This window comes from Ptychodera flava, unplaced genomic scaffold (assembly GCF_041260155.1).
Source record: "Ptychodera flava strain L36383 unplaced genomic scaffold, AS_Pfla_20210202 Scaffold_29__1_contigs__length_4469600_pilon, whole genome shotgun sequence".
Taxonomy (NCBI): Eukaryota; Metazoa; Hemichordata; class Enteropneusta; family Ptychoderidae; genus Ptychodera; species Ptychodera flava.
Genome location: NW_027248351.1, coordinates 1,012,316 through 1,084,404, shown reverse-complemented (window position 1 = coordinate 1,084,404; position 72,089 = coordinate 1,012,316). Strand labels below are relative to the sequence as shown.

General features: G+C 39.4%; 1 protein-coding gene across 1 annotated transcript; it reads left to right on the top strand.

The window, feature by feature from the left end:
- The first annotated feature begins 20,027 nt into the window (after positions 1-20,027).
- Positions 20,028-27,290, top strand: LOC139127214 (uncharacterized). Its single transcript, XM_070693122.1, has 8 exons — positions 20,028-21,784; positions 21,975-22,246; positions 22,776-22,991; positions 23,740-23,985; positions 24,432-24,508; positions 24,727-24,929; positions 25,463-25,828; positions 25,961-27,290. Exons 1-8 carry the CDS (start codon positions 20,537-20,539, stop codon positions 26,132-26,134), a joined length of 2,802 nt encoding a protein of 933 aa, XP_070549223.1. The 5' UTR covers positions 20,028-20,536; the 3' UTR covers positions 26,135-27,290.
- Positions 27,291-72,089: the final 44,799 nt, after the last annotated feature.

Genomic DNA, 72,089 nt, shown 5'->3' with positions numbered 1-72,089 from the left:
AAAAGACAAAGACAGAAGTCGTTTTTTGCCCGGGAAACGCTTACTATACTTAAAATGATGCTATTCTGCTTTCAACACAGACATTCTGCATAAATAGAAAATATTGACTGTTCACCAATAGGGTTTGTGAACCATGTAACAGTTATGCAATACAGGGACCCTTGTCAATTCTCGAGCACGCACAGCATACGCTTAATTATGCAATAGCAGCTTGCACGTGCAAAATCAGCACTCTAATTGGAACAACCGCAAAAGACCTGTTGTACGTATTATTCATGATGTACAATAGTTGGTACATCACAGTTGGTTCCTGCCAGCTGGCTTTCGAGCAATTGCTCCTGCTGAACAGTCTGGGTAATGTCCATATAGAGGATACCAGAAAAACCAGAAAACCTGCCGTCGCCAAACGTCATGAATATAACCGTGCAAACCTAAGCTCGTATATTGCAACGAGTTCGGAACGTTTGGCTTGATTTCACCCTTTATTTTTAACACTTGGTAGTTTTTCGATGTAGACGTTACGCATAATGTTCAGTACGGTCGAGATGATGACCGACACAAGTGGTTAGTGCTCGAAAATTACTTCTTTGGTTGCTTTTCCTGGCCAGGTCCCGCTCCTTGAAATCAGGATTTGACCCTTGTAAATTTACAGTAAGTTATTTGTTGCCGAATATCGCCTATTATTGGTCAAATTTTAATTAAACCTTGTCATCTGTAATTTTGGGAAGGTTTCAAGCTTTGCACAGATGGGTCAACTGTTCTTATTGGTCATCGGAGCACGATGGAGGACGATTTTTCGATCAGAATGCATTGCCCAGTACGATTGACCCTTCACTTAGAAAAAACGCGTGCTGGATCAATTGCCGAGAAGTCAACCAAAAGCTAGAAAAAAGTATGCAAAACGTCCAATTACTCTTTGACGAACATGGTCAAGGGTAAAGAAACCCAGAAAACTATTCCTGAAGAAATCGTACAATTTTGACTCATTAGAATGTCGCAAATTGACTCGGGCTGAGACACTTCCGGGTAGCCAACAGTCTCATTCGATCGATGGATCTGTCAGGTCAGATTGCGATCTGAGCATAACATTTCAAAGTGAACCAACGTAACCTTTGACCCTTGTTACATATACAGTACGTGATTGGTTCTTGCCTTAAATCATAACATATACGGTACGCCATTGACTCTTCCCAACAATTCTCTATATGGGCATTACCCGGACTGCTGAAGTGTCGGGCAGTCAGACAGCCTTCTAACATTCGTTCGCTCATTTGTTTGCTTTTTTGGTTAGGGGAGCAATAATTAGACCTACTGCCAGTTATTGGCAGAGAGTACACAAGATACAATAATTAACACTCTCATTGCACTTTTCAAATCCGTCTTTTGAATCCGTTGTATACTAATAGCTATTTCTACGTCATCATCATCACTGACTTAAAACAGTATGCCTGTTATATTCAACCCTTTTCCCTGTTTTAAATGCTATTGACATTTCTAAACATTAGGCCTTAATCGAAATATCAGTAAATCAAACGCATCAACATTTCTCCTCAATATTAATATTTACAGCATCCCCCTTTGACGTCCAGATTTTCTTGATCATATAATTGTGACATCAGTTGTTACAGGGGCAATATTCATAATTCAGCAAGTGTCTTTTTTCAGACTTCTTTCCACATTGTACAAGATGTCATCTTCAAACGTTTCCAAATTAAGGAAATGCATACAGTATGCGTGCTATCGATCACATCCAAATATTACAATTAAAAGGTGGAATCGCTGAACATCAAATAACTTCATGTTCTTCCCTTGTTTTTGTCTTTAATATGTGGTGCAACCAAGTGCTGACATCAGGAATGACTGGGTTACTACAACTGTTTCCAGGAAATATATATAGGACACTCTTTTACGAGGCAGTGAACACTACAGAAACGAAGCTAACACATGGAACACAAGGCAACCAATCATAGTACCGTGAGGTGATCACTACATGACAATGAGACAAACGAGAAAGGGTCTAGCCAATCAGTGAGCTGTAAGTGGACCTTATAGCGACCACAAACACTAATCACTGTGGCTGAAACATATGTCTCGGACCCTACTTATGAAACAGAACGACTTCAACAAAGCTGTCTCAGCAGTATCGTTTTCTAAACATAGTAGCATGTAACTAATAGCGGACAGAAGGGAGATGTGGGAAGAGCTACCTTCAACATGACAATAACAGTGGCAAACTGTTGTTGCAAGATAATATACCTGATGAGTATGTTGATAGGGGCTCTATGTTTGAGTTCATTACATCATTTCTTTTTCCCAACTTTCCTAAATAACAAAACTATGACAAAACGTTTCTGATTATATTCGCTGATGTCATCATCCTCCCGGTCTCCTGCACAGATGTAGGCGAGTGGGTTAACGATTGTTCACATAACATATTACGCTGAAACTGGACTATTCAGATGACTGCATGGTATCAAAGGATATGAAGAAGCAGAGCAATGCGCTAGTCAACTTGGCATTTAGTGCCAGCTAGACCACCTCAGTGCTGGTCCTGATGCAGCAAACACAACAGCACCAGCAAGGGATTTTTCATTGAACATTTGGGTGTTAGTACTCTTCTACACTCCAAGCAAAACAGACAATGAGTGTACTAGCAGATAATACAGGATGGAGCCGGACACAAAAGTAGTGAAGTGGCTGTGCCTCACATTTTGATTATGACTACAGTGATAAGTTGTTGAAGCTGCAGGAGCTTTGAACAAACCTTCCAAATCCTCGGCATTATCTCACTCAAATAACCTCACGCCTGCAACTGGCTCAAGACCAAACAATAATGCTGAATCAAAACATTAAGACATCTCGGTGCACAGGGGCAATGATAGAAATAGACATACAGATAGCTAATGAGCTATTTGTATACTAATTAATGCATATACTAACAACAGACAGATCGACACAAGTGTTTAGGGTCAATGTAAACAACTTTATTGCAATTTTGACTGGATATGAGCCGATTTCCGCCACTCTAGGCGACTTGAAATAGTTCTAAAGATGACAGAGCAAAGCAAAAAAAGTCAATTCAGACGCTAATGAGATTGGAGGGTGGGCATCACTCTAAGGTCGGAGTCAAATGTGATTAACTGTTAGGTGGCCTTGTCCTGGGACCGTCCCACTCAAAGCCTCAAACCCAGCCCATTTCAACTACAACAAAACAAGTATTATTGTTCAATTAAAATGATGCCTATGTTGACCACATACATACAGACACAAGTTATTGGGGTGGTGGTCAAGGTCACAACTTCATTACACTGTTGACTGGCTATATGCTGATTTTCTTCAAAGACCCCCGACACAAGTAGTAGACTCTAGTACTCTGGCACCCTGGAAGTAGCATCATTGTCACTGAGTAAGTCCATGTTTTTTTATTTGGTTTGTTAACTTCTTACTACAAAGGTCATGGAGCATAAGGAGTAGGTGGAAACAGACATATGATAATGCCAGTCCTGTAGGGGTTGTGTCTCAAAGTTCGTAGGGTTTCCAAAGATTTGAAGTAGTGTTTTAAATTTTGCGCAGGCACAATAAGCAGTCCACGTGTTATCATGAGTGTTCACATATCTTGAGGTAATGTTAAACTTGGAGATTGCTGACAACCATTGCACGTGCAATATTGTACTTGTAATACCACTATATGGCGTTTATCCCAGAACCGATGCCATTTTCTCCACGCAAGCAGGATGATGTAAAGTTCCTTGAGGTTGTTGGATGGTTAGCTGACATTGGCGTGTAGAACCAGTCGTCAACGTACATGCCTGCTTCTGCTGCTGAGCATGCGTCATTGGCAATAATCTCCTGGAGCGATGGAGACTCCTCAATGAAGAACGCCGTTACAATACCGTTACAAGTTTTACTGAGATACGCCCACCAGATGATGTCTGTCTACGCTTGGATATTAAGGCATATGTAATAAGACTGTTGTGATACCCAGATTGTCACATCAATGAGTTGCCACAGAAATGAGTGCACCCTTCCCCTGGCATGAATATTCTTACAGCCTAGTTGAGTTTTCCAAGTAATTGCTGAGCTTGGGTTCCGTCACCTCGAATACTGTTTTCGTTGTTTGTTACCGTCCGTGTGTGCATGTTAATCTTTATCCCTAGAAATGTTAAGCATTGGCTCAACCACTTTCTCCAAGCCAAGATGCAGAAGTAGTTGTAGCAAAGCTTGAAAGGATTGTTCGCAACCTAAGTTAGAGTCCACAATGATTAGGGAAATGCAAGATACACAATTATGACATCAAACCCTTTCCTGCCCATCATTCTGGTTATACTTCATGTAATGCAAGTAAACATTTTCGGGCTCTCCACAGCTCTGGATGAAAGGTGTGTGTTGACTATGTACGTCCAAGTTTTATGCTGTGTGAATTTGTAATGTAGGCCCGTAGCAGGATGTGAGTCAACATTACGGGTACCGAGCCATTTCAGGTCGACTTGACTAGGTACGATTCCTTCTCGAACAGAGCGAAGGCGTGATCGATAGTTACATATTTATCTGAACGAGTTTGTAAATGCATGTGAGTTCATGCTTTTACCTATAGGTTGACTGCAATTGTGAATTAATCTAAGCTTGTTTGATTACTTCTTGGGAATAACAACGAGGCTGCATATGATGTGGGGTTGACTGTTTGTGATCTTGTAATTCCCGGCTGATTTTTCATGCAAAATCTGTTGTTTGACTGCCTTGCAGTAAGCTGAATCGGTGAATGATGCATAATTTGTTCGTTCTACTTTTTGAAGGGGGTACCAGGGTCGATGATGTCGAAACTGTATTTAATGCCGTTTAGTATACATTCACTGCAGTATTTTAGGTCGTTTTTTCCCCATTTTTCCAGGCAATCCGTCTAGCAACCTTACGCTAGTCTTGACCACCCCATACTTGGCTGAGTATTGAATTGTGGCAGTATTGTTGGAGCATTGACGGCATGAAGCAGACCTCTATGGATACGTATGGCACGCCCATTGTTCTAAAATTATTTTAAATATTTCTGAGTATCCAGAAAAAAACGCTGGGGTTTAAAAATATAGCTACCCTTACGGAAAAATTGAGATCTACATCTAGTCCACATTAGATCTACAGTAGACTTATTTTAATTGGGCAGTAGATGAACTGCTTCATCTACTTTTGTGCATACTAATGAGGTCATAGTTCAGAGAGTAGATGAAATGTAGACAAAATGTGGATAAAAAATTAGACGAAATGTAGATCTCAGGTAGATGACATGTAGACAAGATGTAGATCTATTGCTTTGTCTACTTTTGTGCATATTAATCATCAGGTCATAGTTTAGAGAGTAGATAAAATGTAGATGAAAGGCAGACAAGATGTAGATGGAATAAATTACGTATAAGATGTAGCTAAGACAAAGAACAAGAAATTAGTGAGGCATGGAGATCTTGCAAAAGTGTTGAAAATGAAAATGTAAGTATGTTAACATGTCAATCAATTTTTAGACTTTAAAAATTGACCGATGGCCATGGTGTAGCACAGGCTAGGGCTGCAGTTCATGATGAGTATCACAATATTGCATATCACAACAACATCCGTTTGATGTAATATGGTGGCAACTTCACTGAGCACCATGGTATCGATGGACCTTTGCATAAGATATCTCACGCTGGAAAAATCAATCATTCAATGACCGATCATGAGTGGTATTCAGGTCGAAATAGAGAGTAGAACATTGTGCATGCTTAGGCCTACTCAAATTTTTCAAAATCTTTCTCAACTGTACATACATCATTACATGATTAACAGAATAAACTGCATACAAAGCATCAGTACATTCAACGACACTTTATTAAAAAATTTAGAACTGAAATATTCTACATGTTACACAATCAAAATTCATATGGTCGTGGTATTAAAACAGGCGATCAACAAACCTTGCCTACCTCAAGCTCACGGGCCTACCTTACAAGTTGCATTACAATTACCGCAGTACCAGTACAGCTGTATACTGGCAGTGTAGAGGCACTGCCATCGTCAAGTTATCGATGCCAACCTATGTCTCAACCCGATGTAATTCTCGATCGGAACACTTTCTATGCATATCAGAATTGATGTCACATTGTTTCCAAGGTGTACAGATGACGAAAATGTGCTTGAAAAATAAGATTTGTTGAAGTACGAATGGTGAGCAGGCTGGCTTCTCTCCCCGATATGCATTGATATGATGAACCGTTGAAAACATGGCGCCTTCTGATTGCGCATGCGCATAAGGTCAACTCTCACAGTTGACCCGGAAATCGAAGCCAGTTACAAGGTCATTTGCTCTGAAAGAGCAAGAGGCGGAGGCTGAAAGGTGGTGGGAGATCAGCCCTGCGCGAACTCTTCATGAAAATGCAAGAAAATACGTCGCTCAGGTGAAGAAATTACTTAAAGCAGTACTGGTAATTTTAAAGCTGACTCGTGTTATGCATGTGTACTGAAATGCCATTGCCAAAATAACACTGTAACGTATAGTCTTATCTGTTACGTGGCAATGATAACAATGTCAATACAATTATTTGTAAGTTGACCGAGAGATAGGGCCGTGGCTGCTGATTTTCACACGTTTCAGAAGTGACTTAATGATACTCAGATAGTTTTGATTTATTTTTTACAATTAAAAGCAGCTGGGATATCAAACAGGTTCGTTTGATTGTTTGTTGGATATGAAGCCGAGGAAATAAAGTTGCAGTTAACAAATAGCTCACTTGCATATTTATGAAGTTTTGTAATAGTCACATAACTAAAAAAAAAACAACTTATGAATTAGATCAGGGTCCGGCCCGTGGTTAGATGCTACTGTATTGACCAATCTGAAGAAAGTATCAATGAAAACATTGATTTTTTTTATTCTTTTTATTGTGATTCACTTTAAAGTCACTTTTTTTCAAAAATTAATTACTGGATAATCTTTACATTTTTAACTTTACCACAAAATTGTAGTTTGATCCCTGTGATATTTTGCATTTGTGTTTCTCGAGTTAAACAGGAGTGCCTTAGGATGAAATGAAAATTAATTCACTAATTTCTTCTCTCTATTGTTGTACAGTATATATTCAAATGTAAGGTAAAATGTCTTGCCTTTTACTCATGCCTTCTCGCATGGAGCCTGCAGTTTGCCAATCATAGAATTTGAAGAGATTGGATTGTTGGACATAGTATACAGCAAGAAACAATACATTAGATTAAATGTAGACAAGATGGTGATTTTTGAATTAGAAGTAGATGAGTCTTTGTTTGCCTAAGTGAATTTTGGAGATGAAACTCCCTTCGATTGGATGGTAGATCAGTGTAGATCAAGCGAAGACGAAGTTAGTGTGAAATATAGACATAGTCATGTCTGGTGTGGACAATATCTGTAGACAAAGCTTCATGTAGACTAACTGCTGTGGTTGTTCATCTACAAAACCCTGATGTAGATCTACATAAAGTCTACTGCAGACGGTCCGTAGATCTACTCTCATCTACTGTGGACATAGGTTTTCCGTAAGGGTATTTTCAATCGGGTTCGAACTCACAACACACAGCATCAGTCGACTAGCAGAGTGGCAACAGACAGAACCACTCGGCTAAATCCCCACTCTAAAAAAAGAGTGGTTCAATAACCAGCTAAGTTGTTACATTTTTCTGACTGCGACTGCTCCACACGTTGTAGAGTTCGTGAAGCACTCACGCATTTACGCTCACTATCACACATCGCACACACAAACTTTATCAAAGCGAAGCAATGAATACATCGCAATGGGGGTAATGAAATAATGTGGGCGGTTATATCCAGAAAAAATCTCTGGGGCGAAAAACGGGATTTTATTGGAGTCGTAGATCCAAATTAAAAAATAGCGTCAATGACACTGTAGCTCCCTTCCTGGACTATTTAGTGTTTGTTCTCTGGTCAGATATTTGAACATATGTGAAAGGGATAAAGTGCATGAAGTGAAAATACTTAAATGAAATGTACTGGAGACAGTGAAATATGTTTAATGTAATTATTCAGAATATAAAATGGAAAAATACAGAATTAGATATATCGAATACTGTGATACAACCATTAACTCAACAAGTCATTTACAATGACATAGTCCCCACTTGTAATAGGAGTATTAGTCTTGGGGCAGGAAAATGTGGTCATTAAGAAGTATCACTGGAGTGTATATGTTGAGATCTATGGGCACATAGGTCTATGTCGTTGTTCCAATTTCAAACACATGAGGCTCTAAGTTATGGTTCTAAATCGGGAAAAAAGATCAGACCTCTAGCAGTATTGGCCAGCCAAGAAATACATATGCGCATTATAAATGAGGTACAAGATGTGACATCTTAAGGTCTAATATCCTATCAAAATTGGAGGGTATAGAACTTGTGGTTACTGAAATATGCATATATATGTATAATCAAGGTCAAAGGTCATCGAGGTCACATGACATTTTGAAAAAAAAAATATTGCTAATTAATCCCTATATGCCAAAAAATCAGATCTCTAGCTCTATTCGCTTGCCCAGAATTAGATGTGTACATAATTAATGAGGTAAAGCGTGTGCTGTCATAAGGTCTCCAATCCTACTAAATACAAAGGACATAGCACTTGTGGTTACTTATTTATTGACATAAACATATATATTTTAGGTAAAAGGTCATCGAGGTCACATGACATTTGGTCAAAAAATTTCTCTCCTATAGTTATCCTATATACCAAAAATCAGACATCCAGCTCTATTGGCTTGCTCAGAATGAGATATGTGCATAATTATTGAGGTACAGTATGTGGTGTCATAAGGTGTCCTATCATACCAATATGAAGGGTGTAGCACTTGTGGTTACCGAGTAATGGAAAAATATGTATATTTGAGGTCAAAGGTCACCGAGGTCACGTGACATTTTGTCAAAAAAATTGTATTGCTAAGTTATCCCTATATACCAAAAATCAGACCTCTAGCTCTATTGGCTCGCTCAAAATTAGATATGTGCATAATGAATGAGGTACAATATGTGGCGTCATAAGAGTCCCATCATACCATACATGAAGGCTGTAGCACTTGTGGTTACTGAGTTATGGACAAATATGTATATTTGAGGTCAAAGGTCACCGAGGTCACGTGACATTTTGTCAAAAAAATTGTTTTGCTAAGTTGTCCCTATATACCAAAAATCACACCTCTAGCTCTATTGGCTCGCTCAAAATTAGATATGTGCATAATTAATGAGGTACAATATGTGGCGTCATAAGGTGTCCCATCATACCATACATGAAGGGTGTAGCACTTGTGGTTACTGAGTTATGGACAAATATGTATATTTGAGGTCAAAGGTCACCGAGGTCACATGACATTTTGTCAAAAAAATTGTATTGCTAAGTTATCCCTATATACCAAAAATCAGACCTCTAGCTCTATTGGCTCGCTCAAAATTAGATATGTGCATAATTAATGAGGTACAATATGTGGCGTCATAAGGTGTCCCATCATACCATACATGAAGGCTGTAGCACTTGTGGTTACTGAGTTATGGACAAATATGTATATTTGAGGTCAAAGGTCACGAGGTCACGTGACATTTTGTCAAAAAAATTGTATTGCTAAGTTATCCCTATATACCGAAAATCAGACCTCTAGCTCTATTGGCTCGCTCAAAATTAGATATGTGCATAATTAATGAGGTACAATATGTGGCGTCATAAGTGTCCCATCATACCATATATGATGGGTGGTAGCACTTGTGGTTACTGAGTTATGGACAAATATGTATATTTGAGATCAAAGGTCATCAAGGTCACATGACATTTTGTCAAAATATCCGAGATATATGCGTGAACGGATGGACTCACGGATGGATGAACAGACGGACATGACCCAATCTATAAGCTCACTGGACTTCATCAGTGGGGACTAAAAATTGTGTCACTGCATCCTTTTTGCAATATGAATACGATGAGAAACTAAATTTTTATTTTTCGTGGCCTTATACATGGGAGTCTATGGAGATCTGCCTTATACATGGGAGTCTATGGACGTGTAAACTAAAAATATGCAAATTTCACCACGATTTGCCCAAATTTGGGAAAGGTCACTCCTATGCACTTCCATACCAAGTTTCAAATCAATCGGACTTGTGGTTTCAGAGCAGGAGATTTTTTGACCAAAAATGGGAGAAAATTACAAAAAAATTCATGAAAAATAGCAAATCCAAGATACTGACCCAAGATGTGCACAATCATTTCATGTCAGCCCAAAGTACTTACATGCTAATTTTTCATGTAATCTGCTCAGTGGTTATGGAGTTTTTTCAATTTTGACTGTTTTTACATTTTTTCACTTAATTTGCATATTTTTGGCAATGACAATTTCATTTGAACAAAATCTCATCTACAGCCCATCATCCATGTACACACCAAATATCAAGATGAAATGTACAGCGGTTTTGGAGTTTTTGATGTTGACGGACAGACATACAGACATACAGACATACAGACACAGACATACAGACATACAGACATACAGACATACAGACATTTCCCTAGCCTATAAGAATAGCTTCCATTGCCATATTACATATGGCTATGGGAGCTAAAAAAATCGGGGAGGGCAATTAACAAAAAGGGGATCCAGAAAAAACAACAGGGGAGAAAAAAGGGAGGTTGTCACCTTTCACTTTGGAAATATACGAGTGTATCATGATGCAAAACTTTTCAGTAGCTTTATGAATGTCAGGAAAAAAGAAGGGAGGTAAAAGATACTGAGAAAGAAAGAGCCCATGCTTGTTGAATGTGTGAGTACTGTCCAGTAAAAAAATTGAGGTTATGGGGCGCTCATACTTTGACGGCAAAGGCTATCCACATGCGAACACTTTCAGGTCATAGCAAACTGTCATTAGCTGTTAGACGGCCTCGTCCTAGAACTGTCCTACTCACAGCATCAAACCCGGCCCATTTACGCTACAATAAAACAAGCAGTATCATTAATTTTGTGAAATTGAGGTCAAAAGTCATCCTTGTCGCCTGACATTTTGTCACAAACTTTTCTTCCGTAATTCTCCCTGTGTACCAAAATCAGACCTCTTGCTCTATTTTCGAGCGATGTGCAAAATTAATCAGGCTCAGGATGTGGCATCATTAGGTCACCATCCTATCAAATGTGACAGATATAGCACTTGTGGTTACTGATTAATAGGCATATGTATATTAGAGGTCAAAGGTTATAAAGGTCACGGCATATTCTGTAAAAATATTGTTCTCCTATAGTTTTCCCTATGAACGAAAAATCAGACCTCTAACTCCATTGGCAATACCATGTGCACAATCAACGAGGTACTTCAAGAGGCTGGTTATGTGACATTTTGTCAAAACGTTTGTTCACATAGTTATAACTGTGTATCAAAATTAAATCTCTAGCTCTATTGGCAAGCAAGAAATTAATATATACATATTAATGAAGTGTGAGATGATGCTTAGGTCAAAAGTCAGGGGGCATCCCAAAATTTGGTCACTGTGCAACTGGGTCCCCTACTGTTCATATTTCAATAGATACCAGCCCTAAGTTATTGCAACAAAGCCATAATGGGACCTGGCCGTAGTTTATCTGTAAAGGTATAGGGCAGATCAAAGTTCATTGAAAAATCAGGAAAATAACACTTTGAAAATCTTCTATACAAAATTGACAGGGAGTGTGATCTTGATCTTTTGCATGAAGGAGCTTTGCCATATGGTCTACATAACATTAGTACATAATTTTGATTTATTATACTTGATGCAAGTGAGGTCAATTTTCAAGTTGAAATCTGCAATGGCTGTTGGACCATGTGACCTATTGTTATGGTAATGTGATCAAAAATTATTTGCAAGGAGGTTTCACCTCTGTTCTAAATTTCGTACTATCTTTCTTGCAATGATTTTGCATCTGGGTCGATTTTATCAGGATCGCTGGACTATTTTGACTATTGGTATGAACAAAAAATTTTTCACACTCATCTCGGGAACATATTGCAAAGACGTTCATAAAATGTTCATTAAGGGAAAGATTACTGTAATCCTCGGTTTAAATGTGTAGGGCATGTATAGCGGTTGTTTATCTTGTAAATTTGCGAGCTGCAGGCTACAAATAAAAAATGCCTTTCCTTCTGAACAATTTCCCAACAACCTTTGCAATGACACTTTCGTCACCAAGAAGTTGTCAAGCGTCTTGTTCCGTGCGAAAATCAAAGGCCCAGCAAATGGGTCCTATCTGACGCCACTAACACTTAGTTCATGCGTTCTCTTTATTGGCCAGAATAATGGCTGGAATTGTAATTGTTTTGTATTTGCTTGACGTCACTGTGTACACAGTCCGTCTGGCCGCCGGTACTTTGCAAGAAGTCCAAGTCGTTGAATCCGGCAGAAATTAACTCACTATAGTGCACAGACTCAAAGGTAACGCATTCAATCCCTGGGAAAACCTGGCCTGGGCTACCAAATTCCGAATAGGTTTGTATGAAATAGAGAGACACAAGAGAAACTATCATAAATGATTTTATTTTTAATAATTCACCGACTTGAACCAAGTCTTATGTTGGCAAAGTTTTTTAAATAATTACATTGTGGTTTTTACAAGATCCACATTTTCAGGGGCATTTGTTGACGCTGTTTTCATGTGTCATTCATGGTCAATAATAATGAATTCCCAGGGAGATAGTGGCTTTTTATTGGCGCCCCTGCCTTTACGGTATCCAAAATTTATTTTCACTGTGCCATTGTGAATGACAAAATTATCTCCTTCCTCTTTGCCTTAAGGCATTTGATCAACTTATTTCTCAAGTTTATTATGTTAAATGCACATATGACTCCGTCTCACTGATCATATTCGACACAACGATTCACAGAAACAGGATTTTGTCATCAGTGTTACAACATTTATTATCAGAGTTAGCTGTTGCAAGGTCTCGATTTTTTCCTGCTTTTCAACAGTGAAGATATGAGCACCATTTTGAGGGTAGGCAAAAAATAAGATCTGTTGAATTGCTGAATCAATTTGCAATTTAAAATTTTAACGGTAAATTGTTTATGTACTAGAAACCATATTGTTTTTTGCTGCTGAAGGTGTTAACACTTTGATTACTGAAAAAATATAGCGTCAATGACACTGTAGCTCCCATCCTGGACTATTTAGTGTTTGTTCTCTGGTCAGATATTTGAACATGTGTGAAAGGGATAAAGTGCATGAAGTGAAAATACTTAAATGAAATGTACTGGAGACAGTGAAATATGTTTAATGTAATTATTCAGAATATAAAATGGAAAAAATACAGAATTAGATATATCGAATACTGTGATACAACCATTAACTCAACAAGTCATTTACAATGACATAGTCCCCACTTGTAATAGGAGTATTAGTCTTGATGGGGCAGGAAAATGTGGTCATTAAGAAGTATCACTGGAGTGTATATGTTGAGATCTATGGGCACATAGGTCTATGTCGTTGTTCCCAATTTGAAACACATGAGGCATGTCTAAGTTATGGTTCTAAATCGGGAAAAAAGATCAGACCTCTAGCAGTATTGGCCAGCCAAGAAATACATATGCGCATTATAAATGAGGTACAAGATGTGACATCTTAAGGTCTAATATCCTATCAAAATTGGAGGGTATAGAACTTGTGGTTACTGAAATATGCATATATATGTATAATCAAGGTCAAAGGTCATCGAGGTCACATGACATTTTGAAAAAAAAAATTATATTGCTAATTAATCCCTATATGCCGCTTGCCCAGAATTAGATGTGTACATAATTAATGAGGTAAAGCGTGTGTTGTCATAAGTCTCCCATCCTACTAATACAAAGGACATAGCACTTGTGGTTACTTATTTTTTGACATAAACATATATTTTAGGTAAAAGGTCATCGAGGTCACGTGACATTTGGTCAAAAAATTTCTCTCCTATAGTTATCCCTATATACAAAAATCAGACATTCAGCTCTATTGGCTCGCTCAGAATGAGATATGCGCATAATTATTGAGGTACAGTATGTGGCGTCATAAGGTGTCCAATCATACCAAACATGAAGGGTGTAGCACTTGTGGTTACCGAGTTATGGAAAAATATGTATATTTGAGGTCAAAGGTCACCGAGGTCACGTGACATTTTGTCAAAAAATTGTTTTGCTAAGTTATCCCTATATACCAAAAATCAGACCTCTAGCTCTATTGGCTTGCTCAAAATTAGATATGTGCATAATTAATGAGGTACAATATGTGGCGTCATAAGCTGTCCCATCATACCATACATGAAGGGTGTAGCACTTGTGGTTACTGAGTTATGGACAAATATGTATATTTGAGGTCAAAGGTCACCGAGGTCACGTGACATTTGTCAAAAAAATTGTTTTGCTAAGTTATCCCTATATACCAAAAATCAACCTCTAGCTCTATTGGCTCGCTCAAAATTAGATATGTGCATAATTAATGAGGTACAATATGTGGCGTCATAAGCTGTCCCATCATACCATACATGAAGGCTGTAGCACTTGTGGTTACTGAGTTATGGACAAATATGTATATTTGAGGTCAAAGGTCACCGAGGTCACGTGACATTTTGTCAAAAAAATTGTTTTGCTATGTTATCCCTATATACCAAAAATCAGACCTCTAGCTCTATTGGCTCGCTCAAAATTAGATATGTGCATAATTAATGAGGTACAATATGTGGCGTCATAAGCTGTCCCATCATACCATATATGAAGGGTGGTAGCACTTGTGGTTACTGAGTTATGGACAAATATGTATATTTGAGATCAAAGGTCATCAAGGTCACATGACATTTTGTCAAAATATCCGAGATATCTGCGTGAACGGATGGACTCACGGATGGACGAACAGACGGACATGACCCAATCTAGAAGCTCACTGGACTTCATCCGTGGGGCCTAAAAATTGTGTCACTGCATCCTTTTTTTTTGCAATATGAATACGATGAGAAACTAAATTTTCATTTTTCGTGGCCTTATACATGGGAGTCTATGGAGATCTGCCTTATACATGGGAGTCTATGGACGTGTAAACTAAAAATATGCAAATTTCACCACGATTTGCCCAAATTTGGGAAAGGTCACTCCTATGCACTTCCATACCAAGTTTCAAATCAATCGGACTTGTGGTTTCAGAGCAGGAGATTTTTTGACCAAAAATGGGAGAAAATTACAAAAAAATTCATGAAAAATAGCAAGTCCAAGATACTGACCCAAGATGTGCACAATCATTTCATGTCAGCCCAAAAGTACTTACATGCTAATTTTTCATGTAATCTGCTCAGTGGTTATTGAGTTTTTTCAATTTTGACTGTTTTTACATTTTTTCACTTATTTGCATATTTTTGACAATGACAACTTCATTTGAACAAAATCTCATCTACAGCCCATCATCCATGTACACACCAAATATCAAGATGAAATGTACAGCGGTTTTGGAGTTTTTGATGTTGACATACAGACATACAGACATACAGACATACAGACACACAGACACACAGACATACAGACATACAGACATACATACATACAGACATTTCCCTAGCCTATAAGAATAGCTTCCATTGCCATATATACATATGGCTATGGGAGCTAAAAACGACGCTTGATATTGAAAGGAAAATTAAATTTAGTTTTCAAGCAAAGAAAATTAATGGTTCCCCTGTATCCCTAATAACATGATACTTACCATCATCATTTCCTGGAGCTTCTGTCACACGACAAGATGTACGCTTCATCAGCTGTGGTAATGAAGAAAACAGTGAAAGAGCTTAAGGTTATAAATTAAGATATTTTCTACGAGATATTTTCTTTGAGAATGCAAAAGAAACTCTGAAATACTACTTGTTTCTTCGATCAGTGACAATGATAAATATTATGAACAAGAATTACTGCCAAATTTCAATCAGAAATGCAATAAATGGAGCAGATTATGATATTCATTACAGATGTATTCCACACCAATCTGTGTCAACTAGTGCTTGGGTAGAAAAAAGGTAAACATAAAATTTCACTCTGTAATTTTGATATCTAAGAAGTATCTACTCAGCAAAAAATAAGTCACTGAGGTAATCTTTGCGTGACTGTACCGATTTCTATGTTCATTCAATATATATATATATATATATATATATATATATATATATATATATATATATATATATATATATATCACACACAAACACGGTAGAATTTGATAACAAGAAGAAAACAGATACAAGTTATTTATTCGAAGGCTAATATAGTTCATTATTTGCGAGCTAAATCTACGACACCGAGGGGTGTCGAGTAAACTTCCAAAGAGCTCATGCGTTGGCTCGCAGCGGGACTGTGGTGACAATCCAAATGACCCAAGCGCATTCAATACATGCCACAAGTATCGCTGCGATATCACAGGTAGTCTCAGTTCTGCGTTTTTCCACATAGTGCACTAAAGGGATTCGTGTATGAAGTCATGTTATGTCAAATAAGATATCTTTATGTGGGAGGTGAAGGTACAAAAATGTGTTTATGACACTTCTGCACCTAGTGTAGAATAAGTTTTGAAACAGCTGGAAAGAGCATAAAAACGAATTTATTAACATGGTGGACATTTTATCTCCATTTAGAGGTTGATGATGAAGCCTTAAAGTTAAGGAGGTGGTGCATAAATGTCCAACTCAGGCTCGAGGGCCAGGAGCAGGGAATTTGCAAGGGAACAGAGAGAATTGTATAAAAGCAACAATTACTCATGTGGCGGATATTTTATTTCCAATAGGTGGATGGTGAAGGTGTTAAGTTAAGAAGTGGTGCATAGATTTATAGTTATGGCCAACCAAGTTCACGAGAGTCGGGATCTCAACTTCCACCACACACCTCATGCTTTTAAGCACTGCTGTGGAGCTGGTAGATAGACGTTACTGAAAGGCATTGACTTGGAGCTGTCCCCGACCTTTCTTGGACGGTGTGCGAAACCAGATGAGCCAGAGACTCACCAATAGGTTCTGGATCTTGGGAGCCTAATGTTCCAGTTGTCGCTGAGGGTCCACCTTAGGTAAGAAAAACACGATGGTAAAGCAGATCACTCAAAGCCTGTTTTCCATAACGGGCAAGAGGTACTTCTATTGGCCAGATAGATTGATTACGTGCTAGACAAAGTCTTTACCACTCTCTCATGGAAAAATGGAAAAATAGAGTTACCATCCTCCGGCTGGACATCGAGCAATACCAGCCCCTGACAGACTGCTCTTACATCCCGCTACCAGCAGCTCTCAGAAACAGGAAGGCAATCATTAATGCGGAAACAAAGACGACAACTACCTCTGCTAGACGCTCTGCTCAGCTTTGTTTCCTATACAGAAGAATCCTCGAAGGCCGACCAAATACCCAATCAAGGAAAGGCCTTCAGAGAGGTCAATGCCCCACCCCCTCTTCCAGATCGGCAAGGAGGAGATACATGGGGGCCTGGCCATTAAAGTCTTTGGGTGGGACAAGGCATTGTCGTTGGCTTCCACATCAGCAGCAACTGATTCAGGTCAATGTTATGTTGATCGAGGTGGCTGGGAAATTCAACTACACCTGGGTTAAAGACCTCAACCGGCTGCTGTACGACCAGACAGAGCACAAGGAGTGCAAACACTACTGTGTACGCTGCCTTCATGTGCTCAAAAGGAAAGACATGCTGGAGGCCCATAAGCCTGAGTATGAGGGGATAGGGAAGAGGTTTTGACGGTCAAGATACCAGAAGAGGGCAAAAACAATCTCGCCTTCCAGAACCAACACAAGCACCTCCTACCCTCTTTGTGATCTACGCTGACTTTGAGGCCCTGACCACTAAGGTGAGGGCCTAAAGCTCAACTCCGCAGCTAGTAAATTCAAAAATAGTTTGTTTCTGATCATTGACACTCGACAACAATCATGAGGTGACACGAATTTTTTTTTTTTTTTTTTTTTTTTGCGGGGGTACTTTTTAAGTAATTTGACGAGTTTAAAGTTCGCACAAGTGTTCAACAGTTATATTATCACTATCGGGAAAGTAGTCCTCTTTCACATTTTCAAATTCTTAGCACAATAGTTAACCAGTTAATGTTTTCCACTGTCCAAAAAGTACTTCCTCTTCCATTTTAGACTTTGTGGTAGTACATGTTGGATATATTTCATCAGCTTTTTCCCTGATACTATATCTGGATTGGCACAGTGGAAGAATATAGCTGGAAAAATCCCTGAAGAATAGTATGGGATTTTCACAGGATTATGTAACTACAGGTCCACTTCAACAAATACTCTGGCAAAGATGTGGTTTTCCTGTCCTTCAGGAATAAAGGCACCCAGGCTTTAACCAAAGGTGAAGTAAATATGATGCTTCAAGTTGTTGGAGTTCATGCAGTTTGAATTGTTTGCTACTGTGCAGTACTCTAGGCTTATTGCACTCAATGCACTCAATGGTGTGCTGAACCCTACTGGCTGTCTGCGCGCTTGGCTGAATAGCAGTTCATGGCCAACTTTGTCTTCATCTGCAGTAAAGGCATATCTCTTTCTGTAGTGTGTGTACCATATACTTCATGGAAAGATTTGTAGTGCAAGCCATCACTGGTGATTACTGGGTCTGGCAAGTGGTGGACTTCCTTGAAAACCTCTGCAGGTAGTCTGGGTGGTTTGTGATATTTACAGTTGGTGTCTGCACGTTTCTTTACACTAAATGCATAGTTCCTCTCCACCAAATGTTGGTCACAGAACTCTTTCATTTCTTTACTTTGTAGCACTTTCTTTTTTGGCATGCTTACAGACACATTTTCATCTATCTGATGTATGTGGTTCAAAAGTTCAGTGATCTCCTGTTCTGTAGCACTCTGGTAGATTCTGAATTCTCTTCCTTGAGTTCAAGTTGCAGTACTATAGATGGAATCAGGGACTCTGGCTGTTGCAGACTGTCTATTACATCAGCTTTAAGCTGTGGGGACTTCTTGGCAGCTTCTCTGATCTCTTTCGTACTGTTAAACTTTTCGAGTAATTTTCCTGAATCTGCACTCATTTTTGCGCATGATGCCAAGAGCTCAAGACCGATGTTCAGCATCGACATGATTGGTTCTTGCTGGATTTTTCCAAGAATGGCCTGGTGGGGTACGAACAGCAATCACTGCATCCAGATCATGTTTCAAAAACAGGGCTATCAACGATAGTGCACTGATGAGAATATGACTCTGTGGTCTGGTCCACCATCGCTGCATATCAACTTTAGAGGAGCAGTGTCATTTACTTCTCAAGGACAGTACTCAGTTCTGCAGCATGGCATTATGGAGATGATGACTCAAAAGCACTGCTCTTGATACCAACAAATACTCTACTTCTGTAAAAACTACGAGTTGTAGATGAAGGCACGTTCACCATCAGGGCAACACTGGGTGTCAGAGTTAACTTGGTGAAGTCATGATCAGCTACAGCGAAGCTCTGGTTAAGACCAACCAACACCTGCCTTCCTCTCTCAACAGCAGCAACTGGTGTACATGGCTCACCGACTTTCACTTTGTGTTTATCATCCACAATACCAAAGATACATGGTCATGAAACTTCACTGCCATTTCTTTGAGGTATCTGTAGTATGCAGATGCATAGTGGCTGTCAATATGGGGCTTTCTCAGCTGCCTCTGTTGCACCATATACTTCACTTTAAGTACACCAGTGAACTGTAGTGATGATTTGGTATAGGGGTTTTTAGGCCAAAAACCATTGCTTAGATGGAATAGGTGTATCTTCAGGACATATTTCTTCACTCTTCATGGAGATGACGTACTGGCATAGCCGTTGCCATGTATGTTACAACGGTCTGTCTTCTCTCATGAACAGCTGTCTCAGCAACACTGTCGATATACTGTGCGGTGATTTCCCAAAATTTGTCAAACACTGGAGTTCGCCCGGAGTTGAGGGTTCGCAAATCACATGCAATTTTCGTTTCACCAAGTTCAAGGCAAAGTTTTACTCTGTGATCAATATCAGCTTCATGCTGACCCACGGCTGTTATAATCGCCCCTGACCGGAATTTTAGTTGGAGTAGAGAATTAACAACTATCAATTGACGAGATCTCATAGGGCGCGTGGTTTTGTGCGAGACTTCGATCATCTGCTCCGTCAGTGGCGGCAAACCTGACGTTCCAGGACATATTTGGGGCGGCTGACTCGCCAAATATGGTCATTACCATGAAATTTATTGTAATAACTGGATTCCGGAGATTACCGAACGGCTAAAGGCCTGAAGTCAGCCTCCTTGTGTTTAGCGATCGTCTAGAAAAATGCATTTTCTCACAGTCTGAACGTCAATCTTTCCAACACATTATGCGCGGTATTCAGGTGAGCTGATTTAGTGTACTGTATTTTTAGAGCTTTCTGTAGACATTAAACGTAATTGAACACTGTAAATGATAATTGTTCGATGTGATTTTGTATGTGTACGATCGTGTCGACACACTAGCATGTCTTCGGAATTTAATTTGTAGCTTCGGAATTTTCGTAACTGTCGGGTGAATGATCGTGATTGGCGGACTGTATTGCAATGTCACCATAGTCACCGCGTCTGTTGCTGTCTTGTTGCCGTACCAAACGGCGCCAAAACTAAAATTTATATCGTCAGAGATAAACGATATGGCTTCCCAAAAAGACCTTGAGGGGCATTTGGCGTTTATTGCCGCATCGTGCAGAATTTGTGGAAATAGACACCACAGTACCAGGTACGATTGTAAACAGTACATAAAACAGTTGCGGCATACGTTTCATATTGACATAAACAACGATGAACTTTCAATACATCCACCCTCCTTTTGTAAGAATTGCAAGCGTACTGTTGATTATAATTGTACGAGAGCAACTGGCAGCTACATGCCGCGGACAGTGGTGACAAAGTGGAAAAAGCATCCCCGAAATGGTGAGTGCAACTTTTGCTATCGAATGTCTCGACCCGGGAAGAAAGCTAAAAAGGCAAAACGAGGACGCCCAAAGTTTATTGAGGCACCGGCATTTGGTGACACTAGCACAGGCTTGCAAACAAACAACAGTAAAGGTGATGAAACAGTACAGACAGAAACTAAAGGTGCAGAAGATCTGTTGACAATGATACAGTCAAAGGCAGGAAGGAAATTCAAGTGTACTCAGGAACTGTCATCTCACCGGTTTGTCGATGACATAACAAGTCAAGAACTTGAATGCCCCATCTGCAAGGATGTTGTAGATGAACCTATTCAAGTTCTGTGCACTTCTCCTCACACCTTTTGCTCACCATGTCTATCCCAGTGGCTTAGTGTGTCCCCAACATGTCCAGTTTGCAGGGTTGACATAGACAAGAATTCAATTATGTCAATTCCTGTCATATTAGGAAATGCATTGAGTGCATTACCCATAAATTGCGACAATGCAAACTGGGGATGTACATTCGAAATGCCACTGAAGGATCTTGCAGATCATGTCAGCATGTGTCAGTATACAAAGATCGCTCATGACCATGATTATCAAAAAAGCAATGTCCCAAGTCTGCATAGCAAATACACCCCCAGTGATATTCAGTCTGATGGATCTCAGGATGACAACGTATCATCACAACCACCTGAGATGGTCCAAATATCTGCACAACAAGCACTGTCTGCTATTGCTGACAGTGCAGAACCAATTCATAACCTGGTAGGTTTTGATGCTGCTGCAACAAAGATAATTAAAGCAAAGTTGGAACAAACACCAGGATCAAGAAAGGGTGCAGCTGTATCATTCAAAACAAGGTCCAAGGTAAGAAAGAATGCAAATCTGTTTGTTGATGAATTTTTGAATGATTTTTGAACTGAGGTTTGAATCTGCATTTCATATACTAACAGCAATATCAGAATTAACAACTATGCAATTGTTGTACCCAATATCTACTGCATGATAAAATGTGGTCACCCAATATCAGTCATTTTATTTTTTTCTTCTTTGCAAGCCTTTTCACATGATGTACATCCCAAGGGCATCTAAAGATACAACCAGTGTATCCACGCGTACACAGGCACAGAGAGCAGTCATTGTGGAGAAGACGAGACAGACAGCTGCAGGTGATAAAGACTTGGGCAAACAACTGAGAAAAGAACTGGACAGATTTGGCGATGAAGAACTTACTTCTCTTGGCCTTAAACCTAATGTCCCTCCTGGAGCAGGACTAATGCTCAAAACAAGTTTATCATTACCATGGAATAAGCTTAGAGCACTAAGAAGGTAAGCTGTAGTATACCGGTAGTTGGAAATGGTTCAGGATAGTATGAGGAGCATAAGATATGATGTTTTAATAGAGTAGGTTTTGTTTATTCACTGGTTTGTAGTACATGAACTTGTAAACCTGCACTGTACTGTTGACAACTGAATTGAAGTCTGAAATTGATTTGCATGGACAAGTGTGTTTGACAAACTATGTTGATATGCCAATTTAGGTGGTTTCAATTTGTCCAAGAAAATAGGGCAAGACACTGACACTAGTTCAATATATGCATGTATACAAAAGTACAGCTATTTTTATTTAATTTTGTTTCATTTTATTTGTACTTTAAATTATACTGATTAAAATATTGAACCTATGTTTTTTATGTAATGTATTGGGAATGACAATATTGATCACCAGTGTTTGTATACAGAAAAAATCACTTTAAAGAGTTCAGTTCATCAATATTAATAATGTAGTTGAGATAAAGACAATATATCTCCCATGATGATAGATACAAATATGCAGTAACACCTTTCTCATCCCCAGATGGTTAAGACATTGGAACATACGCATGCAGGGTGAGCAGAAGGACAGGGATACTGCAGCACAATTCTGTTTGCCTCTCTCAGCACATAGACTCCCTTTCACATTTTCAGTGAGGGGACTTGATGGCAAATTGAGCACAGAAATTAGATTGGCTCCATTGGTCTGTGTAGAGAATTTTGTGGATACTGTTCTAAAGAGACTTGATTGTCTGGAAAGGTAACATTCACAATAACTATCACATACCTTATACTGATCTATTTTTTTTTTGATTTTCAGATTTATTGGTCATTCATTTCTTTCATTCACTTTTGATTGTATTTAAAAAAAGATACATTCTGTATTACAAGCTGTTCATCTGTTCATTTTTAACCCACTTCTTTTCAGGTTCATCTTGTGCTATTTTGCCAAACAGTTAGAAACTACACATTTTACACATTGATGTACATGTATATTTACCAAATTTTCTTCCAGTTTAAATATCTTGTACATTTGAAACCTCTAAAATCACTGCTAAAACTGACCTGGCCTGACAAACTTAAATTACTCAGCCCAATAAACCACTGTGTACTCATTGGTTTCATTGACTTAACCTAAAAATTAAACTGAACTAATTTTGACTGACTTGGCATGAAAATATGTGATGTGATCACATGTATTTTTAAATAGCGTCTAATTTTTCATATGTAGTTACTGCAATAAAGCCTCATGAGCTTTATTTTTTTGAACTTCAAGAAATATTTGGAGTGTTCAATGTATTTGTACTAATGTGCTTACCCTTACTCTACCCATAATACATCAATAAATTTTCAAGCAATAGGTATTTGAATTAATGTATGCCATTTATTCACAGCTTCACCCACAATGGAGGCAATATGCATACATCTTGAAAATGACACAAGGCACAATGATGTACCAACAAGTTACACATAGTGTCTCTTTAATGTCAAAGTACTTTGTATTTCAGAGAGAACAAACTTACTTGGCAACACAGCACTATTCCATCTGGAGAAATATGGTGCAAAGTTGGAGGTGACAAAGGAGGTGGCAGTATGAAATCAGTTTTTCAAATATGTAATGTTGCTCACCCTAATTCCATTGACAACACAGTTATCTGGAATATTTATGCAGCACCTGATTCCAGACATAATCTTGAGGTTGCTTATAAACCAAACTTAGACCAAGTCAACTCACTGGAGTATTTTAAATGGAAGTGAGTACATCCTAGCTGTAAACTATTTGTTACTAATATTTCAACAGAGAATCATTTTCTGCAATGTTGTTTTACATGTGAACCAATTGGAAATGATGCCTAAGCTAAGGCCAGTGTTTCATCCAGGATGGTATCAATAGGGGCATTTTCCTCCTTTACCAGAACATTTAGGGAGATTTCACCAGTTTATGTGTTCTACTTGAATCTGTATGGGTGACAGACACCATTTCATGGGGGGCTGGTCCCCGCTTGACAAATTACTAGGGGGGTGCCAACATGTCAACGTAGGGGAATCCTCCCATCCCACTCTCCAGGTGAAACACTGCGCCTAGACTGTATTTAAATTATAGATATAGATCAAAGTGGATTGCTATCTGTATTCAATTGTCACAATGCCTTTCACACATATTAATAATATGTGTTATTACTAACAATTTTACCCCCAGAGACAAGAAAATTGTGCCATATCTTTCTGGTGACTATGAGTATTTGACTGTCAGTTATGGATTATCAGGAGCCAGTGGTAAGTTAAGCAATTTGCAAGTAAAAAATCTTTGTAAATTGACTATGTAATTGGTGGCTGGGGCATATTTGGTTTGTGTGTGGATGAGAATGTATGTATATACACACTCATAAACACACACACACACACACACACATATACAAACACACACGTTGTGTATGCCTAGACATATATTTGAGATCTGTACAATAATTTCATTTCTGTGCATTTGTGTGTAGGGAGATATTTCTGTCTCTGGTGTACAGCTACCAAAGAAGAAGCAAAACTAGAGCCAGCTACCAGACCAGACATACAACTACGTTCCCTGGAACAGATCAAAAGTGACCACAGAGCTTACATTGCTGCTGGGAGTGACAGAAGAAATGCTTTGAAGTTTCATAACTGCATCAACCACCCCTTATTTGATGTTCCATTAAACAGGGTCAGCATTATCATATTTACTAACCATGTATCTCCAAATAATTTGGCCTTTTTGTCCCATTTCTCTTTTTAGAGATCTTAACTTTTGACTTTTGTTCAGTTTTCTTCCCTGTGTGTCAACTACAATTTCATATTCAACTCATTTAACTTTCTTGAGTAAATAATGAGCATATCAACACAGGTTGTGCATGTACAACGTCTGCGCATTTTAGTCTCTGCTTTGCAAGTGTTTTATCTCCCGCTGGTCGGTTAGTATTTTACTGTATTTGTTTTAACTTTGCTCTTTATTTTAACGAGTACTGTATTTTCCGCTAGTCGGCCTATTTTTACTACAATCAGTGTATTGTTTTTAGTTTATAGTGTGTAAAGGTATTTAAGAACCCTAAACAGTGTTCACACCATTTTACTTACCTTAACCAGGTTCTAGGCTAACAATTGTGTGTTGTTTTTTTAATTATGTAAGGAACAAAATATGTACTTCTTATTGCTTTAGAGTTCTGGAACACATAGCTAACAATAATGTTTTTCTTGTAGGTTGCAATTCCAGGCCTTCATTTAAGTCTTGGAATCTACAAAAGATTCTTTGACTTGCTAGAAAATGCATGTGCTGAACTAGACTTGAAAATATTCTGTGATCTAACAAAGGAAACTGAGATAGATGAGCCTCTCCTGAAACCAGCCCATTTTGATCAATATGTGTCAATGCTTCATGAAGCACTTGACTTGGAAAGGCAAGCAGAATCTGATGAGGCAAAGGCTACAGCTCTGGAGAAAGATATTGAGCAGAAATTGCTTGATGATGACAGTGACGATGATAGTGATGATGGTGGGCTGTCACTTGCTGCCATGTCCAGGGCATCACATAAGCAGGAGAAACTCAGAGCTCAGGCGAAATCCAAGGTTAATATTGCATTTCCTCAAAAATGAATATCTTAGGACTCCATTCATTTATTTTTTTTACATTGTGGCTTCACTTTCCCATATTGAATTTTTAATCTTCATTGACACAAAAGCTATTTTTCCTACACACAGAGAGAATCAGCAGCAAGCATAAAAGAAAAATTACCAAGAGATGCAGGCTACACTGTCAGAGGTCTTGATAGGGCCCTTGGTGAAATACATGTTCACAGGCAGGCCTACCATGGGAAGTCCTTTATTGGAAACCATGTTGACAAATGTTGCAAGGTTCTCATTCTTATTACATAATTTTTGCATTTGATGTTTGATTTCAAATGTATTTTTTAAATTTATCTTATTTCACATCTTAAATGATCTCAAACTGTGATTATTTCTATGTGAAATGATGGATGATTTGATTTATAATCATTCACATATGAATTGATAGTCAGAATGATGTTATGAACATGACTTGTACATTAGAATAGTTCATGTACTTTCTAATGTAATGCTATTACTAACAAGACTTGTCTTTCCCTCATTTTCAATACAGGAAAAAAATGTGGATTTCATAGTTGACAGTGTGGTTCACTGTACTTCAAATGTAGCACCAGCTATGGTAGATGATGCCAAGGCCATAAGGGACAAGTTTCAACCTTTACTAGCTCTCTTTGCATCATGCCACAACACATATTCACTTTCTAGACAGTTGACTAGAGATGAAATTGACACACTTGGTGAATATATTATCATTTCAACACATGTCTATTCTTTTACAAATATTCAACTAACCATGTTTTACTTTTTCATTTATCTGGCAGTTCATACATAGTTTCACAACAGAAGAACACAGGCATAAAGCCTGGACTCTGCATGATGTATTGTGTTGTACAATTAATAGAAATACTTTTCTTTTTTGCAACAGCCATAGTTGGTCGTTACTTTTTTATCTTGTTCCATTGAATGAATCATACTGGTTGTTGGCTGATTTTGCAAGTTTTGTTTGTCTCTTACACAGTGTAACCTTTCTCAACTAAAATTCAAAGCTGCCCAGAAAAATATTTAATTTTCAGCTGCATTTAATTTATAAGTATTAAAAGATATGATTTCCTATGGGTAAGTATGTTATATAAAAGAAAAGAGATTCAATAAAGATGTGTTGCAAAGTTCAGACATAGTTTCACTTTTTTTGTATTTATTAATATGTACACTGTTTTTAATATTTATATTTTCTATGAGTTATAATTGATTACTATTGAGGCATAGTTTGATAGATTAAGCAAAAAATATACTTAGCACCTCTTACAGCCTAAAATATTTTTTCCAGGTATCAACATCAGAGCACTACTGGAATATTACAGGAGTAATTTCCCAAATGAGTCTCTCTTTCCAAAGCTACATATTTTGGAATGTCATGTTTTGGGGCAAATTAAATCAACAAATATGGGTTTGGGCTTCCTGGGTGAACAGGGTATTGAAGTGATTCACCATCAGTTCAATCTTTCAGAGATGAGTTATTCATCTATGCCAAATGATCTGGAGAGACTGAAGTGTATGGTCAAAGATCATCATATCAAAACTCACCCGGGAAATAAGAAGCCACCAAAAGGAAGGGATAGGGTAAAGAGAATGTAATTTTTTGCAATGCTCAATGTGTGTTTGAAAAATGGATGTAATGTAAATAACTCAATGTTGTCATGTATGTTTCATGAAGTTAATAAATGATTGAAAATAAAAACATTTCTTGTGTTATTTTGTTGCAGTTGGAAGGGTGCAGGGCCTAGGGTGCAGAGTTTTGATGTGACACTCTGACAGCATTCATAGTAGGACAATTGAAAATAAAATGACAGTCACAATAAATAGTGCCAAAGTAAAACGTGGAAGAAAACTGGTATGCAATGGATATTTAAACGGTTGTTTTTGAAATTCCAATAATGCAATTTACTTTTTACAGTGCAGGCTCTCCATGAGGTTGATAAAGTTTATAATTAAAAAGGATACGTTCACATTTTTAGCTATAAGAGCATGTATTTGAAATTAAAAATACTTAAATTCAGGTAATTGATGGAGAAAAAAGTTAAAGGTTTCCTGAGAATGTGTATATTTCAAAGATATTCTTCATATACAAAAGCTATGCGACAGCGCCCTCACGCGACGATAAACGGGAGATTCCTAGGTAATGTTTGTGTGTTCGCACTTCTGTACTCCAACTAGAATTCAGCCCCATAACATATGTGGACTTAAGGGAGCTGATGAATCATTTGTAAGGAGACGATAAATCTCTCTCAAATGCATTGGCTTCACCTTTGCTATGGTTCCAATTAAATTCGCAAACTCTCTCTTCATTTGTCTTGTGTGAAACTTTGGTGCAAGTGTCTGGATTTCAATACTCAGCTGAGCAGTTTTTGTCTTTGCCATTTCAGGGCTGACATCTGAGGGTTCTTTCCACAAATAGTACTGATTACCCACACCACCTCCAGGTGCGTATGTGTACAATGCTGTCTTAGTTGGCAACCCAGTCTGCTTCAGTTGTTTTATTTCCTCATATCTTTTCATTCTATCAAACGGTAAGATCTCGTTGAGGAAAATAAACTGAAATGGATCTTTGTCGCTCAGGGCAGATATGATTGGCTCACAGGATTGTGCCATCCTCACAGAAGATACAGAAGACACAGGCAGGTTGAAAATACCAACTGAATCGTCCAATTGTCTCACCTGAATAAATTAAATAAAGAGAAATTTTAGTTCTCTGAACAAGAAAGTATTAAACACAATTGTATTTGTTTTACTTTTTGCTTGTATGAATACAATAAATTAATAAGTAAGTCTACATGCAAGGGATTTCTTTAAAGATATTGAGAAAGTGATTCACAAAAATTGTATGTTGTATATTTCCCAACTCTACAAATAAGACATTAAACATGTAAATAAAAATGAAAGATATTAACAAATATAGCTTACTGGATGCTCTACTTGATGACGACGGGATGAAACTTTTAACTGTTGGCTAAGGTAGGTTGCCTTTTTGTTTGAAAGATAATGCTATAGATTTTGTGGCTTCGTTGATGGGTCGCCATTCCTCCCTATTGATCCAATTCTAAAAAAAAATGAAGAAATATTATGAGTTGACATACACAACGAAACATTATCGACAAATTTTCCTAGCTGCTAAAATAAGCTATATCATCACAGTAAAGACTAAAGTACAGCCGTCTCCATTCTTGCATAAATCAAAATTCATATGTATTAAAATATGACTATACCTCTAAAAACTTCACTGTGTAATCTTGCCTGAATTTGTTCATAGACTATATGTTCAAAAATTATTCAGTCAACAAAAACGCATTACCACAATGCACAAGAAAGAAACAATTATCTACATTTTTCAATACACACATTAAAATATTGAGCCCTACCTGCTCCAGAATGTTGAAAAGCAGCTGTGCTAGGTTCCTGAGTTCATCCCCTTCCAAGCTTTTCATCACATGTCTATGAGAGGCTGGTATGTTGTATCCTTGAAACATATCGTACAAAGAGGGAATATGACACTGCTGCAGACTGAGTTTCACACGATGAGGTCCATTAACCACAACACATCACACGTTACCTTGATGAACTCGTTTCCAATACTGCTGACATCACATCCGAGATTTTTCTCTATTAACCAATTGACCGTATCGTTATGAAGTTTAACTTTGGCATTTAGTATGTTCAATTGCTTCAACGAAGGCCAAACTTTCTTCCGAGCTGAGGCCATTCACACTTTAATGCGTTCTATATGGTGATCATCTTTCAGAACAAATTAGTCGCCAGAAGGCAAGACACCATGAGACGAATCCTTGTATAGTTTAGATAGTGTCGTTGATTCAAAAATGTCTACAAGGCCGAAGGGCCTCAGGATCTTTGACCCCTAGGTTATTTGGATGGATATTAACATCTCAATGCCTTGAATAGCGGCTACAAAAGCTATAAATTACATGCCATGGCAATGGAGGTCAGCCATAGTTGTTTCTGGCATGCATTTCGAGGATGTCTTCTAGGAGAAACTACCCGCACTCCCTGCTCAGTACGTGCTAATGAAGCCTGCCTGCTATACAATGGGTTTGGGGAAAAGTAAATAATTGTGAACAGGGTAAAAAAGCCTAAAAATAGAAATGATTGTGAACTGTAGACCTCGGAGCACGCCACTACACGGCGGCGGATGAGAACTGCTTGGAGACTATGAAATTTTTAAAAAGTCTAGACGCGCACACTTTGAGGTTACGCGTATGCTGACCAGAAAAAAATCAATTTTTGGCCTAACACTCAGGTGACGCAGCATCATGAGCCCTGCAGCTTCTGCTTAGTGTGATCATCTGCTGTGAATGAGTGACAATCCCCCTCCGTGCCAGTGTATGTGTGGAAATGGGAGGTCTTCCATCTTTCTGTTTGTGAATTAACGCCCTTTGTCTCCAGCTTTCCAGGCCTTTGGCCGCTCATGCTGATGACCCTAAAGCACCATCACAGTGTCTTCACCCGTCTTTGTTTTGATAGGCTAGGCCCATGCAAACCTGCCGAGCACGTCAATGATGGTCATCTTGTAGCGGTACCCTCTGTTTTCCAGGGCGTAATCCTTCATCTACAGAAGGTATGTCTGCAACTTTTCATCTCTTCTGGTCACAAAGAATTTTTTCAGAAGGTGCTTTGCCGGGCTGGCCTGTGAAGGGTGTACATGTAGGTCAGCTGCTGTGATAGCCAGTCTTGAACTTTATGAATGACCTTCACTGCATGTTCTTTTGCAATTCTCTAAAGAGCTGCCACACCTCGAAAACCCCTCTGCTTGGACATCAGAAATCTCGTCTAGGTGCTGCTCAGCCTCAAGTGCTGCCTCTGCATTGCTGAGCACCATCATGCTATACCAAACTGTGCAAGGGAAATCATTTAAGTCGACGGCTGGCCCTCCTAGTCTGTAATCCATAGCTTGTTATAGCTGAGGTTACTAACTTGCTTGAGGGGCATCGTGAGGGTGTTTCTAATGCCATAGACCAATTTTTTGCCGATTTCTCTGGAGCACTTCAGGGCAGGATTTGCAGATATTCTTTCAGGGAGGTGAAGGTGTGTGCCCACAGGCCTACAGAGGAAATTGGCCAATCACTGCGGGACGAACGTATGCCTGAATGTTTCGTATTCCGCGAAGCATATATTCTACCTGAGAGCGCTTTCGGCGGTTGCTAGTGACGACAGCGAACATTGTATCAATTTATTTTCAATAGAATATTGATCGAAATCTGGTGGCGTACCGGCTCATGTGTCAAGGTCAAATGATTAATATGTCCACATAACCCGTATATATTGACTTAGATAGCATAAAATCAACGTATCCGTTGGTTTCTTGTACTTAGATGGAATCGTCGACACTTTTTTTACAGTTTTGGCAATGCGTTTATGTTCAGCACATTTTGGCGCTCTTTGCAAGTTTGGCGCCATTGTGAGCTAAGAATGACCTGCGAGTGAGCACGACAACAATGTATCAATTTCTGATAAAAGAATATCGATCGATAACGTTCACTGCACGATTACTAAAACTCTATCGTTTTACTTTTTTAAGTTTCCCTCTTATTTTCATGAAATGAGAAGTTAACGATCGTTTGGCTGTTTACTGTGTTTTCACCTATTTTTTCATATGAATAATTATCGCATATGTATTTTCATAATTCCTTCATGAAATTACTGCCAAAATATCATAATGGAAACCTCAACATATGAGAAAATTGAATCTGCAACTCTCCATCAATATTAAGCTGTGCAGCGTGGAAATTCGGTGAATTTAATACATGGCGTCAAAGGCGGATTTGACTCACTGTACGCGTACACAACGTATGTGTGGCAAAAAATGACACGCTAATACGAACAAAATAGAGGGCCTTTGGTCGGCAGTGAATCTCGCTGTGTAATGTTGGCCCTATCGACCACGTTACAATGGGCCACATACTCCTTGACATGGATGAAATCTGCCCTGCTATGGCTCTCTCAGCATTTTTATCCACAATCACATTTTAAACTAAAGTAGGGGAGCAAAGCTGTAGTCGTCGCTTGAGTCGATCTTCCAATCTTTCTCCAGATCTTGGAAGACATTGCCTGCGGGTTTTATTTTTAGGTGGTCATCTTATCTGGCAGCCCAATGCGCAAATTCCACAGAATAATCCATCATTGCTGTGAAGGTCTTTTGAAAGTCTTAAAATTAGTACTGTTTGAGTTTCCAAAGTCTTTAAATAATACGTCTGTGACTAGATCCCATATGTCGGACTGAAAACTGTGCTGCTCAGTATTTATACTTAACCGGTGTGCGGGGTATAAAAGACCCAAATCATTGAAAATTCGAATTCATAATGGTGCTTAAGTGACAACTGGCAATAGCTGGGTAGACTGCTCCATAAAATCGATCAAAACGATTCCAAATAAAATTATTGGCAAATCATAAACACAGACTGTTTCATAAACACCTAGGCCATTCAGGTATCCGCAAAGTTTCACAAATTTTTTTTAAAACTACAACGATAAGGGGAAATTGCTTTCAGCAGAGACCAAAAACGGGGCCAAGTTTTCCCTCCTCAGTGGATATCGGCCAACGCCAGCATCTTAAAGACATTATTAATAAAGGTATGGAAATCGACCCCAGGGCCTAGGAGTGGCACATGTAAAACAGTGTGTATCTTTGCGTCAGAGGCGGAAAAAACTATGAGTGTATCTGTTTATCCAGGAAATCTTAATCCCGACTGCTATGTTTGTACGCAAATAGAGCCCTCGACGTTAGGGACACAAAAAAACAACACGAGGAACAAACAGGCATTGGTTTTGAACAAAATCAATGTATCCGGTACTTCACCGATGTCTGCAACTCCTACATGAAAATATTCGTAGCTTGACGCACTTTGAACATAGCTCGTAACAAGGGACAATACAAAGCCCATGGAACTACGTGTACAATTATAACAGCCACTCATGTACCGGTAGTTCGTGCATAGTGAAGATTTTTCAGATCAATAACTTTGACGGATAGTGGACTCACCTTTCCTACCGCAAGCCAATTGTTATCTTACTCGATTGAGCACAAAATTTTCGAAAGGACTGTTGACGCGGTGTTTACAGTTGTTACGTGGTGGCAAATCCCAGTCGAATCGATGACTGCTGTGTAAACAGTCACTGAATAAACTGTGCACGCATTTACGAGCCATGGATATTTTTACCGTTTTTAATCAAAAACAGTCCGTATACGCGTATGACGGTGACAAAAACAACACAGGGAATCTGGCGGACGTTGTTACTGAATTACTTTGACAAAAAAAATCACCTAAATGCCGAACGATGACCATACAGAACTCTGCAGGTTTCTGGACTAAACGACCCAAAACCGACCGGATATCAGTCAACTGTGCCGGGCTCGACGTCTACTCTATCAGCCTTAACTCAAACTTTCGCTCCAGACATTTTTACCCAACAAACTGGGAATATACTAAATTTACTGTGAAAAAAAATTCAAACTGCGTATCGTATTCAAAAAATCTTACCGGGGCCATGGAGCAAATTAAAGAACCAACAAACCCCAACAGAAAAAGTGGTATGATCATTAGTGTGCAAGGTCGCTGTATTATATGTCAGGAACACAATTGGAACTACTTTGTGATTGTAAGATCTTGAGCATTTTGTTATAATCTATTTAAGAATCATCAATCTAACAGTGTTTTTGGGTGAAGATGGGGGCAAATTTCATAAATTATTGATAATATCACAATCATCAAATACATCTATAACAAATTTTACATTTTTGTCTGGCTTTTCGCACTCTCAGGAAAGGAGAACCCATTAAATGTAACTGATTTGTCAATTTTTGTTTAGGTTTAAGTCAAAATACAAATTCCCTTTCCAAGGTTGATTTGTAGGCATTTGCTATTCTCACCAAACGATGCATGATAAAATTTTAAATTTTCGATGGGAAAATGGCCTTATAGCTCTACCAAAATCAGTTCTGCTGTAGTGTATGTTTTTGTGAACTTTTTCAAATGATTTGGTAGATATTAAGAAAATGTCTTGTACATTTATTTATTTCATATACAAGGAAATGAGATCTGGTAAATTTGCTAATTAATGCTGGAAAATTTAACAAAATCACTGAACTATTTCAGTCCTTCCATTAAAAATGAACTATTTTTGGTAGATGCAAAGAAATGTAATCAATATCATCTGTCTGTTGAAACCTTAAAATATTAACGGCAGGAACCAACAGTTTTTGTCTGGAATTTTTAGGGACTGTACATAAATGTCTTTGCAGCTTTCCGGGACCACTCCGAGGAGACCCTAAATCTTTTAGAGACCACACTGACTTGACCTTGAAACTTTCAGGGACCAACCAGATGAATCCTTGAAATCTTTAGGGACCACCTAGATATGACCCTGAATATTTCAAGGACTATCCTGGTGTGACCTTGACACTTTAAGGGAACACCCGGATGAGTCTTGAAACTTTCAGGGACCACCCAGATGTGACCCTGAATCTTTCAAGGACTATCCTGGTGTGACCTTGAAACTTTCAGGGACCACCAGATGAGTCCTTGAAACTTTCAGGGACCACCCAGATGTGACCCTAAATCTTTCAAGGACTATCCTGGTGTGACCTTGAAACTTTCAGAGACCACCCGGATGAGTCCTTGAAACTTTCAGGGACCACCCAGATGAGACCCTGAATCTTCAAGGTTTATCCTGATGTGACCTTCGCTCGTCAGCTTGTGCATTCACAAGCATTACTTGGTAAGCTAACAGGCAGAGGAATCACTGGAAAGACTTGGTTGAACTTCCTGCACATAAGCGTCAATATTCAGCACCTCGAAGTTAAGATTATGTAATGGCTTATCCTGGCGTCCTCATGTCTCCGATGTGTGACCGGTCGGCCGGCGCTGAAACACGTCTTTGCGTATTTATCACGCGACGAGATCTACAAGGCATGTTCTCCCTGGCATAAATGTGATGAACTGGGCAGTGGCTGAACCTTCAGTCGATTTAGACAAGCAGTCTTGACGATTAATGGTAATGTACTCGCTTGTTGAAGTATGCTGTCGCTAGCTGATGCGCCGCTGGTCTTAACAGTAAACAATTCACAAACAGGGACACCTAGGGCGCATCGCGCGATTGTGTAAGGTCCCTGGTAAGGTACATGTTGCTCTTTTATGCTGTAAAGTTTTCCCACCGTTTAAAATACTGTGGTTGAATGTTAAAGTCTTCATGATAATTTGAAGATGTAGTCAATGATGCTTTTCTCGTTAAGCGAGAAACCGAATCGTACACCAACTAATATGGTCCTTCCTAATTAACATAGTAAAGGTCACGGGTCACATTGTTGTGAGACTCTGCATTGTTTCAAGTCGAGTGTGTAAACGTCGCGACGTTTGAATGAATTTTGTCGACTGCACTAATTCCTTCATCGAGAAAGGTTACCGATTCTGAGTGTAGGATGTCCATTACCCCAATTATTTAATGACAGGACTACATGGAAAGCAACGGAATACTGGATATCGCCGATGAATTTGATGTCTGTTACCACGGTCCTTTGTGGAGTGACAATGCTGTTCCCGATCTAGACAATGATGTCAGCAACTGTGATCGTAGCATGAACATGACTAAGTCTATGAGTCCTTGAAACTTTCAGGGACCAACCTGAGGTGTCCCTGAATCTTTCAAGGACTATCCTAATGTGACCTTGAAACTTTCAAAGACCGCCAAGACGAGTCCTTGAAACATTCAGGGACCACCCTGATGTGTCCCTGGATCTTTTAGAGACCACTCTGATGTGACCTTGAAACTTTCAGGGACCACCCGGATGAGTCCTTGAAACTTTCAGGGATCAACCTGAGGTGGCCCTGAATCTTTCCAGGACTATCGTAATGTGACTTTGAAACTTTCAGAGACCACCCACACGAGTCCTTGAAACTTTCGGGGACCACCCTGTTGTGCCCCTTAATCATTTTAAGGGACCACTTAGACATGACCCCTAAACAATTTTTAAGGACTGGCCTAGAGAGGCACTTTGAAATAGTAAAGAACCAATCAGATATGGTCCCGAAACCTTCAAATGCATCCAGGTCCTCTAAACAATACAGCAATCATCAAGTTTTGACCTTTAATCTTGACATTTTGAAGAATGAGTATCAATGAGATGAATATCCTTAAAAAATTGTCAAAAAGGATAAATTTACAATTTTCGAAAAGCAGGTGGCTTTAAATACTACAATTTTTTTTATACTACTTAAACATTTAATTCGATAATTTTATTTTGATATTTTCACTAGAAAAATTGATAATTACTAAATGCTTTGAGAAAACCCTCTCTTAGAGAGCATATACTTTGACTTTTACTGTTCATCTTAGTTCCAATTGTGTTCAGGTTAAAAAAATTCTAGCTTTGAAATTTCTGGACAGTACAAAAGGTGGGGCATAATTAGACAAGATTACGACCAATGTGTTACCGCCGATGGTACATAACGTACTGTTGATAGCAGGTAGTTCGGTGTCCAGTGAGAACACGATTCCCAATATACCACGGTTGTTGATTTGAGCTGCCTCCGATCGTACATTTTCAATACAAAGACATGATATCAATAATTTTGCGAGATTATAAGTACCTGCTGTCTTCTCGCTAAATAGCTGCGATCAAGATCATTATGATAGAAGCAATTGACAGCCGAACACCGTCTTGCTGTTCCTATACACAACGTGTAAAAATGGGTTATTCCTGCTGAGAAATACGACAGCAAATATTGCAATGTGAATTCCATCTGTGTCTATTTTATCATGGTCACTGGACCATTTCTGACGATTTTTACAAACAAAGAATCAGTTCACACTCATCGTGGGAACACATTGCTAAGACGTTTAAAAAATTTTCATCACATGAAAGATTATCGTAATCCCGTTTCAAAGATGTGGGATATGTATAATGGGTTGTTCATCTTGAAAATCCCGTACAGCAGCCTCTCAATACAAAATGATTTTTCTTCTGAACAGCTTCCCGACAACTTTACAAACACACTCAGGTCATCACATGACGGTTGTAACCGTACATGTGCTGCCGCCAATGGAGAATCAAAAGACTTCAAATCAAAAGTAAAAAAGTATAGAAATATCAATATCCAAGTAATGTAAAACAGTAATTTTGATAGGGTCACCTTTATTGTATATCATAAAAAATCTCCAGGCCACTCAGAACAGTGTAAGATTATGATCTCATTCCTTCGAATACTACACTCACACGGTAGGGAAAAAATGGGAACTCAGATCGTTATATACTGCTTCCGCCAAGCGAATCCGCATAGCTAAGGACGGTAAAGTGACCATAATTGTTATTGCTTGTCTCTGTAAATTTGCCGACTATTCATTAGTAGTTGTCGAACTTCTTGAGGCTGTCCGAAAACTACTTCAGTGAATGACGTAAGTTTCAAGAAACCTGAGTTCGAACGCAATATCGATATGGCGATAGCAAATTCAGTCACAGTCAATCAAGGAAGAACATACAATATTAATCTGCGAATTAAATGAATCCTAGGTTACTACGAAAGTAAAAAAGGTAATGTTGTGCCCTTGTTGGAAAAGGAAAATTGATTAAGATTTCAAAAAATACGTCAGATAATTTAGAGCAATTTAGTAAAAAACAAGCTGAGAAAAACCTATAGAAAGACCGACAGCACGGCGATCTTCAGATCTTTCATCAACGGTCAACATTGATGCTATAATCTATGTCAAGTGTCTCTTTTTGGTCAAGTCCGACAGAGATGAATTGATCACGATTAAGTTTCATCGCCCCGACCCGACAGGAAATAATGTAGCTCATGGGCACCTGTATAATCGTGGCATGAACGTATCCAATTGCCGTCCACTGCATTGGCCTTTGACCATGCATAGCCAGCAAACAACGGTTTTGGACGTCACGAGAGCATTTTGTCTGCAGTCTGTGAGCGGTTGAGTGATTTCGGTAGGCTGCATAGATCTGGTTGATTTCGGCCGAAAACAGTTAGAAAAGTAGTTTTTCGTGCTCCGTCCAAATAGGATCCGCATGTTGCCGGTTTTGTCCATTGCAATCAACAGAGCTGTGGTGGGAGGCCGTATAACGCCGGGAACACAAGGCATCGTATGCAGGGCTAGGCCACAACATACTTCCAAAAGAGATCTATCGTAAAATATCGTACTGCAGGTCAACATACACAACACCATTGATAGGCCTACAGGTACACAGATCAACAAAAAAAACAGATGAGCAATCTGCTTGAAACCATGAAGTAGTCCGTTTGTGTCTGAACTCATCTGAGGCCCTTGTTCAGTAACCGTTGGTCAAGTATTTTGCTCAGTAGTAAGAATCGTTTATTCATTGTCGACATCGTAATCGATCTGATGGACACAACAAATGTTTGATCGTTTGTACCTTTGCGCGTCCCCTCGTGATTGGCAGATATTTGAATGCTTTCATCTATTGTTCTTTAGACGCTTCGAACACAGCATCGAAGCAGTTTGGGCATCAAAACGCAACTTCAAATAGAAAAAATGAGAGAATTTCGCCAACAAGGTGATGTCACAAGTATTCACAGAACGTAAAATGTTGGAACAGTGCTTTAATTTACACCATTGTTGTTGAAAGCTCCAGATTTTCGGGAGCATTCGTTGACTCTGCTATCATGTGCCACTCATGTTAGATTATGAATGCCCAGGGAGATAGCGGGTATTTATAGGCTCCCCCTGCCTTTAACAGCCGTATGTCTGCGAAGGACACATTAGACTATCTCGATCACGCAATAATCATCGGGGATTACGTGCAATCCTTCACATCTGCATCAGGTCTGCGATATGATCACGAGTATCAGAAAAAGCAAGCAGTGGACTCAATCGCATTGGGCTCTGTCGACCTGCACCTTTCACTGTATCATCTTGATAAAAAAGACACTACTCAAAAAAAGGATGTTTCCTAAAAAACCAACAAAAGGCCGACCGCCGACTCAATGGCATGGAGATCTGTTTCGACTTCCAAAATCAAACCGGCTGCCAACAGTCATCCTGTTGCTTCGCGCACGTTTGCATCGAGGAGGGCTGTCACACAGACCACCCACAGTGATTCATGCTGATCTTTTGCGATCTAGAGGGTGGACATGACACTGGGTATAGGAGTGCAGTAACACTGAACTTTAATGAACAGCCATACTGGAAGAACTAAAAAATACATCTCAATGAGTTCTGACGTCATGAGCCTCACTTTGGCATCAAGACTGATTAAAGATGTACTGTCCTTACAAACTCATACAATAATGCAACACCCTTTCTCTTTTCAAGGCAAAAAGACATTGTCCGGCTAGTCTCTCTTTAAGTGTAACGTTCATAGAATACTGGTCAAACAAAACACTGAAATTTCAAGAAAGTGAACATGAAGCAAAACACAAACGAAATGCAATCAGAACATGCATGTCCAGAGAATGCAGAGAGCTGGCAATGTTCAACAGCTATTTGGTATAGTCCTTCAAGTAAGCAGGTGATTTAATAACACGACCACTTCTAGACTTTAGGAGTACAGCACTAGGTGTTTGGGACCCCATTGAAGGTACTGACAGTGCTGGACGTACTGGTGTCTTCTCACAGTGTGGTGACTGTATCGGCTTTGACACACACAACATCTGAGGTTTCTGTGCAGGCAAGTCACACAGAGTACTTGCAGTATTTGCCGGTGTGAAAGAAGTAGTGCACGGCTCAGTGGATGCTCTATCAAATGATGGCTCATTGGCTTTCTTCAGGTGCATCCTGTTGCATCTATATGTGGCTTCTGGCGTTTCCACTTCATAGAATCTTTCATCTAACCGACGAGAAACAACTGCTTTACGCCATTCTTTCTGACCAAGGTTAAATGGCTTCATACGGAAGACATCTCCTTCGTCTAAAAGTTTCAGGTCACGAGCATTTCTGTTGTAGTACATTGCCTGTCTCAGCTGTTTCTGCTCCATATTTCCTCTCTCTTGTGCTGCGTTTACAGCTCTTGGCTGAAGCGAGTTAGCTTTCATGGGCAACCATGTTCTGGTTCTTCGGTTCATCAAACGTTGAACTGGACTTGAACTCATCCCTTGTGTTGGTGTGTTGCGCTTGTCCAACAATGCAAGGTATCTATCACTATGTGCCTTTTCAGATTTCCTCAGTATGTTTTTGCTTTCTTAACAGCTGATTCGACTTTTCAATTTGCTTTGCTATGGTGTGGACTAATGATCACATGGTCAAAGTCCCATTCCTTTGCAAAGGCTGCAAATACGTCAGAAAAATATGTGGGCCATGTCTGATAAAAGTGTCTCAGGTATCCCATGACGTGCAAAATGACATTTCGTTGCTCTGATTACTGTTGCAGATTTGGTATTAGGCAATTTGTCAAGCTCATAGTATCACTGTAATAATCAACAGTTACCAGGTACTCTTCATTCTTGAAAGTAAACAATCAGACGCCACCTTTTGCCATGGATGGTGAGGAATTTCATGGCTCATCAATGTTTCCTTGGGCTGTGAAGTTTCAAACAAATGACAAATTTCACATAATGATATGTGATTCTTGAGGTCAGAGGTCAGTCCTGGCCAGTATAGACATTCCAAAGCTCTGCGTAGACAACCATTTATTCCAATATGGGATGAATGGATGCGTTTCATCATATCACCTCTTAGACTCAGAGGTATGACGACTCTCTCCCCTCTAAAAATGAGACCATCTTGAACAGATAATTCATCTCTCAGGTTAAAGTATGGTGAGACCTGTGTAGGAATCTGGTTCTTGTTTTCAGGCCACCCTTGTAGTATCACACTTCTCAGCATTTGCAGAGATTCATCTTCTCTGTAGCATTGCGGATCTGTGTCAGACACTCTTGTCGTATTGGCAGGAAGCTTACCATGTTGCCTTTGTTCAACACAGTGTTCCTTGGTAGTAGCTGAGGTAGGTACGCTCTGACAGTGTATCTGCAAGATACATTTCTTTGCCTTTTTTGTAGACAATGTTCACATCATAGTTCTGCAAACGAATCATCATGCCTTGCAATCTTCTCGGAGCTCTTAGCGCTTTCTTTTGTATCATTTCTAATAGCTTATGATCACTATATACTATGGTATGACGGCCATAAATGTAATCATGAAACTTCTCTAGGGCGTAGAAAACTGCAAACATTTTCTTTTCAATTTGTGCATACCTGACTTCAGTCGCTGTCAAAGCTCTGCTGGCATATGCGATGGGTCGTCCTTCTTGCATAATTGCCGCACCAAGGTCAGATTGGCTGCTGTCACACTGTATTTCTGGGTACTTTGCGGGATCATAAAACACTAACACTGGTGTAGAAGTTATCAGCGACTTGAGCTGAGTGAATGCTTGTTCCTGCTTCTCACTCAAGTGCCATTCAGTATCACTATGAGTCAGCTGTCAGAACGGCTTCATCACATCTGATACGTGTGGGAGGAAGCCGCTTAGGTAGTTTACCATTCAATTAAGTCACTGAACATCTGCGGTATTCTTAGGTCAGGGCATTTTAGTGATTGCCTCAATCTTTGCTGGGTCAGCTTTCAAGCCCTGTTTAGTCAACAAATGTCAATGAAAGGGAGTCGTTGGACATCACAGTTCAAATTTATCTGGGTTCAGGCTGATTCCCTTCTCTCGACTTCTGAGTAGGAGCTTCTCCAAGTTAGCATCATGGTCAGGATCGCTTGTACCTATGACAAGAATATCATCTGCGATGCGAAACACTCCAGGCAAACCCTCTAGAGCTTGGTTTAACCTCTTCTGGAAAATCTCACTGGATACCTTCAGACCAAAAGGTAGTCTGAGCGAACGATATCTACCGAATGGCGTGATGAAGGTAGTTAACAGACTAGACTCCTCATCAAGGACTAAGTGCCAATACGCTAATGACAGATTAACTTTTGTGAACACTTTAGCGTTGGACAACTCTTATTGCTGAATATATCTGGATATCTATTAAGTATTTCTTCCTTGTTTTTAGCTTTTACAGAGTTGACTGCTTTGAGCTTTCTCTGTGTAGAGAAAGTAATTTCATCTGTTCAGGTCGTACAGAGACCAAGTAATGGAGTTAGGTTTTCACGGACTATGACAAACTCCACTGAGTAATTCTTGCCTACTTTTTGGTCACGCACTTAAGACGAGATGTACCCAACTGTTTTACAGTTGTGCTGTTGCACATGACAAGTGTATTTTCACAGAAATTCATTCTCTGGTTCATTGAGGTAATTTGCAGGCAAAATATTGACTGTAGCTCCTCAGTCCAGCTTGAAGTTTACTGGCTTCCCATTGACAATCATTTCAGAATCAGCTTCTTTATCGTTAGTGCTGATTGCATTTACTTTAACAGTGCTCACCCCCTCAGGCTGATCAGAGTCACTGGTTCCATCAGTTTCATGAATAGTGTGCGTCCTGTGTGACTTGTTTCATTTCTTCGCAAAGTGGTTTCTGCCCTTGCAAGACTTGCAGGTCTTACACCAAGCTAGACATCTTGTCTTCTGTAAGACATGAGAGTAGTAGTCGGGTCGGAAGGTAGGGTTCCCATGCACCCCATGGATGTATGTTTTTAACCTACATTTTTGAATCCTTAGGGTCTATATTTAATGAATTTTGATGTTCCCAAAATCAAATCGTGTCCCATGGGGTTCATTCGGCGCCATCTTTGACGCCAATCTTGGCCGCCATCTTGGATTTCACGATGGGTAGGGGTCACGTATCTACCGCTCGAACGAAATTACAACATATGGGGTAGGGGTAATGTTTCCCTTTCTGCTCGAATTATGAATTACGAAACCATATAAATGTTATACTGTTTAAAGCTCTGAAATTGGCCATTCCAAACATGTATAGTTTTATTGGGAAAAGTCCGTATTTTAAAGTTACAAAGCTTATGCCTTTCAGTTTGTGTAAATTTTAAATGATTTTTTAAGAACGAAATTACAACATATGGGGTAGGGGTAATGTTTCCCTTTCTGCCTCGAACCATGAATTACGAAACCATATAAATGTTATACTGTTTGAAAGCTCTTAAAAGGGCCTTTCCAAACATGTATAGTTTTATTGGGAAAAGTCCATATTTTAAAGTTACAAAGCTTAACCTTTCAGTTTGTGTCAATTTTAAGTGATTTTTTAAACAATTTAATATAAGGGGCAGGGGTAATATTTCCCTTTCTGCCTTGAACCATGAATTATGAAACCATATAAATGTTATACCGTTTGAAAGCTCTGAAATGGGCCTTTCCAAACATGTATAGTTTTATTGGGGAAAGTTGCATATTTGAAAGTTACAAAGCTTAAGCCTTTCAGTTTGTGTCAATTTTAAGTGATTTTTTGAACAATATGCACAAAACAGTTAGTCCGTTGGCCAGGTATCGAAATCATCCCCTCTAAGGCATTTTACCCACTATGATTTTCTGTTAGCTAGTATTCTCAGCTGTCATAATCTGCTTATTTCCCATTTAACTGATGGTGTGTGAGAGTGTAACGACTTGTTTGTGAAGGGCTGTCACGCCCTCGGTAGTAAAATAGGAATGGGTTAGGGGTAACATATTTACCGCTAGTCGGAAACAAAAACAAAAAAGTACCATAAACAATACATTCTTAGAAAGCCCAGATATAAGCATTTACTTTTTTGATAATTATTCGACTTTAGATGGCGCCAATATTCCGTATGTACATGGCGGTCAGCAGCTGAATCATTCACATAACGAACGTTGATATGGCCTGAAACTTCGGTAAATTCATTCAAGCAAACTCTTGTTTGATTAAGTTGATAGTTTTCCTTTCTTTTTTATTTCGAGTATTTGCCATGGCATGACTGAAACGAACCTTGAAACGAAGGCTGTACGATATTAGTCCGAGCCTGAGCGTGATCTGAGAGCAAACAGATCCGCAGATAATGCGAACGATCGCAACCGTTACCAACAGACTCATTATGCAGAGCCATGCCCCAAAACGCCCAACCAAACTTGGCACTAATCATGATCCCAGTCCATTTCGAGCCGGGCTTTAAGGGAAGTGCGGTGGCCTTTGAAAGACCCTTTGGTTTGATTTTGTACCGTAGTATAGGAAGAAAACCCGACCTGTCGTCGTTGCTGTGAATGTTTGTGTTGTTTTTAGCCTCTTTTTTTGCCTATTTGAAGAATCGTCTTTGCAGCCTTCCATCCTGCGTTCTGTGTAGCGAGTGTCTTCGATCGCTCTCTTAAGTTTGTGATGTACAACTGTCTTGAGTCCCGGTGCTTTATTGGGTGTAGAGGTAAATAGTTAGAGATCAGGGTGATAAATTGGTTGCCGCAGTGTCTTTCCAGGTGTTGCCACTTTTGAAGGAATTCAACACTCGGTATTTTGGCCTGGTAAGTATTCTTTAAGGTGTACCTGTAGGCTACGTGGTACTGAATAGGGGCCACTTAGGTTTCAACACATTCGATACTCTTGGCTTTCGCTTATACCCCGTTGTATGAGTAACTGGGATCGGAAATGGGAAAGGCTCAATTAATATCCATCTTTGCTAATATTAATTCTCGCTTGGCTTACAGATGGCCACCTCTACTTGTTTCGGTGAAAATTTGATTTTCAATTGGACAAAACATTGAGTGTGACTTTCTTCTGTATGTTATTTAGGCCTATGAAAAATATGAAAATTGCATACATGTTGTTGTCAAATATCTCAAATCTTAGATTTTAAGAGATAGGCTAAGGCTTCCCTGTAATCATACAAATGAGTTAAATGGGAATTTATTGGAGTAGATTACAGTAATCGAAGAGAATGGTTGACACTATAGAAAGACTTATCTCGGATTGCGGGGACGTAACTATAAAAGAACAGCACAGAATACTTGCCGGATGTATTGACTGTTCATGTATAGTACAGGCTACTACAACATGGAATGTAAAACATACAAATCAAAGAAGTGGCAAATTTCTCAACTTTTCACAAAGTTTATATTCCATCATTACTATCAGGATTAGGATTTTCCTAATCTATAAATAAGCTATTACTTGATTACACCTTGATTCAGCATGACTAATATTTTGCATTTGCCACGCAACCAGCCATGCCCGTCCCTGGGATCGCGAACAATGCCTTTAACGAAGCTTTTGAACGCTTTTTGTGAATTGTGTAAGAATGTCCTCTCTGTGGAGTATAATGTGTGAAGCCGTTGTCTAGCTCGCTTGACTCTGATGATTATGTTGACTTATTTTTTCTCAGCTGCTAGTGGCTGATCTAGCTCGAAAGTTAGATCAATCTAGTCTCTCTGATCATGCTGGTGGGAATGGTATCTTCAAGCATTGACCCTAAAACATCCGTTTGTAGGGTCTTTGTTTCAAAGACGTCAGGGTCTAACATTGGTTAAATGTCATCCATGATAAGAAACTAATGATAGATTCACTCACAAGGCATTTTAAACATTGAGGTGTCAATGGGAATATAAGCCTTTTTAGTCATTTTCTGAGGTTTGTCTCGCCTTCTTATTGCTTGGTGTAGAGAGTGTTTGTTCGCCTTCTGTTTACTATTTAGTTGCGTAATTTGAATGCGTTCTGTGACATTTGGCTTTTCGGGTTTTAGTTCCAGAATTATTTTGCATTTGAATTTTAGTACCCAGTCGAAAATGTAATCCTAATTGGGAGTATATAGTGTTCTGCGTTGTTAAATAATTTCGAAAAATTGGTTATGATCTCTTGTTTTCTGGTAAGGAAGGTAAAGTGTTGTCGATCCATCTTATCTTATTATGGAAAAGCTATATTGTGGATTAATGGTGATTGGTTTTCAGCGATAAAAGATTCTCTCGTGTTCCCGTGTGGTATTAAAAGTAACACTATTAATAGTGAGCTCTGATTTGCACAGACGGTCACGTGACTGTGCATGTATTTACGATATACTGTAAAGTTGGCCATTCCTATCTCCAAAGTGGGTTTCTTTACATTGTTTGTATTTTCATCACAAGTTTTAATATACTGATATAATATAGCGATAAAAACACCCCTATAAGTTGGGTACACCACTCGAGCTCGGTTTTGACCATTTCACTCCTTATACACACGACTGAAGTTCGTGCGTATATGTTGTTTACCGGTCGAAACCGTGTGGTATCCTTTCAAAGGCTTATATATCTCTCGCGATACAATTAAAGAAAAGGGATTGATTGTTGCTGCTGTCATATCAACTTTGCATGACGACTATGACATCCAATTTAGTGTTTGTGGGTTTGGAATATATAATTTTTGACATATTATAGCTGTTAACTTTCTTTCCCTAATTTGAGTTATTGAAATGAGTAGAACGTCTTTTATTAACCACCACTTTAGCTTTTTAGTGCTATTTAATGCCTATGGAGTATTTTTCTATGTTCCTTTTAACAAGTAAATGTCAGTAAAGTAACACAAACTTTTGAGTTTAGGCATGTCACTGCATAATTTTTGAGTTTACCCCATCAAGCCATAGCTGTTGGAAAAACAACTGCGTTAGTGTTTCAGAGATATGATATTTATGTGGCTTCCTTATTCGCTGCGTTTGGTAGGAGAGGAAACATTACCCATACCCCTATCCCTTAATAGTCAGGCGGTTACATGAAAATTGTGCACTTTTGGTTAAAAGCATGAAACTTGGCACAGTTGTACATCAACTATGACGAACATTTCTGGATATGGATCCAAGTCGGAAGCGCCCTCTGGTGGTCAAGAAGGAAACTTAGTTTTTCCCTTTTATTTATTGACGTATCTTGGTCAATTTTATCAAATATGCAGGAAGAATCACTGATTTCATGTTTAATACTGTAGAAATTTCGTTGATGTGATATTTGCACCAGTACTTGATATATAGCTATGTAATTATCGCCCTCTATTGGTCAATAAGTGAAATAATTCCGCCATTTTCATTCTTGACAAATTTAGGTCAACTTCATATTTGAAAGGAAGCTTGACTGTTTCCTGGGTTGATATTTCGCTGAAATGATATTTTTCAAGATCATATCCCATTTAATGTAACTTTGAATGATTGTTCAGAATATCAATGTCCTATTATCAACCACAGGCTCATTGTATATTACTTACTCAAGCGTAAATACTGAATCATTTGACACAGCTTGTTGCTTGGGTGCATGTTGTTATTGCTTATTGAATTCATATCACGACTGAAGTTCAACGCAACTATTGTCAACAATAATAACGAAACCATCAGATAAGCAGAAGATGTGTATCGGTTGAAATCAGGTTTCTGCATGTGCTGATGGGAGGTAACAGAGAATCTATAATTATATAGTGTAATGAGAGAAAAGCACGTAAGAGTTACATTTCTGGATTTACAGTACTCGCGATTTTAATTGGCACAGGGACAGAGTCACGAGTTTGGTTTTTTGTGACTTGGTCATGTAACATTACTTTGAGACTATTTTGAAAATGATGGTATGTTGCCTTGTTGAAATTTCCTAAAAGTAGCTTAAGTAGCTGTTAAGTTCAGATAGGTTCGTAAACATCATTTAGGGCCTTTGATAATAATGTTATATTGCCTTGTAGGAATTTCATAAAAGTAGCTTCAATATTGGTTACATTTGATAGATTCAACAATCTGGTTTTATAAGCCGAGTTAAAACCAGTGTTTTTATGCAATCTCATTTTCTTCTGAGTGCACCTTCGACAACAAAATTCTGTAGAGACTTTTCAAACATGTTAAAGGGCAGACGCTAGTCTCATACTCTTGACACCGTTAATCTTTTTTTGTCTGTGACTAGACGAATAATAAATATTTTCGAAGTATATCTTTGTCAAATTGCACCAAAAAGCGTCAAAATTGGTTGCTTGTTTCAAAATTGTTATACGTGAGGAAAATAGCCCCCTCTTGAACTCTGTCTGTGAATGAGTGCCATCTTTATGCCATTTTGTTAAGAAGATAAATATCATAGCGCTTAGAGGGGCATCAAAGTGGTCGTAAGACAACGTTTCTCCGTCTAGGATAGACATTTTTCTTGAAAATATATCACTAAAAAACCTTTAGACCACTCGCACACTGAAGTAGGTGCAGATGGCAGACGTGTCCAACCAATACAAGCTTGTAGAGTCGGAAGAACCGAGTTGTTCTAGTAAGATAATCCAAGAAATAAATTGGAAACTATGCATCCTTTGTCAGACTGAAACTGATGAGCCATTGCAATGCCCTGCTAATTCAAAAAGAAAAGATATTGGGGCAGGATATAAATATGTTGCAGAAAATCTTATCCAGTTCCATGAACTTAATGCACTCCCTGTGAATGTTGACATCGAGATGCTAGACACGGGATCAGGCATTGAAGTGACCCTACGGGATAACAATGCAGCATGGCACAAACAGTGTAGACACAAAATAAGTAACATGAACTTAGAAAGGGCACGCAAAAGGAAATCTGAAGAAACTCAAGAGTCAAGTCCTGTGAAAACCCGGAAAGCGCGTACTGGAAACCAAGATCTCAAGCAAAGTCAAAATATGTGCATATTCTGTGACAGACCAGCTGGTTCTGATAGCCTTCACAAGGCATCTACATTTGAACTTGATTTCAAGGTTAGAAAATGTGCAACAGAACTTAATGACACAAAGTTATTATCTAAGCTGGCAGGTGGAGATATGGTGGCTATTGATGCTGAATATCATTTAAAATGTTTGGCAAAGCTGTATAAGCGAGCACAGGTACAGGAAAGAAAAAGTCTAGGTGGGTCGTCTGAGGGTTTGGCACATGGTATAGCTTTTGCAGAGCTTGTGTCACATTTAGAATCATTTCGTGATACAAAAGAAACAAGACCAGTCTTTTACATGACAGAAATTAAGAAGTTGTATTTATGTAGGTTAGCAGAACTTGGTGTCGAGAATGCCCAGGTACACACTACCAGGCTCAAACATCGAATAGAGGCAGCAATTCCAGACCTCAGGGCATATACGCAAGGCAGACAAGTTTTCTTGCATTTGACCAAGATGTCGGAGAAGTGCTTAAACAAGTCCGTGATCAAGATTTTGACAGTGAAGCATTAATCCTTGCAAAAACTGCCAAAATAATACGTCGCGATATCTTCAAAACGAAGCTAGAATTCGCGGGAAGTTTCACACAAGACTGTCAGGAGAAAGCTGTACCTGCATCTTTGAATGCTCTTATCAGTATGATTCTAGATGGGCCGGACATTAAAGTGCAATCTGATGAGGCAAAACCGAATTCACAGGCTTCTAAAACTATCTCACAGCTAATTGTGTTCAACAGTGTGAAAGCAAGATATAGTCAAGGTACCTCAATAATGGACTAATAGACATAGTAGGGACAGAGAAACACCTGTACCCGTATACCTGGCCTTAAAGATCCATTGTGAGACAAGGAAGAGAGGCCTGATTGACACTCTCTATAACATGGGTTTATCCATTTCCTATGATCGTGTCCTCAATATCTCTACAGACATTGGTAACAAGGTTTGTACTATGTATGAAAAGGAACAGGTGGTGTGCCCTCCAAAGTTGTCCAAATGTGTATTCACAACAGCCGCTGTCGATAATATTGACCATAACCCAAGTTCAACTACCGCAAAGGACTCATTCCATGGCACAAGCATTTCTTTGATGCAACATCCAACATTTGAAGCCCAAGGGGTGCCACGTAATGTCCCAGAGCTTGACGGCTCTGAAAGTGAAATGAGTATGAATGGCATTGCACAAATTCCAGTATCATATGTTACTGTCCCTCCTGCTTCTCCTGTAAGGAAAGATGTTCTCGTACCTGCGATCGTTATGCCAGTAGAGCCCGAAGGTTCATCTTGCTTAGCAGATACTTTGGCAATAGAGTATGACTGGTTAGAGAATGTAAGAAAGCTTATCAATAAGCAAGAGCTAAGTAAAGATGACTTCATTTCATGGTCTGCACATCATGCATTCTTGCAGCAACCTTTCAGGAATTTCTTAACTACAGTTGCTCTGATGCCACTGTTTCAAGAAACTGCACATACAGTTGCCATGATCCAGCATTCCATGAACATCATAAAATCTGCTGTTCAGCATCTAAACCCTGAGCAGGTACCAGTACTGGTGATGGACCAACCCTTATTTGCAATAGCAAAAGTATTCAGTGGAACTTTCCTGACACTCATGGCGAAGATAAGTTTGTCATCATGTTCGGTGGACTTCACATTGAAATGGCAGCATTCAAGATCTTGGGAGACTGGCTTGATGGAAGTGGTTGGACAACAGCACTGCACACAGCTGGCATTGCTTCTAGTGGCACAGCTGATTCCATGATTAAGGCCACACATCTAACCAGAACAAGGCGTGCCCATCAAATCACAGCAGCTGCTCTCTTTATCACACAACATCAGGCATACTCTGCCTACAAAGATTTGAATCCAGAAAATCCTTTGCAATTTACATCCTGGTGTGAAAAAATGTCCCTTGAACAGCCTCAGTTTCAGTATTGGTCGCTTGTTCTTCAACTTGAACTGTGCACTTTTGAGTTTATAGGTTCGATTCGAGCAGCAGATTTCTCAAAGTATGTTGAATCACTAAGACAGCTGATGCCATGGATATTTAGTCTCGACCACATCAATTATGCTCGATGGCTTTCGGTTCATGTGCGAGATATGTGTGCTTTACAAACAAAACACCCAACAGTGCATCAGGCATTTTGTTCAGGAGCATTTGTTGCACATAAGTCTAAACGTTCATTTTCTGCAATGGCACTTGATCAGGCTCACGAGCAGTGCAATGCACTGGTGAAAGGGGATGGTGGTGCAGTAGGGCTAACTGAGAACCCATCAGCATTGAGACGCTGGATGATCTCTGGTCCTGAGGTATCCCGAATGATACAAGAGTTTGAACACAACAGTGGTATAAAATTTACAAGAGAAACCACAACACACCATGAGCAGTCACAAGCTTTTCAATTATCTTTTGCAAAGGATGTCTCAGCTCTTGTTGATGTCTTCAATGATATGGGAAATCCTTTCAAAGAGGATAGTGGTGAACTACTCTCATTAGATACTAAAGACATCGTTGATACTGATGTGATTAATTCTGTCAGAGAGGTATACAAGATTGGCCAGGAGCAGTATCAACTCTTTATCAAGGAGAGGTTCATCGAACGATCGAAATCCATCCAGGAACCAATAAAGAAGAATAAGTTGCCACTATTCTCAAGAAGAGGGACTTCTCCTAAACAGAAGGCACAGATAACGACATTAAAGGAAGATTGTGCCTTATTCTCTAGATTATACATCGCATGCCAATCCCGAGATGGAAATCTTGAAGAGTTTTTCAAGTATGAAAATCAGCCATGGCCCCCTTCTTTGGCAAAGCAAGGTGAAATGAGATCAGGTAACAAAGCCGTACTGCTGGCTGAACTTGAACAACAGGTCCATGTTTCTAATGCAGCTCCCAAAGTTAGTGCAAAGATCATAGATGGTGCAATGGCTGTCCAGCTGCTATCTCCGGGCACCTCCAAAACATTTAAAGATTATAGTAACAGTGTATTCAAGCCTTACATAATGTTAAATATGATAAATGTTGACAGAGTTGATATAGTATGGGATATTTACTTTCCTGATAGCTTAAAAGCAGCAACGAGGGCTAAAAGAGGTAAGGGTATAAGAAGGAGAGTTCCTACCCACATCAAATGTACCAAGTAACTGGCAAAGCTTCTTGCGGGACAATGACAACAAAACTGAGTTATTTCATTTTTTGGCTGAAGAAGTATGTTCAATAGATATAGACATTGAAGGAAAGGAATTGTACAGTACTCGTGGTAATCAAGTCTTATGTACATCAGCCAGAGAAGACAAAAGTCATATTGAACCCTGCTCTCATGAAGAAGCAGACACACGTTTGGTACTCCATTTATCTGATGCAGCAGAACGTGGCCATAAGAATATCATGGTCCGTACAGGTGATACAGATGTAGTTGTCATAATTGTGTCTAAACTGCACTGCATACCAGTTGACGAAGTATGGATTGCCTTTGGTACAGGCAGAAACTACCGATATATAGGAGCTCATGAAATTGCCAACTCCTTAGGCCCTCAAAAAGCAAAAGCGTTAGCAGTATTCCATGCCTTGACCGGTTGTGATGTGACATCATTTTTCTGTGGGAAAGGCAAAAAGTCTGCCTGGGAGACGTGGAATGCTTTTCCAGATGTAACTGATGCATTCCTGACACTGGCAGATGCTCCAACTTTTGTGCCCGATAACTGTATTTCGCTCATTGAGCGGTTTGTGGTTCTTTGGTATGATAGAACAAGTGGCTTCCATAGAGTAAATGATGCAAGACAGCATCTTTTCTCCAGAAAGTCAAGAGCTCTGGAGAATATTCCAGCCAACAGAAGCAGCTTTAAAACAACACCTACTAAGAACTACCTATCAAGGAGGATATGTGTGGGGACAGGCGCTGCAGAAAGATGCAAAGTTACCTGATCCAATGGACTGGGGGTGGACAAAGAGAGATGGGTCTCAATGGAAGCCAAAATGGTCATCTCTTGCCAAGCTCAAGAGATGTGTTATGAGCTGATACATTGCAACTGCAAAAGATCATGCAGGGGTTTATGCAAGTGCTACAGGGCAAGTCTTACGTGCACTGCACTCTGTTACTGTGGAGGAAACTGTCACGAGGATTGATCTACAAGAGCACTTTATGGACATCACTTTCTACTATAACATTAATGTTTGTTATAGTGGTGAATATCAAGTGGATCGTCCAATCGGTCCAATCACAGTGCATATGTGAAATACGCAGTGGGTACTTGTAGATAATGGATACATGAGGTATGAATATAGTTAACAAGACCCCTCTGCTACTCTAAAGTAGATGTTTATTCTTTCTAATGTTTCGTAAGTATGCGGATGACCTTCATCATTGTGCTTGTATAGTCTCTGATGATATGGTCGTCCGTGTACGTCCGAAACCTTAGGGGGAATAAACATCTATTGTATAGTAGCAACTGGGTCTTGTCAACTATTTTTCACACCTCATGAATGTTTGCATATATTAATAAGAGAAATATAGTCTTGGTTGACAGATACTGTGGGAAAAATAGTGATGGTAAAATAGTGATGGAAACCCAATCGTGAAACCTTTTTGTTTGCTTTTAATGGTGGTTAAAATGATATTCCATAGATTATTAGTATAATGACATAACAATATTCATGTTTACATTATGTTGAGCGCAAGATTAAATTTCATTAGAGTACACATCGATTCTGATCCTATTTGATGAAAGTGCAGCAAGCAATAGGGGTAATTTTGCATATTACTGAAAGCTTGCACAATACGCACGTTCCTCACCGCTAGAGGGCGCTTCTGATTTGGATCCATATCAAAAAATGTTCAGAACAAGTCAAACTGTTAATGTGCAAAATTTCATTCTTTTAACCCAAAGTGCACAATTCTCACAAAAATCTCGGGTTAGCGGCCTGACTATAACTGGTATATTATAGAGGTATGTACGGCATACCATATATTAGGTAAACAATCGACGCACCCCCATAAGTCTCAAGAAGATACACTCTTTTAATGCTTTTACTTCTCTGTTGCATTAAGTTCTTTCAAATGATATATGAATACCTTGTAAAAATTGTTTGGAGGAACATGAACTTAATTATTGGGTTTGAAATTAAGCAAATTTTACAATTTACATTTCATGTCCGATATAAAATCTAATCGATTTTTGAATATCGATTTATCCCCATTTAGTTGTATACCAATGGTAAGGGGATTATCTGGGCTTTCTAAGAATGTATTGTTTATGGTACTTTTTTGTTTTTGTTTCCGACTAGCGGTAAATATGTTACCCCTAACCCATTCCTATTTTACTACTGAGGGCGTGACAGCCCTTCACAAACAAGTCGTTACACTCTCACAACCCAAGCAGTAAGCAATAAGCAGATTATGACAGCTGAGAATACTAGCTAACAGAAAATCATAGTGGGTAAAATGCCTTAGAGGGGATGATTTCGATACCTGGCCAACGGACTAACTGTTTGTGCATATTGTTCAAAAAATCACTTAAATTGACACAAACTGAAAGGCTTAAGCTTTGTAACTTTCAAATATGCAACTTTTCCCAATGAAACTATACATGTTTGGAAAGGCCAATTTCAGAGCTTTCAAACAGTATAACATTTATATGGTTTCATAATTCATGGTTCAAGGCAGAACGGGAAACATTACCCCTACCCCTTATATTATAATTTTGTTTAAAAAATCACTTAAAATTGACACAAACTGAAAGGCATAAGCTTTGTAACTTTAAAATATGGACTTTTCCCAATAAAACTATACATGTTTGGAAGGCCCTTTTCAGAGCTTTCAAACAGTATAACATTTATATGGTTTCATAATTCATAATTCGAGGCAGAAAGGGAAACATTACCCCTACCCCATATGTTGTAATTTCGTTCTTAAAAAAATCACTTAAAATTGACACAAGCTGAAAGGCATAAGCTTTGTAAGTTTAAAATATGGACTTTTCCCAATAAAACTATACATGTTTGGAAAGGCCAATTTCAGAGCTTTCAAACAGTATAACATTTATATGGTTTCGTAATTCATGGTTCGAGGCAGAAAGGGAAACATTACCCCTACCAAATATGTTGTAATTTCGTTCTTAAAAAATCACTTGAAATCGACACAAACCGAAAGGTTTAAGCTTTGTCACTTTTACATATGCAATTTTCCCCATAAATCTATATATTTTTAGAAAGGTCTGATGCAGCACTTTCAAAAAATGTAACATTTTTATGGTTTCATCATTCATGATTCGAAACAAAAAGGGAAACATTACCCCTACCCCTTATGTTACACACGGATATGTGGCATACCGCGTAATAAAAAACAAGCTCATGCACCCACTAAATCTCAAGACACATACTTTTAATCTTGTTTTTCTTGTTTATTGCACTGAGTTCTTCCAAAAAATATATAATACCTTATGAAAAATTGTTTGGAGGAACGGGAACTTAATTATTGGGTGTGAAATTTAGCAAATTTTACGATTTACGGCCAATGGCCGATATAAAGTCTAATCGACGTTCGAATATTAATTAATCCCTATTAAGTTATATATCAATGAAAAGGCCATGATCTTGGCTTTCTAAAAATGTGACGTTTATAGTATTTTATTGTTTTTGTTTCCTTCGAGCGGTAGATACGTGACCCCTACCCCATTGTTGAAATCCAAGATGGCGGCCAAGATGGCGGCAAAGATGGCGCCAAATGAACCCCATGGGACACGATTTGATTTTGGGAACATCAAAATTCATTAAATATAGACCCTCAGGATTACAAAAATGTAGGTTAAAAAAATACATCCATGGGGTGCATGGGAACCCTACCTTCCGACTAGACTATAGCCACAGAATTTACAATCAGCAACTCGTTTGACTTCTGAGTTTTCTTTATTGTTTCCTTCCCTCTTTGTAGGACTTTTGGGGTTCTGTTTGCTCTTTACTTGTTTACGGGCAGACTCTGCTGTTCACTCATAGTTTTCATCTGTGAGTTTGTCACTCCAGCACTTCTGCATGTGTCAATGGCTTTGCTCAAAGTAAGTTTCCTTTCTTGCAGGAGACTTTTTGCTGTAGCGGTCTCCTTATGCCAACAACTATTTGGTCTCTGATTGAGAGAATCATGCAAACACTGACAGAAAATTGCACGATCGGGCGAGATTTCTCAGAGCAGTGACGTAAGCATCAATGGTTTCTCCTGCCTCTTGAACTCGTTTGTTGAACAAATATCACTCATAGGTTCATTGGTCTGTCAAATGAAGTGATCATCAAATTTCTTGAAGACAGTACCGAGCAGATTTTTGTTTTCGTCAGGTCCATAATCAAAACTGTTGTATATTTTGAGTGATTGAGCCTGACTATGTAGCTGTGTAATGATGTTATAGTTCTAACATGTTTGCTTCCCAACTTTCTATTTCTCAACCATATCTGTGCTGCTAGATAGATCTAGACGTGAGGAGGTTTAATTTGTGGTGCAACAGGCGCAGGAGCCAAGACTGGAGGGACACCATTACTCGGTGCAGGAGTATCACTAGAAAGTTGCGCAGAAAAGGATACAAGTTGTGATAGTGTACCTCGACGATTTCCTAATAATTGCGGACCCCAAACTGGAATGTGAGCAAACATTCCAAGCATTACTACAACTGTCACAACTACTTCGCTTCACTATTAAATGGGAGAAAGTTTGCACCCACCCAATGCCTCACGTTCCTCGGCATTGAAATATGCCGTATGTTGTGGGTTCGAACTCGATTGAAAACTAGCCGTATTTTCTACCCTGGGTTGGTAACTCTGCTGGTGGACAGAATTGTCCCCAAGGTTATCGTTCGCCCAGTTAAAGCAATGAAATTCGTTTCTTCGCTTCGATAAAGTTTGTATGTGCGATGTATGATAGTGAGCATGCGTGCGTGAGTGCTTCACGAACTCTACAACGTGTGGAGCGGTCTCAGTCAGAAAAATGTAACAACTTAGCCGGCTATTGAACCACTCTTTTTTGGGAGTGGAGATTTAGCCGAGCGGTTCTCTCTGGCCTCTCCGCTAGGCGACTGATGCCGTATGTTGTGGGTTCAAACCCGATTGAAAACTTGCCGTATATGCACACCGGACATGTCCTTGGACAGCAGCAATACTACAGGACCTCAGCAATCTCCTTAGGGAGCCGTCATTATTTATGGCCTGGGGGGGTCGGAGGAATCTGAGGGGGGGGGGTCACTCAAAAAATCGAAAGCTACAAGGGGGGTTGCTCAAAAGTGGAGAACAAGAAAGGGGGGGGGCTACTCAATTTTGTTGACATGTATTGAAGCATTTAGTGGAGTTACGAATTAATACAACAATAATAGTAAAGATATGTATATTCATACCCGGTATTTGTGTACACACACACACACACAATATATATATATATATATATATATATAAATCATAATACAGGTGGTTTCAAGTAGAAACTAAAATCTCATTACACTATGTGTTTCACGTTATTGTGATCTTCAGACGAGAATGATCAGCTATTTGACGTGGCAAGCCTTATGTTAGAGGCTAGTACTGAGTACATTTTTCAGTATTTCCTGATTAAAGATTGATATACTTGCCTGATCATTAATGAGAAACGTCTGCTTTCTATATTCTACATTGTATAGGTTACCGATAGGGGAAAATGTGTAAAGCAAGCTTATTCTGATGCTATAAAGTTTAAAACCAGTTGAATGCCTTGACAACAAACCCATCTTTTATTGCAGGAAAATAATCATAATTAATAAATGTGAATAAATGTATGTTTGTCGCTATTTTTTCGGTTTCAAAAAATATAGTTGAATCAGTGAACTGAAATATAAGTTTTGGAATACTGTCTCAGATTTATTTTTCCTTTTGAGTTTTTTATACAAACAAAATACTCCCCAAGTGCCACCAAATAACACCATTTTAATCTCTATTTTCAAAAGCTCCAATGGCAGGAGGGGGGACACCCCCCTCCTGACCTCCCCCCGCCACCGCTTATGTGGTCTCTTGTGGTGCTTTCGCACCTAATCTTCCCCTCTTGAAAAAAATCCTACAGAATAACTGCATGTCACCAGAGCACTGGATACAGACCTGTACATCAGCCCCTGCCACAGCAATTGGAACCTCCTTCCGACAAAGACCTATACCACAGGGTTTAATCAGGGTCTGTACAGGGCCTGTCGCAGCAGCAATCCATTTTACTGTATACAGTATAGATATTTAACTTTCACAATTTTTTGGGGGGGAGGGGGGGTCACTCAAATTTTCCGTAGCAGAGAGGGGGGGTTACTCAAACACACGTCATGGTTGGCAGGGGGGGTTACTCGAAATTTTGGAGTTTCGAAAGCAATTCCTCCGACCCCCCAGGCCGTAAATAATGACGGCTCCCTTACATGCTGGCTGCCAAAAGGCGGGTAACTAAACGTGAGCTTCAACAACTAGTGGCAAACTCAGCTGGGCGGCACGAGTTATCCAAAGGGATCCCACATTTCTTCGACGTCTCATCGATTTGACCAACTCTGTTTCCCGTCAATCACACCACATACGCATAACCAAGCAAGTGCGAGCCGACATCAGCTGTTGGGCAAATCTAGAAAAACGTTCAATGGTACGGCATTCTTCATCGAGGAAACACCATTGCCCCAACAGATCTTCACCACTGACGCAGTGCTCTATGGCAGAAGCGGGCATTTACACGAACGACTGGTTTTATACGCGATGGTCCACGGACCACCCAACAATTGCACACACACATATCAACTTGCAAGAACTCTACACAATACTACTCGCTTGCAAGCGGTGGCATCACTTCTTGGACCAGCGCCACATCGTAGTATACACGGACAATACTACCACAATGTATATGATCAACTCCTGCACATGCCGCAATACTACAACCATGACCTGGCTCCGCGAACTGTTCTGGTTTTCGGCCCTTTCAACTTTCTATATTACAGCAAGATATGTCAACACTAAGGTTAATCTTGCTGACTCACTATCGCACTTACACGAAGTCAAACATTACTTCAAGGCTCGTGGACATTCTCGACAATAATGCACTTCACCCATTACGCAACTGGCATTATCATATGACCGATGATTCCTACTCATTGTTACTACAGGGCCTCTAACACCAGCACCAACTCCTGAACTGGACGGCAAAATCTCAAAATACAAGCAAGCAGCGTATGCAGAGTCAACGAAACGCACATACAATTCCCAACGCATCGCCTACTTCCTGTTCTGCCTCTACTTCGGTCTCCGCCCAGTGCCATGCACTCAGCTTACAGTCTGCCGGTAGGCAGATTTTTTTCGTGAGAACAATCAAACCATCGAGCATCCCAGGCTACTTAAATATCATTAGACTCGTCCACCCGAGGTTGGCTACCCCAACCCCCTGGAAAACAACTTGCTACTAACTGTTCTTTGACGATCACCCGGACCCACAGGAAACCACCCGCATAAAAGCTGCCCATCGAACCGTGCATACTTCAGGCAAACTACGCCAAGTTAGACCTTTCCATACCATTCAATGCTACATTTTGGTGCACCTGCCTCTTCGCATTCTTTACATTTGCCAGGAAACCGACGTTGCTTCTCCAAACACAAACTTTGCCGGACTCCAACAAATACCTACGTAGAGACGACATTGCCATACTCGGAACGTCCGCGATCCTCACGATCAAGACACACCAAAACAATCCAGTGCGGTCAGCGCTTACTCGAACTACCTCTCCCTCTCATCGAGAAATCTCCTCTTGTCCAATTCGAGCACTCGTTAACATGATACGACTCTCCCTACACACCAAGCCAGAGACCATCTGTATAACTATATGCCGTCGAAAGCCATGGCAACCACCCCCTGGTCCTAACGCATGCTAAATTCACTAGGACACTCAAACTCATTCTTACTGACTGCGGCTTTAAGCTTGCTGACTACTCCAGACACTCAATCCGCCGAGGCGGAGCTACGTTTGCCCTTAATTTCGGAATTTCCCCCTTTTTAATCAATCTACAAGGCGATTGGAAATCCAATGCGTTCGAACGCTACACAGTGCTGTCCCATGAGACAAAGTGCAAAGTCACAAAATCCATGGCCCTCGCATTATGTACTCAGGAGGAGGGCTAGCGCCCACCACCAGTTGAATGATGCATATACTGACAACATACAGACAGACGCAAGTGTTGGGGGCCAAGGTCAACAACTTTATTCCGACGTTGACTGGCTATGAGGCAATTTCCGCCCCTCTAGGCATAATAAGATACATATTCTAATGACGACAAAGCATAATGGAACAAGGAGAAAAAAATCAATTGCAAGCTAGTAGGATAGGGAGGGAGGGTGGGGAACGCTCTGACTTTGAATCCAATTCTGATTAACTAGTAGGTAGCCTCGTCGGGAGACCGTCCCCCTCACAGCCTATATTTAAACTGCAATAAAACAAGTATTACTGTTCACTTAAATGATGCCTATACTGACAACATACAGACAGACACAAGTGTTGGTGGGCAAGGTCAACAACTTTATTCCGATATTGACTGGCTATGAGCAGATTTCCGCCAAAAGCCCCCAACACTATAGTAGACGCTAGCCCTCAAGCGCCCTGGAAATAGCATCCTTGTTGCTAATGTGTCCATGCTTGTTAATTGTTTGTAAAGTTCTTACTACAAAGGTCCTGGAGCAATAAGGCGTGTGGTTAAGCCGACATATGGTAGTGCCATTCCTGTATAGGGTATGTGTCCCGACATTGTTAAAGTGTCTAAAGCTCTGGAATAGTGTTTAATTTCGTGCAGGCGCGATAAGGAGTCCGTCTCGTTATCATTAGTTCTGACGTATCTGGCGGTAATCTGAAAGTTTGAGATTGCTAACAGCCAGAAGATTTCGCGTAGCCACTCCATGACTGTTGCGTACCAGAGTTTATTATATGCATGGTGGTGCTATTGTCCGCGTATACAACTATGTGGCGTTTGTCCCAGAACAATGCCACAACCTGCACGCAAGCAGGACGGTGTGAAGTTCTTTGAGATTGATATGCGCACCCTCAGAAGATGGATGGTCCACTGACCATTGCATGTAGAACCAGTCTTTCGCGTAAATGCCCGCTCCCGCTGCCGAGCATGCGTCAGTGGTGAAAATCTGCAGGGGTTAGGGAGTTTCCTCTATGAAGAATGGCGTACCATTAAAAGTTTTCCTGAGATTCGCCCACCAGCTGATGTCCGCTCTCGCTTGCCTGTTAAGTAGCATAATGTGATGAGACTGTCATGAGACCGAGTTTGTCACATCGATGAGCCGCCGCAAAAATGTGCGCCCACCGCGAATAACACTTGCAGCCCAGTTGAGTTTGCTGATTAGTTGATGAAGCTCACGTTTCGTCGCTCGCCGCTTTGGAAGCCAATGTTCCAGGAGTTCGCTTACTTCTTCTGACTTGGTACACCGTGTGTGCACGTTTATCTCATTTGTTTGTTCATAATAAACAAACGTAAATAACAAAATCATGATGCTCATTAAAATATTCCTGGTAAAATTTGTGCAATGAAAAGCCTTGGTAATATCATTCAAATCTGTGTCTGCAATTTATTCTGCAAGCCGCCATTTCAATTATAAACTGTAGGCCCTCCATTTTGTTTCATATAGGCGTGTCACTTTTTCGCCTCACATACATCGAGTAAGGGAACAGAGAGTCAATGATGTCTTCGTTTAAAATTTCGCTGAATTTCCTCGCTACATAGTTTAATAGTCGCGCCAGCGGCTTACTGACTACGCATGCGCGTATTCATAATATACTATGCGACTTACCGGAAGTGTACCCTTCCTTCATGGGCACCGCCATGTTTTTTTTGAGTATTCGTAGATAAACAAATACAAAACGTGCAAATTATTATTTTATAACATGCCATTTATAAAATATATCTTTTGTTAGCCAGTTAGTGTTATTATCCACCTTGTCGCTGATACAAAATATCGTTAATATCACGCATAAAAAGTAGAAAATGGGAGAAAACTGTCGTGCATATGAACGGGGGGGGGGGGAGCATACGCAAAGAATGCTGGGATTGAATTTTAGAAAAGCGCCCCCTGTGTCAATAACTAGATTCAAAAATTGCCAGTTTTTAGATGGAACGCTCTAGTTTTCAGCTTGCAAGTGGAAGGTGGGCAGTGCGGTTACCATTGCAATGGTAACGATGGCATAATACGTCCTTGTTTAACACAATAGGCTGTTATCATGGTAAAAATTGCCAATTTTTGTCCAACATGGTTACACATTACAGAAAATCTATTCCTGCACTGCTGCAGGTTTGACGTTCTGTACGTACGTGAACTGCTTTCATCAGAGGGCATAGTTGTCATATGAAGTAACATTAATTAAATTTTATCATGAATCAATACAAATAACATTGCCAATCTTAACCCCTGGCGCGACACCAAGGGCTGAGCCCTATAAAATATTATTGTTGAAAAAGTTGCAGATTCAATTTCCTTATATGTTGACCTTTACATTATGATATTTGGCATATATATCATTGAGGAATTTAAAATAAACCTATGCGATAATTATTCATAAGCAAAAATAGATGAAAACACATTCAACAGCCAAACTATCGTAAACTCATCATTTCATACAAATAAGAGGGGAACCAAAAAATACAATGACAGCATTTTTAGTTAACCTTCATGAGATGTGTTATCTTAAATATTGTAGGAAATTAAAGTTAAAACACTTTGCGAATATGCTCTATTTCCCATAAAAAACAATGTAGTCTAAACAGCGAACAGGTTGCACACTTCTCGCCGGTGCAAATTCCTCAATTTAGAACGAATAACAATGAAAATCGGCACGGCGATCCCTTGAATAATATACAAAATTCCATAAGTTTTCGATTTTTGAATTTCTTCACGATTTTTTGTCATTTTATGTTTCCGATCACTGAAATATACTGTTGCCTTCAATAATTCGGCTATCCTACGATAAAGAGGAGCTGCATATTGCCAACACATTTTTTTAAAGAGAATCTAATGTTTAGTAGGGTAGCAGTAGTTTCCTTGAAGGATGAAGTGGATGTACATTTTGAGTAAAAAACCTCAATTTTGGTATTAATGATAAAAATGTATTTAAGTAAAAAACTTGACGATATTTTATGAAATGTAATATTTCACTCGAAAGAAGAGTATATGTACAGAAAAACGACTATTTTATTTTGCATTATTTTATTCTCATTCTAAATCGCAAGAGTTAAAAGACTGACATTCAAAACTTGTGATAAAAAACAAATAAACAAAATTAAAATGACTCTCATTGAAAATGTAAGACTTTATTGTCAAACAAAATAGTCGTTTTTATATAGCATTTAAAGAACCTATTGTGAAAATTTCAGAAAGTTGAGCCAGCCAGAGTAGAGTTAAATTCTTTGGAAATTTTGAAAGTGGGAGGAAAAAGGAGCCAGGAAATCGGGTGATTTACATACATTTGCATAAATTAACACTTTTCTATCACAAAACCTACGACTGTTTGCCAAGCTAAATGGCAAACCCTACAAATATTTTAATCTTGGGCTAACAATTAATTAAAAATGAATGGATATTAGCAAAAAAGTGATTATTGAGCAACATTCACCATGTTGGGGTGCAGCATCCCCTGAAAGGCGGAGCCTCCCTTTAAAAGGGCGCCAACCTATGGCGGCGTTCATTGTGTAAGTGGACACCAAGCAGGTAACATTAGGGCACACGCTCCAGAAAATGCCACTTTTTAGTTTTTTCCGACCGCAAAAACGCTGACAGACTGCCAAGCGGTCAGCACGAAGCTGCTACCGATCGAACTCAGTGTTTATATTCAAATTCTAACGTGACTGGAAGACGTTTTTTAAGGAAATTCGAGTGTGGTGTTGGGGAATAAATGACCGTTGACAATTTTAACCGACCGTCAATCAAACGGTTATATATTAGCTCTGTTTGCAGGATTAGCAAAAGGTGACAAACGATTGATATCAGTTTGTGTAATTAATGTTATAGAAATCAAACATCGTAGTGGCCATGTGTTTGACTAGGAGGAGAACTCCACTAATGCGAGAACCAGGGATTGAAAAGTGCGGCTTTAAGCAGTGACGCATTTTGATCAGTATGCGTCTCGTAATTTGTATAGACCAAATACTGTCAGTTGTTGTAATTGATACCGAATTTTGGCGAACATCAACTTTGGAAAGTCCAGTAAATTTAAAAAATATTAACACATAACGGAGGCGGACGGGCTCCATTATAATCGTGTAGTGAACGTTATTGATACATATTCTTTTATCGCAAATTGATACAATGTAGTGTTCCTCAGTCGCATGACCTTTCCAGCTCACAATGGCGCAAAACTTGGCCAAAGTGCACCAAAATGTGTTGAAAATGTGTTGAAATATAAACGCATCATCAAAACTATAAAGAGCGTCGACGATTCAATTAACGTACAAGAAACCAACAGATACGTTGATGTTATGGTTTATAAGTCAATATATACGGGTTATTTTGGACATATTCATGAGATGACCAGAGCACATGAGCAAGCACGCAAGCAGATTTCTATCGATATTCTATTTCAAAAAAATTGATACAATGTTCGCTTTCGTCACTCGCCACCGGCCGAAAACGCTCTCAGGTAGATAAAATGCTTCACAGAATGTGAAACAATCAGGCATATTTTTGTCCCGAGGTGATTTGGCGTGACCATTTTTATTTCTTCAAAGCACATTAGGCTAACGCCTTCAATAGTGCATAACAAAAATCAAAGGCATGGAAAGAAATCCCAGATAATGACGCGATTGATGTGATATCAACGCACAAATTTGACTGAAAATCTTGCTGCGTGTTCGCTAAAAGGAAGAAAAACCAACTTTTGGAAGATGCTTTCACGTGACTATTATGCAGAAATGACTGTGTACTGTGCTGTGTGATCGAATATCCAATATCAGGGCTTGCAGAAAATGTATACTTCATTAGGGTTGAGAAATTCTTAAAGTGAGAAAAAAAAATCTGAAAGTGTCTATTTTGTGTGTAGGATCCAGGTCTTTGACTTATCGTGGTCAATAACTGACAAAGCATCGAGTTACGCTTACATAAGCAAGCAATGTAATGTGTGTACATCAAAACGTAACACATTATCATTGCCAACAATCAACACTGTTGAACAAAAGCTCTGAGTTGGTTATAAAAGGTCGCCATCAAACCGAATATAATCTATCAAATTTCGATACCATCTAAAACACATTCAAAGCATACAAATGAGAGTGTCAGGCTAGACACATTTTGGTCAGGCGGAAGTTTGCGGAATGCATTAAACTTAAGTAACATATATTATTATACATCTACCATCGAGAACAATAGAATTTAGCGTGCGCTAAAAAAGCCGTACGGAACCCGCGCCCGTTCCGTAACACGTACGGTTTCAAGGCGCCCCATTCCCTGCGGCTGTATCTGCGCGTTCACTGTAGAACGGTTTCAAGGGACCCCGCGCGACCCCTTGGACGAGTGCCAGAACAAGTCTCGTGCGTGCTCTGTACGTACGTATGTGTATAGGGCACACACTAGACTCTCTACACTCGCTTAGTCTGGTTCCCTGCCCCCTTTCTACCGCTGGCTGCGCTACACTCACGAAAAGGGTCAGGTATGCGGCAGCCATTTTGCCCAAATTTTGGGCAAAATGGCGGATGCGCGTGGCGCGTGATGTCAGGCTGGAATGTTCGAAATGACTGCGCCCTTGACAGTAACTCAGCAACAAAGTAGGAGGGGCAGTTACATGAACATTACACAAGTCTTCAAAAATCAATCTGTTTCATTATGCAAAACGTCGTACGAGCTGATATATTTGTGAAAGAACGTACTTCAACTGAATGATAGAATTGAGTTAGTTTTTTTTGTTTTTGAAATTTGAAATAATATAACACTGCAGCAAACGCAGGTGCTCCCCTTAGTCAATCGACATGTTCCATTGTGTCGTCCAATCAGCGCCGTGAATAGAATGGCGCATACCCGACCCTTTTCGCAGAAAGGGGGCAGGGAACCAGACTATACAGTCGCTGTGCCTTGTTTTCTGCGCGCCCACGATGGGCCTGCATTCGAAGGCTACGCTGTGCAGCTGTGAGCACGAGCTGCCAGACACAGCGACTGTCAGTTCTTGGCAGTATATGAATATTCATAAGGGTAGTGACGTCAAAAGAAACACTATCTAACTGGGCGGAGAGAGAATATATACTAGTAGCTGGTAGACCTATATACGCGGTATGTTTTTATTTTTCATTTTTAATTTTATTTGGCTATGCTACCTGTCATTTTTGTTTTGATTAACGGAGTGTGGAGTTCTATAAAGTACCCGGATCAGGCAGAAATCCGACCGGTCGCTTGCAAGAACGTCCAGACCCTGGGATTCGCGTCGCGTCTCTGAAGGGCGCGCGCGTGTTCCAACAGGGAAGAACGTGAATCGCAGGGTCTCTGCCAGACTAGGCACACACTTCAAAACTTGCAGAAGCGCGTCCGAGACGGAGGTAGCGTTCCACACTGGCGCGATAAAATCGGAAGAAAAATTGTTGACATTGCACGAAAACGGTCACTACTCCGACATTTTGATGCCCCGATCAGGAATGTAAGATGTATAATAATAAGGTTATTACGAAAATACCGCAAAGGATGCACTCGGACATTGGCGCCTCGCATCGCCCTCCGCTTCGCGTCGGGCGATACGCTGCGCCAATGTCCTGGTGCATCCTTTGCAGTATTTTCGTAATTACCTCATATTATTACTTTGCATTTGAAGTTATTTACGTAACTAACATGCATGACAAACTACATTTCCGTGGAGCGCTGAACTTACCCACAAGGACATTTGCATACATCAATATATTACTTATCGTACAAATTAATGATATTTCTAAATTAAGTTTCATGCGCCTAGCAAACGTCACATCCTCAAGATGTATGCCTTTATAGGGTTGGCACGTACAACTGTACTTTAGTCTTGCTGGTGTTGAAGTTCGAAAAATAATGTTTGTTTTGATGTCGACACTCTGGAACCAAATTTACCGTTTGTTTAACAGTGAAGATTTGCCAGCATTGTTTATGTCTGGCTTCTCTAACTGACAAAGATTAAATCGCCAGGTTGTGTTAGGGTATATTGATGATCTATCATTGATTTGCCTTGTTCTTGTTCTGAGATTTTAAATGAACTTTGAAAGTTTAGTACTGTTCGCAAAATTTATGTCAATGAACAATTGCATGAGATAAGCTAAGTCTTTAAGTGGTTCCTTTGTAAACTTTGTCAATATTGACTCATGTTGATACTTTGTCCTTGTAAATGACTCTATGTACTTGACAGTAAAAGTTCAATATATATAAAAGCCTATGCTGCTGTAACCAATGGAATTAACATTGCATTCCTGATGCAATAAAAAGCGGGTCTCGCCGACATCAAGAGATAAAGGGAATTTTAATGAATCAAACGGTCACTACAATGCAGCGTTAAGGTACAGTTGTTACACCGAACAAATACAATATGTTTACACCAACCAATCAACGTCAACCATTAAGTAAAAGAAAAGTCTTACCAGCCAGCCCATACTTATTACACAAAGACATACAATTTCACCACACACAACACAAACATGGACAGTAGAGACCATGCAATCTGAAAATATAAAAAAAAAGGTACAGTCAATCAACATCGATTTACATTTAATATTGTTATTTAGTATTGTTATTATTTCAGATCGTACTTTTGATCATAAACCATCGACATTGATCGTAGATTGACTATTAGCATATTTAAACAAAAGTAGCTTCAATAACACTTTGCCGACATTTTTCAAATGTTGAAAGCCATAGTGAACGTATGCACGATATATCATGAACAAGTCATCGTTGATGACACAGTCCCCACTTGTTAATGGGTGCTTTGATTACAGGTCCTCAGAGAGGATAAGTCCTCTTCATTAGGTCTGTGATAAAAATACTTTTGAATAAATTCGCTTGATACATGTCTGAGTTGTAGTTCAGGACATGAAAAAATCGTAATAAAATGGCCACATGGAGGCCATATTGGATCGAATCACAAAACAAATCAATGTGCATATGTATGACATACGGTAGGTCAATGTCCTTGTACCAACTTTGATTAAAATTGGTTGAAATATGCCTGAGTTATGGCTTTGTACATGAAAAAATCATAACAAAATGGCCGCACAGCAGCCATATTGGATCGTATCACAAAACAAATTCAGATGCATATGTATGACATTGGTCAATCTCCTTGTACCAACTTTGAATAAATTTGCTTGATACATGTCTGAGTTATGGTTCTGGACATGAAAAAACGTAATAAAATGGCCACACGGCGGCCATATTGGATTGTATCACAAAACAAGTCAATGTGCATGTGTATTACATAGGTTGATGTCCTTGTACCAACTTTGAATAAAATTGGTTGAGATATGCCTGAGTTATGGCTCTGTACATGAAAAAATCGTAACAAAATGGCCGCACGGCAGCCATATTGGATCGTATCACAAAAAAAATTCATGTGCATAGCTATGACATTGGTCAATGTCCTTGTACCAACTTTGAATAAAATCTGTAAAAACATGTCTGAGTTATGGCTCTGTACATGAAAAAATCGTAATAAAATGGCCGCCTGGCGGCCATATTGGATCGTATCACAAAACAAATTGATGTGCATATGTATGACATAGGTCAATGTCCTTGTACCAAGTTTGAATATAATCGGTTGAGATATGCCTGAGTTATGGCTCTGTACATGAAAAAATCGTAACAAAATGGCCGCACGGCGGCCATATTGGATCGTATCACAAAAAGAATTGACGTGCATATCTATGACATTGGTTAATGTCCTTGTACCAACTTTGAATAAAATCAGTTGAAACATGCCTGAATTATGGCTCTGTACATGAAAAAATTGTAATAAAATGGCTGCCTGGCAGCCATATTGGATCGTATCACAAAACAAATCGACGTGCATCTGTATGACATATGAAGTAATCCTTGTACCAAGTTTGAATGAAATCGCTTTGGGCATCTCTGAGATATCTGCGTGAACGGACGGATGCACGCACGGACGCACGCACGCACGCACGCACGCACGCACACGGACACGACCAAACTATAAGTCCCCCCGGACGGTGGTCCGTGGGGACTAATAATAGATGACATTGACTAAATACATTACACGCAGCAAATATTTACATTTCATCCACTTTTGGAACAAAAACCTACAAAATTAGTAATACACAAGGATGATGACATTGAAAGCAACTTAAGAATTTTAACTGTGGTGAACTTGGCTATTCCTTTCAAATTCTGACCCAATTTCACATCTTCATATGAAATACACTGAACTGTTAATTTTGTGCACAAAGACTTCAGGAAAGGACCATTTGATATCCTCGGGGTCTAGAAGATTTAGTAGCATTATCTTAGTCACCTGGTCCATTGTACATTGATTTTCCCCTCTATCCACCTTTTCTTTTCGTCAAGCCTTCTCTGGCCCTTTTAATTGATATGGCTGGAATTTTTTCGATAAAGTTCAAGATCCTAAAAGATATCAAATAGTCCATCCCTTTGTATTGACTATGTTTACATAAAGAGATACAATGGCAAGATGGCAGGTAGTGTAAAATATGTGAACTATTTACAACCTTGACACTCTTCAACATTGAAAAAATTATGGAATATATTTGTTGGAGACCAAATGATTTCATACTGTATTTTAATTCCAAGTACTGTTGACCTAGGCGAAATACTTACTAAATGATGACATTTTGTACTCTTAGTTCCTGTACGTGTATAACCACCAAAAATAAGAAAATATTTTCACGATATTTATTATTTTGTTCATATCAACTCATCTGAATAAGATATGGTTCTACCACTCAATGGAGCCTTCAGGCTAAATTTCAAATCAACATTGGAAGTGATTGTTTCAAAGACATTTCTACCAAGATCCACAAATAAAATTACAATAGTTCATCTCATTCTGACTTTACAATATCTAAGAGAACATCTGTTGTGATTCACAAACCAAATTTCAAATCAATATAACAGGCTATTTCTGAACCCTTTTTTATTCAACAATTTTTACAAAAAACAAATGGAGCATATTCTCCGAAAATTGAAATCAAGAAAGCTAGCAGCTGATAGAGATCGTTTGCGTTACCTAGAGAATAAATTTTTGCAACACCACATGTTGATGAAGGAGGAAATCTCTTATAGCCCACTTCAGGTTTACCTGAAGTGGGCTAATGTGGGCTAATCGCTAGGCACCTGTACACCAAATGTAAAGCGACCAGATCTTTAGCTTTTGGAGAAAAAATAACAATTAATTGGAAAATTGCCCAAAAGTTACAAATATAAATGTTTCACTACAATTTATGTAAATGTGGCTGAGGTCATCCCAAGGAACAAGGACTCCAACTTTCAAAGTAGTCGGACAAGCGAAATTACCCCCAAATATGTGTCTATATTGTGTTGTTCTTGGCAAAAACTAATGGAAACAATAGAGCGAGTGCAAATGAAATACATTAAATTCCTTTGTTTCAATTAAAGCAAAGAATTCTTACAACCGAAATAATTATGAAAAATTGTGCTAGCGTTTAACTTTTGGCCTCTTTATCATCAGAGACGATTTTTAGATACTATATTTTTATACAAATATATTAATAACATGTATGATTGCCCCTCATTTATTTTTCATATTAATTTGAATGTTCCTCGGACAACTACAAGAACCCCCGTGGGTTTTAGATTAGCAGTTAGTAAAACCAATGGGTTTTTTAAATACTCGGCACTTCAAAGATGTATGGCCACTTTAAATGAATTTTGCATTTCTAGCCATGCAATTGATTTAAGTCCATCTTATCGAATTTCAGACACCTGGTCAGAATTTTATGCTTAAACTTGTAGATATTTCTAATGGTTTTATACGTTTAGTCGTCTGTGTGTTGCTTATCATTTTATTGTTTCATTGCACTTTATGTATATATTTTATGAAACTTGTAAATGGGACTTGTTCCCGCCAACCAACCAACCAACCAACCAACCAACCCACCCACCCATCCACCCACCAAACCACCAACCAACCAACCAACCAACCAACCAACCAAGCCTTTTCGTGCTATCAATCTTCTAACTGCGTTGATGCACAAATCTGTGTCAATGAGAATGCTGCCTCTAAGTGTACCACACGATTGCCATACATATGAGGATACTCCATACCTCTTCTTAGTGACATGGCCTTGTTTGACTTCCATTGGTCTGAAAAATCTATACCTGTGCGAGTGAATGGGGCTCTTCAAATAATATATAATATTTTCTCTTAGCGTTGCCAGCATCGAGTTCCTTCCAGGTTACCGACCTTTGTTAGGTTTCTTGGAGCTTGATTGTTATAATTGGTGAGTCTTTAGGTAGCACTATTTGATGCTTGTCGTCCGTGACACTGAGCGTGTTTTAGGCATCCGCTCACTCGTATATTCCCTTGTCCAAAATTGGGTCTAGGTTATATATCGGACTGTATCTCCTGACTTGTTTCTTTCTCAGTTGGAGTGCCATTCTCCTAGAAATCGTTTTCATTGTACGTACTGCCTGATGGCTTATTCTGCCTTTGCAGTTTTTCTAGCGAAGGAGGAGGGAATGTTGTTTCACAACTCTTCTCCGTAGTATCTTCATTGGTATCTTCATTGCTTTGTTTTCTTTTGCGGCACTGATCTTGAAAGTTTTCTTTGCTAGCAGGAACCATCAACATCTTTTTAGCGTCATTAGGCTGGGATAGCGTAGCAGGATCTTCTTACTGTAAGCGCTTGCTCTACTAATACTTTATAATGTTCTGTCGGCCATTCGCTTTCTCGTTTCCCACAGGAAATCTGGTCCTTGCAGCCATCTCGTGTTTTCAGGAACTTATCTACGGTCAGTCCCTAGATGCGTCGTCAGCTTGGTTGGATTTTTGTAAACGTACTTCCACTGTTTACTATCAGAACATTCATATTATAATGTTCATTCAGTTGGCTACGAAGATGTGGAATCGGGAGGTATTATTGGTGCAGTACTTGATCACTGATGTGTTTCTGTAAAGATGTATACCTTGGCATTCTTAATATTAAGTTCTTCCTCCAACATATTTGTTCATTCTCACAGGCAACTGTAGCTGCTGTTAGTTCCAGGCGTGGATGGTTATTTTCTTCAGCAGTCAACCCTTGCTTTTCCCTATAAGAGGCGCAGTGAATTCTTCCTCTTTCGTATTATGAGTCTAATATACGATGCAACACCGTATCCGTATTCAATGGCATCAGAAAAGTGATGTATCTCTGGTACCTTGACTTCGCCGAAGTCTGCTAGTTTGTAGCACTTCTGAGTTGACACATTTTCTAGGTTTGGAAGAGCTGATAGCCATCTTGCCATGGTCTTCCGGGCATCTTCTTTGATCTTTGCTTTGCATCCCAGCCAATACCTATACGAAACAAGTCTTGAAATAGCATTCTTGCAGGTAGGATGAATGGAGCTGCAAGTCCAATGGGATCATATGCTGAACTTATAATTGGTAGTATACCTGTTCTTGTTGTAGGCAAGGTTTCAATGTTGATTTGGAATCCTAGTGTGTCTGACTCGACGACCATAAATACCTAGGGCACGCTCTACTGGTAGGCAGTCGTATTCCAGCTTCAGGTCTTTGATTTCCTTAGCTCTTTCTTCTTTTGGTATAGTC

Bases quoted from the DNA above. Each gene is read 5' to 3' on its own strand.
- LOC139127214 (XM_070693122.1), top strand. From the start codon at position 20,537: ATGATCGTGATTGGCGGACTGTATTGCAATGTCACCATAGTCACCGCG. The intron at 21,785-21,974 runs GTAAGAAAGAAT...CTTCTTTGCAAG, and splicing joins CATTCAAAACAAGGTCCAAG to CCTTTTCACATGATGTACAT. The intron at 24,509-24,726 runs GTAAGTTAAGCA...ATTTGTGTGTAG, and splicing joins TGGATTATCAGGAGCCAGTG to GGAGATATTTCTGTCTCTGG.